At 45.0% G+C, this 70,531-nt stretch overlaps 4 protein-coding genes and 1 pseudogene across 7 annotated transcripts in view; 3 read left to right on the forward strand and 2 right to left on the reverse strand.

Moving 5' to 3' along the window:
* Nucleotides 1-3,450, forward strand: part of NEURL3 (neuralized E3 ubiquitin protein ligase 3) — an 8,192-nt gene extending 4,742 nt beyond the window's left edge. Inside the window, exons 2-4 of one of the 2 annotated variants that reach the window (XM_083753417.1) lie at nt 1-456; nt 814-867; nt 3,099-3,450. The exon at nt 1-456 is cut by the window's left edge and continues 45 nt beyond it. In XM_083753417.1, the coding sequence (XP_083609543.1) occupies nt 1-456; nt 814-867; nt 3,099-3,130 (542 nt within the window). In that variant the 3' untranslated portion in view covers nt 3,131-3,450. Of the gene's footprint in view, nt 457-813; nt 868-2,897 lie in introns of both variants that reach the window. The other variant, XM_083753416.1, reaches the window with a different exon arrangement.
* Nucleotides 3,451-9,236: 5,786 nt separating this feature from the next.
* NCAPH (non-SMC condensin I complex subunit H) lies at nt 9,237-28,468 on the reverse strand. Of its 2 annotated transcripts, none has more exons than XM_083753244.1 (18): nt 28,368-28,468; nt 25,966-26,203; nt 25,741-25,834; nt 25,262-25,354; nt 24,510-24,648; nt 23,180-23,301; nt 21,426-21,615; nt 20,641-20,732; nt 19,697-19,902; nt 18,639-18,787; nt 18,156-18,262; nt 16,917-17,039; nt 16,380-16,487; nt 12,972-13,151; nt 11,824-11,940; nt 11,003-11,088; nt 9,930-10,005; nt 9,237-9,726 (listed from the first exon to the last, which is right to left on the reverse strand). In XM_083753244.1, exons 2-18 carry the CDS (start codon nt 26,196-26,198, stop codon nt 9,667-9,669), a joined length of 2,175 nt encoding a protein of 724 aa, XP_083609370.1. In that variant the 5' UTR covers nt 26,199-26,203; nt 28,368-28,468; the 3' UTR covers nt 9,237-9,666. The 2 variants fall into 2 exon arrangements, with proteins under 2 accessions (XP_083609370.1, XP_083609371.1); XM_083753245.1 differs by lacking the exon at nt 28,368-28,468 and adding an exon at nt 27,707-28,085.
* A 4,609-nt stretch (nt 28,469-33,077) lies between these two features.
* On the reverse strand, nt 33,078-42,583 carry ITPRIPL1 (ITPRIP like 1). The gene is made up of 2 exons (XM_083753300.1): nt 42,381-42,583; nt 33,078-35,012 (listed from the first exon to the last, which is right to left on the reverse strand). Exon 2 carries the CDS (start codon nt 34,993-34,995, stop codon nt 33,427-33,429), a length of 1,569 nt encoding a protein of 522 aa, XP_083609426.1. The 5' UTR covers nt 34,996-35,012; nt 42,381-42,583; the 3' UTR covers nt 33,078-33,426.
* A 14,393-nt stretch (nt 42,584-56,976) lies between these two features.
* Nucleotides 56,977-70,531, forward strand: part of LOC310851952 (pituitary homeobox 3-like) — a 14,964-nt gene continuing 1,409 nt past the window's right edge. Inside the window, exons 1-3 of the mRNA XM_083754618.1 lie at nt 56,977-57,528; nt 66,920-67,134; nt 70,060-70,531. The exon at nt 70,060-70,531 is cut by the window's right edge and continues 1,409 nt beyond it. Of these exons, the coding sequence (XP_083610744.1) occupies nt 57,441-57,528; nt 66,920-67,134; nt 70,060-70,531 (775 nt within the window). The 5' untranslated portion in view covers nt 56,977-57,440. The remainder of the gene's footprint in view (nt 57,529-66,919; nt 67,135-70,059) is intronic.
* On the forward strand, nt 63,985-65,655 carry LOC310851953 (vacuolar ATPase assembly integral membrane protein VMA21 pseudogene; annotated as a pseudogene). The gene has a single exon. The product of its transcript is annotated as a vacuolar ATPase assembly integral membrane protein VMA21 pseudogene (transcript).

The following is a 70,531-nucleotide window of genomic DNA, read 5'->3' on the forward strand; positions in this document are numbered from 1 at the left end:
ACCCTTACCTCAAAGGCTCCCAGGTCATTATGGATGAGTCCCACTGCATAGCGAGCAGAGCAGCCACGTTTTGCAACGGCATTGTCTTCTCCAGCCGGCCTATTGAACTTTATGAGAAGGTGACTTTGAAAATCTTAAAGGAAGAGAGCAGGTGGTGTGGTGGCCTAAGGGTGGGCTTCACTTGGGAGGATCCGTCCCTCGTTGAGCCCAGTGTGCTGCCTCCGTATTCTTGCCCAGACCTGGTAAAGCAAGGGAAGTGTCGTGCTGCCGTCTTACCGGAAGAATATGAAGCAGAAGGCACCATTGTCAGCTTCTGGGTGGACAACCAAGGTTCTGTTTTCTGCAGCACCAATGAGAAGTCAGAAGGTTTCCTGGTGGTAGATGGCGTCTTGGTCACAAGGCCTCTCTGGGCTGTTGTGGACATCTATGGAAGGACCAAGGCAGTCCAGCTTTTGGGTAAGCAACTGAAGCATCTAAACTCAGGGGTGGGGGAATCTTGTTCCGCATGAGGGCCACATTCCCTCATAGGCAGCCTTCTGGGGACCACAGGCTGGTAATGAGTTGGACCAGAAGCAAAGAGTGGGTGGGGTAATAGTTGTGACTGTTTTTGTGCCTACATCTCAGCCATACAAAGGATCAAGATTTCTCTACCCACCCTTCTCTCCTCCCATTATCGCTGTTCAAATATGCTTTCCAGCTGGGGGAAGCCCTTGAGCATGGTGTGTGGCGTGGCCTGGCAAGAAGGCATGGGCTGTTGATGGGTAAAGGCTGCACGAGATGCAGCATCCTAAAGTCTCTCTCGTTCCCTTTCAGGTCCCTCCAGCCTACCAACAAATGCTGATGGGCTCGGCCTTCTTCAACAGAGTGGTGAGTATCTGGAAAAGCTGTGAGTTGCCCTCAATTTCCTCTCATTATTTTCTTTTAGCCCAGGAAACCATCCCAGAAACAAGCTCTCCCAGGGCACTTCACTGCCCAGTGCAAATTTCACTTTTATTGTTTTGGCTTCAATGGAGCTGTAATTTTGTATTTTATACTTTGTATTTTGTCTTATTGGTCCATTGGCCATAATAAACATCTAACTGACCAAACAGATACTACAAAAACACACCATACATTTTAGTTTTTCTCTCACAAGGGCACAGACCCTGCAGAAGCCACCTTTGGAACTCCCTGTCACAGTGGTTTTCAACCTTTTTGAGTCCACAGCTCCCTTAACCAACCACATTCTTTCTGCGGCTCCACTGTGGAAGCCACTTAGACTGGGGTTCCATTACAGGGTGTGCATAAGTGGGAATGTGCCCATTCGGCCCTGCCCCTTGTCAGCGCCCTCTTTGTCGCCTTGTAAGTGGGAGCGCACTGCTCTGTAAGGGCCGAGCTGACGCACTCCATGTGGCAGCCACAGCCTACCTTTCCCCCAAATCAGTGTGCACATGGTGTGTGTGGGGGGGGGAGTGGAAAGGGAAAATGAGATTAAAATCTGAAGTAGAAATACTATGTTATTGCAGGGAAAGAATAGCATACATGCAGACTCTGACACATTCTCCCTGTCCCCATAAAGCTGGGTGACTGTTAAAGAGCAGGGGGGTTGGCTGGGGGGGGAGAGGTGGAGAAGAAGAGGGGGGCGGGATGTTGGGGGTAGCAGGACAGGGAAACACAGAAGACACTCCTAACTTTTAGGGTTATTTTTGAATCCCTCCTTACAGAGCACAAACACGTCCAGGAACACAAACCATCAAGCTACTTTGCTATTTTCTTGTATTTCTCAAGCCCTCTGTGTAAAACTAAGGAAATGTTAGTTATTAAGTTGGGAAGGGTTTTTGTTTGTGGGAGGGAGAGAGATATTAAAAAGATATACAGTCATGAAAAAGTGTTTCCCCACTTTCTTACTGCTGGGCTGCAAGTCAAAGGTGTCTGCTCCTCTGAATGTTCCTCAGAGAAAGGCAGAGAGATATGGACTGCAAGCTAATGACTGGGTGGTCCCCCTCAACATTCCTCAAGTCACCCACGGGTGCCACAGCACACGGGTTAAAAACCAGTGCTCAATCATATAAAGACATTGGGATGCGCCAACTACGGGTGGAGGATAAATTCTGTTCAGTTCACATTTTATTGTAAATCTACCCAATTCACACTTCCTGAGACAACAGGGGAGTCAGTGCGCAGCTACCCTTCAAAATTTGTGCAGTTCTCCAACCTCCAAAAAAGTGCTTTAAATGCACAAGCCACTCACCAAACCCCACCAGCTCCCCCTGGACTCACTCACTCTATTCCAGTAGCTAAATCAGGAACAGATTAATTCTTATTAATAAATGCAGCTGAAAACAAGATAGCAGTGTGGACAGTGAGTGCAAGCAAGGCAAAGTACTGTCAAAACTTTGTCTCTCTAGCAGCATTCCCTCCATCCTCAGAGAACACAAATAGCATGTGATAAGTCCAAAGGCTACTGCTGCTTCCCCACCTGGCTAGGCTAGGCTCCTTGTTCACAAAAAGAGGCTCCCATGGACATGTGCAGAGTGCCATTCCCTCCCCCATTGGGTAAAGGGTAGTCAGTGGCAGGAGAGCCAGGCAGGCAGAGCAGAGGCTCAGGCAGAGCTGCTTGTTCTGCTCATTTCTGGCTGCTGTCATTCTGATCACCCCCTACTGGTGCTCATCTAGTACAGAGAGAAAAGTTTGTGAGTTCTCAGGACTCATTATTATTTTTTTAAAAAAAATTGCAAACTGATGTGGAAACATGACAAACTGAAGCTAAGCTTGCGAAACCAAAATTGACTGACTTGTCCATATTAAAGCCTGCTCATCCCCCCCCCCCCTTTGTGGTTAAATAGCATAAGTAGGAAGAAGAGTGTGCTGAAGAAGTATTTCTATGTTTCTTATTCCGTGTCTTGTATGAAATACAGAGTCCACCACCTGTGGGGATTTCCATGCCTTTCCTGAGGAATGTGCTGTCTGCTTCGGGCAAAAAGCCAACACGATGATGCTTCCTTGCTCTCATGCCAACTTCTGCTCCCACTGCTCCCTGAAAATTTTCCATACCACCAGTCGCTGCCCATTGTGCCGGCAGGAAGTGAAGAAAATTATTCCCATCTCTGTTTTGGCAGAAGGAGAGAGCCCAGAAGTCTGGCCGGAATAAGCAAAGAATAGGGAGCTCCTGTGGTGACAAACGTATGTACTATCAAAGCTCCTGAAATATTTCAAATCTTGATGGGAACCCGCCGAGGTGGAGAAGACAAAGGCTGACTTTAAAAGAGAGATGCACAGTGAAGAGATCACTGGCAGAGAAGATGGGCTGCTGAGATCTTTCTCACTCTCTCCATGGCCTGAGAGGGAGGTGTATAAAAAGGACTCTCCATAATAAGACACTTTTGCCTTTAAAAAGCAGAGAACCATGGTGCTAGATTTAGAACAGTGACATCTAAATTCAACAGTAGGACTGAAACATGTTAAGGAGAGTGGGAGCAGAGTGAAGAATACCCTTTATTAACCACCCATTTCAGCAGTAATTTTCTCTCCCAAGCAGTCTCAGTGTTACAGTTTAACCAAAGCCATTGTAAACTGCTTTTCATGTACACCTTAATCTTATCTCACAGCCATGCAAAAAGTGTTTGTCTTTTAGGCTGTTAGATAGGAACAAGCAGATGGCAGGCAAACCAAGGCAGGTGCAAAGTTTATGTCCATTGAGAGAGATACTCTCCAAACAGGGCAAAATGGATGGAGTCTTCAAGGAGCAGGAGAAACACAATATCATGAACTGAACAAATGATAGGAGTCAAAAGTGTTGGGAAGCTGGTTAGGAGATTCCAAAAGGGGCAGGGTCCCATGGGCAGTAGGAGGAGCATAAAGCAGCCTTCTGCCCTCCAGATGTTTTGTAGTTCAATGGCCATCAAGGCAAGGGGTGGCTGGGGCTGGTGAGGCTGTAGAGTTGTCTGGAGGGCACCAGGTTGGAGAAGCCTTGCAGAATCCACTATATCAGCAGAGGAACAGGAAGCCCTGAATTCCCCAGGAGGTATGAGAAGCCTGCTGTCTTTTCTGCTGTTTAGTGGAATGGGAAATTCCCTTTCTAGGAAGAGGCCCAAGACCTCATCATTCAAGTAGGAAACACAGGGGCAATTCTGTTGTGCTTTATTCATTTGAGATCAGTCTACCCATTTTGCCCCAGGAGAGACCATGGAAATAGCAAGGTTAATTCACCTTGTTGAGAGGAAAGGGGGTGGGAGCAGGGATGAGAGAACCACATGAACAATGACTGTGGCTACAGGTTTCCAGGTTTTTTCTGGCCCTGATCTTGTGCCTTTAACAAGTTTGAAATGCAGAAAACCAGCAAGTTAAGTTTTTTCTTATTTGATAAAAGAAATGATGGGCCAAACGTCATTTGCTAAATTTCTGTCAGCCTACTTTTAAAGATAGGTATAGAACAAAGTCACCTCTCCACCTTTTGTTTCAAGCCTTAGGTTCAGTGACAAGCCTAGGTGCCATCTTTTTAAACTATTAGTTTTGTCATCCAACTCTGCCCTTGAGACAATACATTAGGCCAACCAAAAGGTCACTAAATCCTGAAAACCCAGAAGCTTGCACATGAACTCTTCATCAGGCCAGATGGGAGTGGTGGAGGGGAGAGTCCCGAGAGGGTGAAGAGAGAAAACTTTGTTGGCCAACGGTGAGGCTGTGAAGCCTGAAAAGCAGGGAAAGGTAACACGTTCCAGTGAGGCAGCTTGAGTGATCAGGCAGGTATTAGACAATAACTAACAATGCTTGATTACCTATCTGAAAATACAAGAACTGCTTCACATCCAGGGCTATCTGCATCCCTTAGCTGCTATTATTCCGCAGGTACTACTGGTTTTCATCATTCCACTTTATGTATTTGTTTTTATATATTTTTCTATGCCTTTGTAAACTATTTTCCTTTATATAATAAAAACATTTTCTATAAAATTATGTGCATTTCTTTTGTTGTAGGTTGGTCCAACTGTGTGGGGAATAGTCTCATACTTATAGGCACAGGGGTTTTGTGCCAATCCAATTCAAAAATACATTCTGTACTGGACTGATTTAAAGAGACTAACAGAAAGAAGAGTCTCATGCAACGCAACCAAAAGGTCCCTGTCATCCAGCATTCTTTTCCACTTATGCCCAGATGTTTTGGGGAAGCCCCTAAGCTGGGCATAAAGACACGTTTGTAGTAATCAACTTACGCCTTGTGGAAAGAATGTAGTAACTGGCTTAACATCCTGCTCATCAATTTTAAGTGAACCAGAGAAGTGTGTGTGTGGGGGGGGGTGTTAATCCACACCCCCTTTCTCTGTGTTTTAATTGTTGGAAGCCACCCAGAGTGGCTGAGGCAAACCTCTCAGATGGGCGGCATGTTGTTGTTGTTGTTGTTACTACCACCACCCCCATCTTGTCCCCCCCCCCAATAAATCCATTAGTTTTCCCTAATAGGAAAATCTCCAACATTTGAGCTGCCCTTTTCAGCATCACCTACCCCAGGGGTCTGCAAGCCGTGGCTCCGGAGCTGCATGTGGCTCTTTTACACCTTTGCCGTGGCTCCAGGGCGGATACTAGCGAGGGGAGGAGGCGCATTGTGCGCCCCGACACTCCCCACTGTGGCGGGCGCTGTACTGGCTGTGACGTCGCATGGGGCGGTGCGTGCGTTAGTCACGCACCGTCCCGACGTCACCTTCCTGCCCACCTGCCCGCTACATTGAAAGGGGGCATGTACGCTGGTCACTGTTTTGAAGGGGAGTGAAGAACACACACACACACACACACACACAAAGGTAACTTGTTAATTTAACGTTTATTTCTATGAGGAGGAGTAATTCTGAGGGGTCAAGCAAAGAAATAATAAAAAAGTGACAAAAAAGTTATTTTTATAATGACGAGTTTTACGGCTCCCAGGTTTTTTTTTCTTCGGAAACGGGTCCAAGTGGCTCTTTTTGTCTTAAAGGTTGCAGACCCCTGACCTACCCAAACCTTTTTGAGAAGGCAGAGAAAAGCTCCATGCAATGTATTCAAAATGCTGCCACCCACAGAGTTTATTGTTCTGTTCCTGTTAGGCTTCCAGCCCCCTCCTCTGGTTATTTCCACCACTGAATTTACAACATAGTGCTGCTGCACAGGGCCAGTCCCACTTCACCTGTGATCTGTCTCAAGGCATGCCAGGTGACAATAAGGGACTGTTTGGGTTATTACACTTACACCAAGCATCACCTCCTGTTGGGTTGTCCATTAAACCCATCCTGATTATAGTCTTGGGAGTGGGTTGGGAGAGAAGTGGGAGGCTTTTCATCAAAGCAACTGTGTGAAAGGGTGTGGAACCATAAACTGGAATAATGCTTGGCAGGCAGCTGTATTCACAAAACAGGAAGTGGACATTTCATAACACTTACATAAATTTGAACACAGAATAAACCTGAGCAAAGCAAGCCAGACTGTGAGGAATGAGATTAAATTGGAATAAACAAGGCCTCATTAGCCCATTCACAAGTCATGTTGGTTGGGTTGAGGATCTTCTGGCCAAATCCAGAAAGCTCTACTTTGAGGGTCAGCTAGGGGCTTTGAGAACACAGACTCATTAGGTGCCAAGGGTAAGTTTTTGTGAGGCAGCCCCACTGAAATTAACTGGAGATATGCTAATAAGCTCTTGCATATCTTCTATTCATTTTAGTGGGATTGGCTCACAATAAACCAGACTGGAGATTGGGCCCCATTTATTTCACTTCTGTCCCTCCCTCCCTTCATAAAATGGATCATCCCAGCACAGGTTACAGCACACTAAAATACAGTCAGAACAGTAAAGAAGGTAATTAGTGGGAAAGGGACATATTTGGTTTCACCATCTTGGGTACCCAAGGGCAAGGAGGAATCTGGAAAAACCCAACAGCATAACATTCTTTACAGGCAGCAATTTTACTTAAGAGCATAAAATGCAAAGGGTTGATGGTCCCATACTCTTCAAAGAATATGTGCACCTTTATTTAAAAGAAATCTCCCCTCAACTTATGTTGCCACTTAAATTTCCCTGCCTAATAAATTCAGTGATTGTGGTAATCACAGTAATGTGTTTTGGAAGTCAGTGGAATTTGCCATGCATGCTTCCAACTCTGAAGCAACATGAGTCATCCAAGATTGTAAAAAGTTTATAAGGTGCTGTGCCAAGTTAAATAGAGCAATAATGAGAAAGCCATTAAAATGAGATCATTGAGATCTATGGGGACAGTAGAACAATCACATGAACTATGATCACATGAACCTTCTCAGTTCTCAGTATTGCATTAGAAATGTAACCAGGTGCCAAGATGAGTGGAAAATTTCCTTAAACTCACATGCTTTGGTCCATTTCCGCCCTTGTTTCTACATATATAGAGGCTGCCACAAACCATGTTGACATAACATGAAACATCCAGATAATGCAGAAGCGTGCTTTGCCGATTGAGTAACGAAGCAAGAGTGTGTGAACAGGCATAATGTGATTAGATAGGCATTCCTGTGAAACAGAAGGGCATTAGCCAGAGCAAAAGTGAAACTGCACACTAGAAAAATAAGGTCCAAGTGAAACAGAGAAGTCCATTTATCTATTGAGTTATAAAAATAGTTATATACCACTCTATCAAAGAAATAGATCGCAATGGTTTACAATGATAGAAAAACAAAGCCAATCAATAACACCATAAAAGGTTAAAAACAAAACATTCCAAAATGTTGGTGGAGGTAGCAGCCTAGTCAGAGCCTCCCGCCTTCCATTAAGCTTTTAAGTTGTTTTTAGTCACCTTTTGATCCTAAGTTCACATTTTAATTGTTTTATTAGCTGCCTTATAGTTGCCTTATCTTTTTGTCTTCCTTTGTTTTTAGTTTATGGGTACTGTTTTATTGGCTCTATTCGACTTAGCGTAACAATGAACGCCCAGTGAAGATTGATTGTAGTCCATGTGACTAACCTGCAGTTTCGTCCATTGCTTCGTCTACTGGCTAAAAAGACCTGGCTTTGGCTTGATAGAACTCTGCTAACTTATCAGAATGCCTATCAGAAGGGGAAAAACGAGGTAAGAAGAGCCCAAACAGCATAATTGGGACTCATAAATCCTCTAAAGCAGAGAAGTGGTGGAAAGCTAATATCATCACTCCTAGCTTGGAAAGAGAGCAAATTGTGAGTAATGATGTCAGGAGAACCCCCCCCCCCTTCACAAAAGGAAGGAGAAGACCTGACTCCTCTCCTTTCAAGGAGTGAAGGAGATGATCTGACCCAGAGGACAGGAGCAGGAGGGGCTTCCCCTATTCCAAACGCTAACCCACCCATGTCTTTGGAACAAGACAGTAAAAGAGCTTATGGTCAGCAGATTCCAAACATGCACCTTACCAAGAAATTTGCATGGTGTCTGCAGAAACTATGGTCTTAGTTCTCCAAAGACTGAATGAAATTCTTGCTAAAATAGTTAACGTAGAAGAAAACTTGGATATCTGCCCTCCCTCAACAAATTCTCAAAGGGTTAAAAGGATAAGGCATAGCTATGTTAGCAATTTGCCAAGACGAGTCACGGATGAAATAAGGTCTTGCCAAGTTCTTCAAAAGAACCAGATAATGCTTGAGATTCACCACAGTGTGTATAGGTGGACCGCCTCTCCTGGTATGCCCCGCGAAGGACCGTAAGGTCCACAAATAACACCACTTTGGAGGTCCCGAGCCACAAGATGGTTAGATTGGTTTCAACTAGGGCCAGGGCCTTTTCAGTACTGGCCCTGACTTGGTGGAATGCTCTGTCACAAGAGACTAGGACCCTGCGGGACTTGACATCTTTCCGCAGGGCCTGCAAGACAGAGCTGTTCTGCCTAGCCTTTGGTTTGGACTCAGTCTGACCCTTTTGTTTCCCTCCCCTTGTGGTTTTGATTTATGGACTACTATTAAAATGAGGCTGCATTTTAAATTGTATTTTAACCCGTATTTTAATAAACTGGTTTTTTGTTTGTCCCCCCTTCCCATTATGTTTTATTGTAATTTTATTGGTGTTAGCCGCCCTGGTATAAATAAAATTTTATTATTGTTGTTGTTGTTGTTGTTATGAAAAAGATTTTAAAAACAAGTTAGAAGAAAAAAGAAATTAACTACAAACATCAATAGACTGTTGTGGAGAATGTACTTTTACTTTCCTGCATAGGCCTGGTGCTATTGAGTCCACATACTCGTGTTAGCCTGTTCACCAGTTACACAGTTTTCTCACACACAAAATTCCAAAATGATGTGGAGGGTCACATTGTTTATTACTTACAAAAAACACACATTTGTACAAATATGTCAGTACATTCATATTCAATGATAAAGGAGGTTATAAGAAGAGAGCAAAAAGACATACAGGAGAGTTTTTATATGTACAGGAATTAAATAGTCATGTTAAAATAAAGCAAACTGAATACATCTAGCAATTCTTAGCTGTGATCACAATCAGACAGTGGGAGAGGGAATTTGCAGAATTCAGAAGAGAATTAAAACACTAATGGCACTCTTTTCCTGACTTCCCATAGTTTCAAGTCTTGGAATCACAAATTGTTTAATCAAGAACATGTACTGATGCTGCTTTTGGCCTCCTCAGTCTATGAGGATTGTGTGTGTGTGTTAGATAAATTCCATCCTAGGTTATCCAAGATTTTCTTATTATGCCCCAGTGGCACACATTAATCTCCTTGCAGCACTAAGACTTCAGACAAGTCTTCCACACCTTCTAGCTTCAGGTTCTGGAGACAAAGAGGAAACAGGGATCAAAATACATATCAAGCTTTGAAATTTCCACATATGCAGCCAGCGCGGAAAAGAAGATATCATGGACTTGTTTGCCAAGGCCAAGATGTGTATCACTGCATTGCCTGTGTAGGCCAGAAACAGCCCTTCTCCCCAACTTGTCCTTGATGTTTTTCAAGTTCCTGCCTTTATCCCGTACCTTTTCATTCGCCAGATGCAGGAGGCAAGCAAATGCCAGCGGCGCAGACAAGTTCTTTGCCATCGTGGAAGGCAGTCTGTGAAAGACAAAACTCAAGCTGAGAAGTAGATCAAATACTTTGGGCATGAACAAGCATTACATGCTGCTAAATAACACTCCCTGCTTTTCCCTCTTTGTCAGGCCAGCAGCAACAAACCATGAGCCTTGGGCTAAGCATGACATGTAAACTGATGCTCAGGCTGTGGCCTGAGGATCAAAATAGGAGCACATCCAAAACATTTACAGTAAACCATAGTTTGACTTATAGGGTTGAGTGAATGTGGCTTTTGTTAATAAGAGAGCTCACATCTTGCATTGCACAAACTCACTTTCCCCCTACTAAACCGATCTGGCAGCTATTTGTTCAGAAACCTACCAAACCTGTTTGACCAGTAGCAACAGTGGAGCCAAAGAAATGTGTGCACCCCTGGAAACAGAAGCTTGGCACCCAGACAAGCCTGCCACTTTTGTTCTCTTATGAACTATTATGCAACTCCAGCCTTGGGCTGCAATCTTAAACATACCTTCTAGGAATACAACTGGTAAACATGCATACTATTAAGAGTACTTTGCACTTCTAGTGTTCTGGTGGAAGGCTAGGTCAGTACTAGTTATGACTTGACTACCTTAGCAGGTTGTCAGCAAGACAGCTACTCACAGCTGGGTTATTTTGCAATGGGATAAAACAGGAAGACCTGCTGCATCCCAGCCTTCTTTTGAATTAATCTTCTCAGCTACACAGCAAGAATGTACAGCATGGTTCTAAAAAGATTTTAAATTCTACAACCAACATTCCACTCTAGAGCACAATCATGTCAGTGACTCAAGGTTGATTTTTATTTTATTTTAGCAAACAGGAAAATTTGATGACAAATTGAAGAAACATTCAGCAACTTGGGAGCCAATGCCAACATATGAAGCACACTTTAAATGGACCCCTGTGGTGGTTGGTTCCAATGCTTCAGCCAAAGGATTGGGGTGTAAATGTGTCTCTTTTCCTGGCATCCTAGACAAAGTCCTGGTGACCAAAGTACCTGTGACACAGATCCTTGATAACGTTGCTGAAGACCTTCTGACCAGATACGACTGAAGAGTTAGCATCTTTCTCCATGACTTCATTCTGTGTAAGTAAGTTTGAAATCTTAAAAGGTCACCTAGTAAACAAACTGAAAGCCTGTGAAGCAGATCCTGTCATGTTTTAAACTTCTGTACCATGTGTCCAGTGCTTTTAATATTACTACCTCAGAAGGTTGTTGGAAGGATTACAATTTGAACACCTGCAGTATTATATAGTTATTAAGTATTATATTACTGCTATGACAGATTGTCTGCCTAAAATCAGGGTGTGTGCCAACTGCAGGAAAATGCAAAGGCAGAAAGCAGCATTAAATGAAATACAGCCATAGATGTGCAATCCTGTGTGTACTGCAGTTACATACAATTCAGAATTCAGCTTTATGAGGATTTTGGCTTTGTTAAACAGCAAGTCTCTAATCCTTCTGTTTACAAAGACATTCTTTAGCCAGAACTAGGGGGTGGGAGGGGGCTGAGTCAGATTTCTAGTACCCTGCATAGCACTGTGGGTCCTCTCTGTGATTAGCAAAGTCAATTAGATATTTTTAAAATAGATTACAGAATTCAGCCTTTAAGTCCAGAGTTCACACAGCCCTGAATTCCAGTTTTCTGCTGGTATTACTGAACCAAGGAAGCAAATGGCTCTAGGTGACATTAAGAGTGCCACCAAAGCTGGTTGAGATAAAAACAGAATGAAAGCCTGTCTGTCTGGGATGGTGAGTGGGCCAAGGCATCACTGGGAAAGACAGCAGAGGCATTCTGGGTTTCCTGGGCTGCATACCTCTTGCTCAGTTTGATTTGTCTGGGCATCAGTCAGGAGCAGCCACATGCCCTGCTTTAGCCTCTTCATGTCCATCTTTTTGGCAGTCTTTGCATACTGAATATCAATCTTGTTCACCTAGAAGAGCAGGGAAAGGGAAACAGAGCTAGCCAAAGACCATCCAGTTAGAAGGCATCAGTAAACAGAAAGACAAATCTTCAACCCTGCCCCTTGTGGCATCAAGGCACAAGCTACTCCCTATGCCCTTGGGCTTGCTATTTAAACTAAATAAACCCAAGAGTTCAATAAGAAAAAGCACAGAAGCAGAGGAAGCTAGTGACCGTCATTTTTATTTTGAATAAACACGTAGATCTTCTTGGCACCGAAAATACCAACTACCTCTTAGCCTAGCCAATAGGAGAAAGAACTAAATTTCCATCCTCCTAGCTTCACCAGGAATTGGCAAGCATATACCCCCACCATAACACAAGGACTCTGAACCGTGCAGAAGACAGATCCATCTAGGCACAAGACTACCTTATATGCCAGGGGTGGGGAGGTGTTTCAATCCAGAGGGCCACACTCCCTTCCAGAGGCCACGTGGTGGGAGGTGTAGGCAGAGTAAAAGATGGTGGAGCAATGAATGTAAGTTTTATCTTTGGGCAGTAGCCTAATTTCTAAACAACCACCCACCCACACCCACACACCCTCTATCCTCCAACCAGGCAGACAAGAAGCATTATCAGAGGTCAAGGACACATTCCAGGCGGGCAAAGACAACCAAGGTGGGTGTAAAGCAAGCCCTGCGAGGGCTGTGGCCTGGGAAGAGTCCTGAGGGCCAGCAAGATCCCTGGAGGGCTGCAGCCAGGTCCCAAGCATGAGGCTCCCCAGCCCTGCCTTATGCAGTGGGTGGCAGAGAAAGAGAGCTGCCTTGGCCTACACAGCAAGTGTCACAAAAGCCTGGAGCAGAAGAATGGAACTGGTAGTTTTTTCAAAGTAGCATAGCATGAGCCACAGACAGACATCCAGGTTCCAGTGACACCTACAATATCCCTACAAGTGAAATGTGTGCCACACCTTCAGCTCAGCCCCCTTGGTAGCACACAACAGACATAAGCCTTAAAGAAAGGAGCTGCTTTGCAGGCCATGCATCCTACACCAGTACTTGCCTTCTGCGGCTCAGCCAACAGGTTCAATTCCCCATAGGTGGTGATGTTGTTCCCACTGATGCCTCCGTTGAGCTCTCTCTCCTGGCCTGCCTCTCCTGCAGGATAGGCTGTCATTTCAAACATCCCATTCTGGCCCATGAAGTCCACAGGAACGTCATCGTCATCATCACTGTCACCATCCTGAGTAGAAAAAAAGGACAGGGAGGGAAGCCAAACAGGGTCAGAGTTAAGCTGGAGAGCTAGGAAACACGTAACGCCCCTCACCCACACATTCAAGCAACAATCCTTCTCTCCAACTTTTTCTGCAGAGTTGCTCCAACTTTTTGAACTCAGATTCCCCACCGCTCTCTAAAACTAATCTATCTTCAAGGATTTCATCTTTATGCTAAGGCATAAAAGGAACTCTTGGATCAAGCCAAGTGGATATTGAGGATATGAAAGCTTTTAGAACGCAGGAAGATTTCCAAACGCCTTCAGACTCTGGAGAACCCAGAGTTAGATGTACTATAAGAAAAAGGTCCCATAAGATCTCCTGTATCCTCCTCCACCAGAGACAATGCATCAGCTACAAGGCAGCAATAACTGTGTACACTAGAGATAAAACTACATAAAAGGGATGTTTTTGCTGCCTCAAGATTTTAACCACTTGAGACATATTGGTTTGCAACTCCATAAGGGCGTTCTAAGGTTTCCCGTGGATGAACACAAATGAGGTCATCCATTCCACTTGCTAAAGACTCCACAGCCAGCTAATGGAATAATCCTTAAGCAAGCTTAACCACTGACATATTCTACTGAGCTCTTGCAAAGCCCTCCAGTGAGATCTGAATGAGATCATCCAGGGGACTGCAGTGAGGAGTCATCAATATGTTGACAATGCTCAGCTTTCTCTCTTTTACATCTCATCCAGGGGAAGTGGAGGTGGTTCTGGACTGGTACCTGGAGGCACTAATGGACTGAATGACAGCTAATGAAGCTCAGTTCAAACAGGGCAGAGGTGCTGTTGGTGGGTGGTTCATCTGTTCAGGAGGATAGTGTTCAGCCTGTTGTGGAAGGGGTTGTATTCTGCAACAATAGTCAGGCACACAGATTGGGGGAGGTTTACAGCCCCATCATTGTCACTGGAGACTCAAGTGGATTCAGGGGGCAGAGTGCCTTTAGACAGTCCAGGCTCATAGGCTCTTCTAGACAGATAGCTTAGCCTCCATTACCCATGCTCTGATAATGTCAAGGTTGTGTTGCTGCTCTATGTGAGGCCAAGTATAGCTAAAAAGCTTCTGTTAACTGTCTAGCATCTGCACTCTGAGCTAACGGAGACCAGAAGGTAGGATCTCTCCCGTTTTAGTCCCAGTTTCACTGGCTTCCTGTTTGCTTCCAGGCTCAATTCAAATTGCTTTATCATGTTTTAAAGCCATGACTTTGGAGCCAAGTATCTATTGGAGCTCCCCCCGCCGCCGCCGATGCTAAGATGTACATATGAGGCTTTTCTCAGTAGTAAGTGTACCCAGGAGACAGCCTTCGTAAATGGTGGTGCTGCACCTGTGCAATGGCCTCCCCAGGAAGGCACCCATTTTGCCTAGTACCCAAATTATAACAAAGTGCCCATCACCACCCCAGGCTTTCAGATATCTGAAGTTTTAAACTCTTAAGCTGGTGTTATGTTTTTGGTTGGCATTTTATCATGTGCTGTTCTTTTAGTGAGATTTGTGGTTTTTACTCTTTTGTAAGTTGCACAGCGAATACCGATTGGGGAATGAATTTCCCAAAATAAGTAGTCCACAGAGCCAAATTTCATTAAGGCTGCAATCCTAACCCCACTTACCCAGGAGAAATCCCCAGTGAATCCCAAAGTATGTACTTCCAAGTAAAAATGGTTAGATTGCACTGTAAACCAAACTACGTATGACCATAATAATATCATCCAGATTTACTCATGTTTCTATTTCCTTCTTCTTCATCCATTGTTTCAGTGATGCTGTAAGTCTTCACATACAATATTATTGGTTATGCCATTCAGGTCACATACAGAATACAGTTACTAATTGTATTCTAGTAACATTTACCCAGTGAAATTAATAGACCTAAATCAGTTTAACACAACCCCAAACATTTAAAGCACAAGAGATGGTATTCAATTTCAATCCTAGTCCAACTCAGAGCAGACTCACTGAAGTTAACGACCACAACTAATTCCAGCCTGTTCATCTCCATGTGTCTACTCTGAGTTGGATTTTAAAAGGTAAAGGTACCCCTGACCATTAGGTCCAGTCGCGAACAACTCTGGGGTTGCAGTGCTCATCTCACTTTATTGGCCGAGGGAACCAGCGTTTGTCCGCCGACAGCTTCTGGGTCATGTGACCAGCATGACTAAGCCGCTTCTGGTGAACCAGAGCAGCACACAGAAAAGCCATTTACCTTCCCGCCAGAGCCGTACCTATTTATCTACTTGCACTTAACGTGCTTTCGAACTGCTAGGTGGGCAGGGGCTGGGACCGGACAACAGAAGCTCACCCCGTCGCAGGGATTCAAACTGCCGACCTTCTGATCGGCAAGCCCTAGGCTTGCCCTAGGTTTAGACCATAGCGCCACCCGCATCCCTTTGAGTTCGATTTAGTTAAATAAAATCTTATATCACTTTAATAGTTATGGCTTCTCCCAAAGAATACTGGGAACTGTAGTTTAAAGGTACCAGGAACTGTTAGAAAACCCATAGTCCCCTCAGAGAGCTACAATTCCCAGTTTCCTGGGAAAAGGGACTAATTGTTAAACCAATCTAGAAATTGTAGCTCTGTGAGGGGAAAAGGGTCTGCTAATAACTCTCAGAACACTTAAGATGCAGTCCCCAGGATTATTGGGGGAAGCCAAGGCTGTTCAAAGTAAGGCAATGACCACGGTTTCCAGGAATTTCTTTTGTTTAAAACTTTTGTGAGTGAGCTGAGAGTTTGTTTGGACCCTGGGAGAGAACCCAGAGGCTGAGAGGGAGGGTGTGTCAGAAGAAAAATGATATTGGGGGGGGGGTATGTAACTTTGTTTAACGTAACATTTTTATGTAGCTGTGTATTTTTTTAATATTTAAGTTGTCTGTTGTTGCTTCTTTTTTGCACACCTCTTAGAGAAGCTGCCTGTGCCATGGTTGCAAAATATTATTCCCCTTCTGAGATCCACACAATGTGGGATTATTCCTTATTCTAGTTAGGGTCCCTCGGTTGCTTGAGCACATTTTGAGGTCCTTCAGATAATGTTGCACTGAGGCAGAACCGACAAAAGCCACCGAGGTTGTTAACCAATAGGAAGGCTGCCAAACCTCTCTGCCCAGATTGGCAGCCAGCTTCTATTAGACTCACCAAAAACCTTCATATAAGAAAGGATGCAACCCACAGTAGTGTTTCTCTGATCTTTGCAGCTTACCTGCAATGCAGGACAGAAATTGGAGGTGTCATTGGGATTGTTGTAATCATACTCTTCAACCTCACTGTCGTGACTGGACGAGTCACCCTGCAGCGGCACCTTCGACAGCTGCAGAAACCAAAGACTTGGGTGACTTAGGACATCAGTCACTAATGGGAAAGAACATTAAACTAAAACACTCACTCCAGAAATTGCCTCAGCATGCCCTTCTGCCCAGAGCAGCCGACTGATAAGCAAACCAAGCTGAAACTGCAGTACAGTGGTACCTCGGGTTACATACGCTTCAGGTTACATACGCTTCAGGTTACAGACTCTGCTAACCCAGAAATAGTACCTTGGATTAAGAACTTTGCTTCAGAATGAGAACAGAAATTGTGCAGCAGCAGCACGGCAGCAGCGGGAGGCCCCGTCAGCTAAAGTGGTGCTTCAGATTAAGAACAGTTTCAGGTTAAGAACGGACCTCCAGAATGAAATAAGTACGTAACCAGAGGTACCAGAGGCAAGGCAGGAGTGTTGCATGGAATTGAGAAAGCTTACCCTATTGGCTGGCTTAAGGAAGAGGCGGGTGAGGTTGTCTGGATCATAGCGGAAGTCTGCAGGAAGAGTTTTGCTTTTCTTGTTTTGACTTTCAAGGGTTGACTTGGACAGAGTAGTAGCTGCCTGTTTGAGAAAAGCAGAAGCACACAGAAAAATCAAGCACTCCCATCCAAATATCCCAGCAAGGTGGTCCAGAAGGATATCATGGTTGATGGTACAAGAACCACCAAGAGGTCCAGAACTCCTCCGGTCCAGTTCCTGGCATAAAGCGGTCACCAAGGAGACCAAAGCAGTCTCTGTCCCATAACCAGGCCTGAAACCAAACTAAAATGGGTCTAGATAATCAGTCTTTTCCAGAAACCCCTAGAGCTGAGAAGCCATCAGACACTTCAGTACCTTGCCCCCAAATGGTACTAAATGGTATTTTGGAGACTGGCCAATGATTATCCAATACGGTGGGATTCAGGGAGGGCTTTTTCAACAGAGGTCTTATAACTGTCTCCTTTAGGTGTGCTGGAACACAGCCTTGTTGTAAGGAGGCATTGACCACTCCCTCCACCCTCCCAGCCAGTCCCCCACTGGCCCTTTTGATGAGCCAGGAAGGGCAAGAATCCAGAATACATGCAGTAGCTCTCACATTTTCAAGGATCCTTGTCTACATCCTCGGGCTGCATAAATTGAAAAGTATCCATTAACACTGGAGAAGCAGAGTCCAAAGTTACATCCACTGGACCTGCATCAACTATAGTGTCCAAGTCAGAACAGATTTGAGCAATTTAGTCAGCAAAGTGCTGAGCAACTTGTTCACAGAGAGCTGTCAAGTGGTCTAAATTATGACATGGGCCTTTGTAAAAGACCCCTGACCACTTGAAACAGCTCCACTGAACAGTTCCTTGCTGATGCAATGGAGGCTGAGAGAGAAAAGTACTTTTTCACTGCCTGCACTGCCACAGAGTAGGTTTTCAAAGGGGTTCTAGCCCGTGTTCTGTCAGACTCATTTAGAGTTTTCCACCAACATTGCTCTAGTTGCCGTCTCCTACTGCTGACTGTCCTCAACATGTTGTATTCAAAGGCTTGTCTTCTCTTAACATGGGACTTCTCCAAAGTTGTAATGGGTAACAGCAGTTGACAAGACCTATCCATTATTGTATAAAATATTTTTAAAACTGTTTTTAAGGTAGTAATATCTTGGGTAACAACCACCCACATACACGCCCCTATCAAGAGTTAAAAACATACCCTTGTTTTGCAGAAGTAAGGCTCAAAATCAATCTCATCTTCAAAGTTTATCTCAAATACTTTTTTTGCAGCCTTTCTTTTGTTTGCTTTCTCAGGGTTGGCATCACCTGTGAAGAGTAGAAGCAAATGAGTGGAAGATGTTGCTGGATCTGCTACAGAAGGTTAACAAGAGTTTATTATTTGGTGCTGCTGCTTGTTTCAGAGTGCACTTCCTAAAATGTTGAATATCGCCTCAGTTGTCTTTTGGCAATCTCTACTGCATACCACCTCACCTTGGAACTCTCAAACCTAATTTGAGGGTCAGGATAAGCTTTGACAATGCTTTGCTTTGACTGAGTCACATCTGCAGAGGCATGAACTGTGGATTTCATGTTCTGAGAAGACTTGCATTTCCAAATTCTACACAAGACCTATAAAGCTGTAGGTCAATATGCAAGCAGAAAGCCAGGGAATGAACTCCCACGACTCCCTTCACAGCCTTACCTTTATGGTGAGGCTTGAAGCGCCAGTGCTCTGGGCCTGCCCACATGAACATGGTTCGGGGGCTGAAGTAAGAATATTCGCTGGGCTTCAGGGACAAATGAAGCGACATGGACCTGACATCTCCTTCCCCCAGGGGAACCACTTCTTTTCTGGAAGAAGTACATACACACCCCTGATTATAAAAGTCACCAGTTTTATTCATTCTCACCAGGCTTTTATTCTATTTGTAAAGCTTCCTCAAAGGTGTTTTTTTTTTATTCTCCCCACCATTTTAATTATTTTTATGAATTGTTGCCTGTGAAGCATCCTGAAGTGATTTCACAATGAAGAAAAACATTCAGAGTAAAAGACATAATTTCATAAACCTCTGAAATCCACTCTTAACTGAATGTAAACAAGAAAGCCATAGGCCAACACAATACAAACAAAACAGACATTTCAGTTCAGCCGACAGATATATACAACAGAACACACACCCAATCCCACATTATCCCTCTACAATAAACTATAAAAATGTTAAAATATAATAAGACAAAAGCAAATCCCACTCCCTCCCCCCCCCCCCGTTTTTGGAACCTGGCTAATTTTCTTTGTTGCCAGAGTAAATCTGGCTATTTGGATGGTAATGAATACATCTTTGCCTGCAAGCAATGCATAGATCACAATGGGTCTGCCTGACAGATTGGAGGCTACAAAACTTGTGTGCCAATGGAGCTTGTATAAGGGACCACTGAACAGGTAATGGGAGACGTGCTCAACCTCACTGGATGAGTTGAGATTTCTGAAACGTTCCATCCAGTAAAGCAGAGGACATATACTGGAGGCATAAGGCTGGGAATTATTTTCTTGAAGGAGCAGTGGTATGGATTATAAAACAATTCTCCAAAACTTCAAATCCAATTCTAATACTCAAGGGGATTTAGAAGGTTTGTTGAAAGAACGAGATCTTCAACAGGTGCTAAAACACAATAGTGACCATGTCTATTTGATAGGAGTTCCAGAGGGCAGGCACCACCACACGAAAGGCCTGATTCCTACACAAACGTTCCTCAACATACCTCAACATTCCTGGTGTTTGTCTACATAACTCCAACTTTTCAGAGAACTCGCTAAGGTCCTTCTCAACCGTCTCGGCCGGGATGTCAGCATCAAAATCGTTCTCTGCTGCGTCCTCAGAATAGTCTCCAGGGTCACTATCAATCTCTGCATTGACGTCAAATGCCTGGTCACTCTTCTTAAATTTATCCAACAAAGCAGCCACAGACTGAAAAGAAAAAAAAATGTAAAAGGAAAATCCTTTTGGAGGCAGTGAGAAGACTGACAACAGAATTAGTGTATAATTTGTGTGACTTCAGAGAAAGGGGGGAATATATGAATAGCTGCTAAAATGTACACAAGAACAAAATGCATTTTAGTCCCACAAACAAGAATAGGCAACAAAAATAAGATTACTAAAATACAATATACATCTCATCCACCCAAAATGATGCCTATACATCAATTTGATGTGACAATACGTAGAAACAAAACTCGCTTCAGTCTCCAAAAGATCTTCCTAAGTGGCCAAGGAATTTGTCACAATTTGACACAAAAGTTAGTTGACCTATATAGATATGTAGGCCAGCTATGTAGATAAGGCAAAGGACTAATCACATTCGTAAAGCTACCATGCCCACATGGTGAACATGAAGATATGAAGAACATTTTAAAATATGGTGCTCTTATACTAAGCACCCAAACATATATGTTTTCAGGGTATCCTGTAAATATCAGATTCCAGATGTCACCTATTCAACATAATAGTAATGTGCAACTGTGAGGCTATAGGTACCTCTGCCTGCAAGATCAAGTGGCTGGCAATGAAGCTTCAGAAACATTTTTTTTAAAAAAACACAACCACCATGAAATGCAGGCAATTATGGGGTAGAAACTGAAATAGCTTTGAATCCCCCCATTGTGTGACCAGTTCACTTAATTCACTGTAACGGCCAGCTTGACATACCTCATTATGGGTTTCACTGTCCCACTGGGTGAATAAGAAGCCAGCCAATGAAGGGCAGATGGGGCGCTTTTCAGCACACTGCAGAAGGATGGCTAGAAAGGAAGACAAGAAGGGAGGAGTTGGAGATTCCAAGCCATAACCACAGCCCCCCTTTATGCTACCATGCTCCCCCACAGATGAGAACTCTGGACGAAGAGAACTCATGAGTGATCTTGATAGGCCCCTAATCCCTGCACTACTAATAGTAATTTATATCCTTGATCACTGGTAACTTGGCTGAGGCCCTGGTATCAGGGGGCTTGGTACCATGTCTCCCCAACCCTCCATTCCTTTAGTTTCTACTCCCTGCAGACTTCTAGGAGACAGGCACCTGCTGTACCCACAGCTGCTGCTCCTTTGATGCTTGCAAAGGATGGACAAAAGAGAGCCTTCTGTTGAGGGTAAGCTCATTTTTGGAGTCTGGCCCATGGTATCTCTTCTCCAGGACACTAAGTGAAGCAAACATTCCCCACTCCCTACCAAATCAAAGTAGAAAGAAGAGGTGGTGTCAAGCCTCCTTTTGCCCATCAGGCATCTCTTTCTTTATAAAGCTTAGCTCCTGTGAACACTCACTTGCTCTGCCTCCAGAGGCAAAGCAGCATGACTCTTCTATCACTGCAAAGTGGAAAGGTCTCAATATATGTGTGATCCCACCTATCCTATCCTGGCTTGGTTCTCAGCCTACTCAAAATGAAACATTACTGCACCTAGAAGAAGATGGAGAGTTAGCAACTGTTAGCACCTACACTTTAAGCCTGTCACTTTCACATGAGAAGATGTCGGCAGCTCGGCAGTCGTAGAAGAAGGCAGGGGGATGACCATGGAATCAAACAGAACTTCACTGAGAAAGTTGTGTACATGAAGCATAGTGAGGAAAACACCAGCCGTACTGCACTCATCAAAGGAGGCTGCTGTTCTCTGGAACATGGGATCAACCTGGTTGGGGGGGGGACAACAGGAGCTCAGGTTCAAATATCAAGTTCAATGAAACTTTGCAGATGCTGCTTAACATTCACTGTTTAGACCAGTAGCAAAGGCTCCAGGCTCTGTCCCCAAACATGTTCCCAGGAGTATGTCATGTAGAGCTAAACACATCAAGGGAAGGAAACAGAAGCCACCAAATATTCCCTCCTCACTTCTCATCCCTCTTCCACCCACCACAGCAAAAAGGCACATGGTTTTACTCATAAGATATTTTTTACATCAAGCCTCTTCAGTGATTAAGTAATACAACTGACTGCCTAAGTGATCAAAAATATATATCTCAATACGCAGCAACACATTTTGAAATATTATAGGAAGTGCAAGAACCTACCATTATAGACAAAAAGGTCCTATGCTTTACTAGGTCTTCAAATATTTTATCTTCCTAGTACAACAAAGGACAAACAAAAGCATCCTTTGCTGAGCCCTAAAAATTAAGATTTGCCTCCATTAATTAAAAATGGACTCAACTGATTTCTCACCTTAACTATAGATTTCTCATCTATAGCTTCAATTGGTAATTAATAATAATAATAATAATAATTTGGTACTTGCCCTCCATCCTAAGGTCTTAGGGCAGTTTACAACAATTTACAAAGCATACAACCACATTCATAGGAGCCAGCTCCTAGGAGCTGAGGAGTCTTCACCCCCCCCCATAAATTATTTGAGGGGGCCAGAACACCCCAAAGTTGATGGGCATTGTGATTCAAATGGTGTCCATGCACCATGTAATGTGATCCATTATACAGGGCAGGGCTTCCTTACCCCCCCCCACCAAATATTTTATTCAAGTTGGCACCGCTGACCATGTTATGCTAGCCTTCACATCCCATGTAGAAAATGGTCTGAGGTCACCTTAAGATCACAGGCTGTATGGGAACACATAAAACTCTATATGCTTTCCACACTAGCTGGAACCTAATGGTGCAGGATTCCAGCTCCTGTGGAAGTCTATGCGCTTAGATATCCATAGATAGGCTTTCCCCTGCATACATCCAGACTTCATGCACAGACATTGGCCCCACAGCTCCTTTCTGTGTGTCAAGGGAGCTTAAGCTACTGGTCAAGGTGTGTCAAGGTAGCTTACCAACCCAGTTCCACTCCCCAGACTGTGAACTTGCTCCGCCCATGGGCAAGAAAACACTAACTTCTCACTCTGTCAGATACTCTACACATTGTGTGCAGCTGTATGCCAGACTTAGAACAGTGGAACAACATTTCACTCCCTAAAGGGGCTAAAATTCCTGCACTGCAGGGGGTTGGACTAGATGAGCCTCTAGGCCCCTCCCAACTCTACAGTTCTATGATTCTATGAAAAGGATGGATCCCAACAGGCACACAGGATAGTTGTAATGAACTGACCAACAAAGATGAACATGCTGTGCCTCCCCCACCCAGATTTCTGCTCTAATGTCTCCAACTATTCTCCCAGCAGATGCTGTAGGCAGATAGTCAACCAACTACTTTAGGAAGGGGATGTTTGAGAAATGTCCTTCGGAGCAGGTTCTCTCACCTCACACCTATGATCTTCATCGGAGATATTAATGTTATTCAGATTCCGTTCAATAGTTTTGTACTGGTGCTTCCTCTTGCTCAGACGTGTTTTGGAACTCTCAGAATCCACAACCCCTCCACCTACAAGAATGGTCACAACTCAAGGTAATCATCATCATCATCATCATCCTCCTCCAGGTGCAAGTACTTTCCAGTGCTGCTCAGTTACAAAGTCCAACTGTTCTGCTATCTTGCATCATTTACAGAGGAGAAAGAAATAATCTCTCCCGTTCCTTTACACAAATGGATCTTCCCATCTCTTCAATTATGCTTTGACTATCTCAAAAAAATATTGCAAGTCACTTTCATGACGTGAGATTTATACCTGTACCTACTGACAAATGCAGGGAAGAGAACACAAGTATGAAAGGATTTTTTGACACAGGTAAGTTGAGCTGCTTGCAAATACAGTCTTTGGTGGGTTGGATGTTATTCAACCTCCCATTCAAAATAAAACAAAAAACCAGAGGCGATGTATTGGAGACACAAGGCTGTGAAGGCTTTCCCAGGAAGGAGGCACCATAAGGGATACAAATTAATTATCGAGGGTGAATGTCAGTTTATATGGTGGATACCAATAAAAAGTTGACATTTGTGTGGTTGAAGACAAATCCCACTCATTTAAAAACAAAAACTAGAGATGCTGAGAACTGATCTGGGACTGTGTGTCTCACAAATAGTGATGTGGATCTGGGAAATTTTAAATTGAAATTTTCTCAGAGAATATTCTATTTTTAGCTTCCGTTGTAAGAGTTTCTGATGCCCCAGTTAGTAATCTAATTTAGCATGTTTAGCTTAGTTCTTTTTAGTAAAACAACAACAAAAAATGGTATGTTTTAGTCTCAACACAGCACAAGTATTAGACCAGATATATTTGAGGGGAGAAATTAAAGCACACTTAATGTGGTTTAACATTTTATTATGTATAATCTTTTACTGAAATATTTGTAAAAATCCAAAGACGGGCAATAGTATGTACTGCCTTAATACTGTTTCAGGTAAACAGCATTAAGGCAGTGCATACTATTCTTTGTCTTTAAACACTAAAAACTAGTAACAGATTTCAGTTACCCAAATAACTTCGCATATGTTGACTCATAATCCTATGAAATATATTAATTAGAACTTGCAACTTCCAAGCTTGCCTTATCTTGTTTGACATCCATTCATAGGTACTAATGAAACATTTTTTTTTCCACCCCACATCAATGCCTACAGCTGTACTATGGGCCTTCCCCACACATGCTATTCCAAATCCCATGCTCAGCTCATCGTGTTAAGCAACACACCTGTATCCTGACCATCCACAGGCTCTGCAGCAGCAGACTGTTTTCCCAGCCCTCCAAGAACTCTGTAAACATCTGCATGGACAGCATCAACTTTTGCTGCATAGATCTTTGCACTGGCATCCAGGGTACCAGCTGCTACCTGTAAGGGGGAATGTTAAGAAAGAAGTTAAGAGAGTGGAACTAAGCTTTGAGTGGGCTACTATGAACCTACAGACTACTTGTCAATAAGATAAGAAAAAGCTTCCTTTTCTTTGCCTGGCTTCCCAGACTTTCCACCTGCCCTCTGGGCTTCTGTCTCAAGCTGAAAAGGGTACAATTGGCCCAACTGTCAGGAATAGTAGCCATTATTTAAATATACCCAACTATTCCTTTCCAGCCTGGTTGTTCCTCAGTCAAAACAATCTTCCCTCACGATGGCTTTTGGCAACCTGGAAATAGCCTTTCAAAGTCTGGCAAACCCAACCTGAGTCCTCCATAAATGAATGTGTGGTACTGCTAGGTAGAATGCGGTGGCAGACAGTTTTCACTTTCTGCAGTAGATCAGTAAGCCAGCTTTTCCAGAGGGGGCATTTTTAAAATTTGCTGCATGGACCACACTAAGAAGAATAGCAGTATTTCAACGTATACATTCACACATGACCCTCAAAGAAGCAGAGTGTAGGAAGAAACCCAGGACTCTCCAAAAGTTACCAGAAGTGGATACGCAGATGCACATTCTCTGTCACAGGAAACACATCAGGAAGGCCTCTAACCTTAAAGTTGGTGGGTTCAGAGTCCTTTTGTCTGAGTATTTCTGTCATGTAGTCGATAAGGTGCAAACCAAATACATTCTTCGTGGTGATTTTCTGGAAGAGGGAACAGCAAGTTGGCATTACTGACAGATACATTCTTCATCCTGTAATCTACAGTAAACAATCTTAGAATCTGCAACAAGTTCATCTAAATCCTATGCCAAGAAAGGTCTAATTCTACAATCCACTTGAATGATACGAAATTTATGAAAACTTGCTTTATTTGTATCATTAATTGTCCTTCTAGCTAACATGTATAAGTACAATAAGCTATGCAGGAGGAAAGATGGTCAGTATTCTGAAGGTATAAATCTAGATTCAGAGGCATTTTACATGTATATGAAATCATGGAATGCAAGCAGTTCTGCCTGTACTAGCCAGAGCGGCTCTTGATAAGGGTGTGTCTTTGAAGTTAATGAACAGATGCTAGACTTACTTACATTTTCTGTTGAAAGTTTGATGCATGTGGAATAATGATCTGCAATTTGGGCATTTGACAGTTGTGGAATTGCTGGCAATGATGTTTCTGCTTGCCTAAAATAAAGCAATAAGCAAAGCAGTATAGTACAGCAATAAATCTCTCTCTCTCTCTCTCTCTCTCTCTCTCTCTCACACACACACACACACACACACACACTATCAATGCTTGCGCAAACCACACTTACTTGTTGGACGGGGACTTTATAAACAGAGGCGACTCAGTGCTAAACTGCAAGTCAACCACCCTGGAGCGCCGACGCTGCTTCCTCTCTCGCTCATCATCATTCCCAGGGCAGTTTTCCAGCACAGGGGTGCCTGAGGCACTAAGAGGCTGCCGCCTAGTGCCAGGGGACACAAACACACTGTCGAAAGAGGCATTTCCTTTAGAGCCAGCAGACTGCGGCGTTGAGGCACTCATTGTTGCTAGGAGGGAAACAACAGCTAATGAGATCTACAATTCCTTGGTAACAACAGTTGCATTGGCTTCCAATTCATTTCTTACCACAATTAAAAGTACTGGTTTGATGTCTTTCATGCCTCAGCACTCCTGCTCTATGCCCTCTTTGAGTGGTTTTGCCTGCCTAGAGATGTGTTTCTGCGCAAACCTCTGGATTTTATGTAGCTGGAGTGTAGCCTACTGCACAGGATATAGTCACATTGCTACACTCACTTTCCCCTCTCTGGACTCACCTACTTCTTGACTCCCACCTGTGCCCATCACTGGAAGGCTGCCCTTGAGAGAAAGGAGTCCTTGGGCTGAAATAGGTTCCCTAAGGTAACTCATTGGAGCCTATGATGTGGGCAAGAAAAGGTTTCTTTTTCACACTTTAGGGCCAGGATACCTGAAATACCATCTTCTCCAGTATGAAACTTGGATCACATACAGTTGTACCTTGGTTTTTTAACAGCTTAGTTCTCGAACGTTTTGGCTTCTGAATGCCACAAACCCAGTGACTGTTCTGGTTGTCAAACTATTTTTGGAAGCTGAACGTCCGATGGGGCTTCAAATGTCTTGGAAGTCGAACTGACTTCCGGAACGGATTCGTTCAACTTCCAAGGTACAACTGAATTAGATTCAGGGGAAAAGGTCTTTTCCATGTTCTGAACTTGAGGTATGGCTGGTAGGAATTCGGGGGGGGGGGTGTCCCTCCCTGGCTGCATCCAGGCTTAGAACTCCTTGCCTGGCACAGCCAATTTAGCCCCCTCCCCCTCGACTTTCCACCAGATGGCGTAAAAAAGAAGACACTCTTCTCTTTTTGCCTGCCAGGCAGTTGCAATGGTTTTAATATATCTATGTGGGAATTATTGTATCTTTATTTGGTTACTTTAAGTTTCTGTAGGCAAGATAAAGTTACTGACAAATTTAATACATAAATAATGGAATTTGCCTTTTCTACTGCTGCTGCACACTGGCCAGCGTCTTGGGGTCATGGTGGATAGCTCAATGGAAGGTCTCAGTCCTGGTCCATCACCTCCATTTCAGACTCTATGAGCATGTACATGAAATTAATTTTTTGCTTCAACATGCAGCAGCTTGTGTTTTTTTATAATGAGCTGTATTTCCTATTTTTACTGCCCTCAGCTTAGAGGTCCTTTCAGGAAGTCTTTACAATCTCTTTGATTTAACCTCTCTAAAGAATTTAGTGTCATCCGGAAACTTGGCCTCCTCACTGATCAGTCCAAACTCTACATCATTTATGAAATAAAGAAGCACAGGTCCCAGCACCAAGCCTTGGGGATCTCTGCTTTCTACACCCCTCTATCTGGAGAACAGCCTATGTATTCCGACTATTTGCTTCCTGCCGCTTAACCAATTCCTGATCCACAACAGGACCTCTCTTATTCTGTGACTTCTCAGCAGCCTTTGGTAAGGCACTTTGCCAAAAGCTTTTTCAAAAGCCCAAGTACACTCTTCCGACCGATCACCTCTATCTATATGCTCCATCCATCAGCAGGAGTAACTGGGAGCTCCCAGTCGCTTCCCCAATTTTCCCTAGACAAAGGTGACCACAAGCGAGCCTCTCTCAAACTTGGGTCCCGGGCTGTTCCATCACTCCCAGGACCAGTGGTCAGGGATGATAGGAGTTGTAGTCCAGCAGCGTTTGGGGACCCAAGTTTGAGAGAGGCTGCTTGGAAGCTGCCGAGGCCAGAGCATTAAATCACGGAGATGGGCAGCAGGCAGCCTCCCTTCATTGCGCGCCCAGCAGCCACGATTCCGCCGGCGCGAGACCCGTGCGCGTCCCCGCCAAGCGAAGGCGCAGCTCCGCGCCTCCGGGAATCTCTTCTCCCGCCGCCTCCGGCTCCCGCTCCAGGGCGACCAATGAGCGGCCTTCGGGCGCCGCTTGCGCCGCCAATCAACGTAGCTCCTTTCAAAAGTCCTCAGTCGCGCACTTCTCCGCTCCCTATTGGCCAAGCCTTTCCAGTATCGGCCAATCAGCGACCAGCTTCTTACAAAGTCTCTTTCCCGCCCGCCGCCGCCGCCCCCCCCCCCCGCGAAGGCGCCTCCGAAAGTGAGGCAAGGCTTGAGGCGGCCGCGGCCTGCTTTGCCTTACGCCGACCTTTACCCGCCTAGCTGCCCTTAACTCACCTTCCCCCAGCCGCGCGGAGTCAGCCACCGACTCACACTTCCCAGCCGGCAAGCGCCGCTTCTCCGCTTTTAATTTACCCGCGCCGACACAGTGCGCAGGCGCGGCGCAGGCGTGACGTCAGCGCGCAGTGAACGGGCGACGCGAGGCTAAGCGCGTACCACGTGTGAGGAGCGAGAGAGAACAGAGTTATGAAAAGGATAGAGAGTCTATTCCTGGAATTTCCGAGTTTCATACGTCCTTCTCTCAATTGTGATTTTAAAAATGGAACTGTTCTTAATACAGTAAATGCAGATTACAGTAGGTATTCCTTTTTTGATAAATGAAATACATTGTAGATAATTAAAAATAGCAAAAGTGTAACAAATAGGTAGGCTGCATATGCATCAAATATCTAAATATTTGACTTTCCCCAATCATGGGAATTGTAGTTTACCTCTCACAGAGACCAAAAAGCTACAATTTCCAGGATTCTCTGGAGAAGTCACCAGCAAAAAATTCGTATTAAAATGCATAGCACCAGAAAGATGATAAAAGTTGGAAAATATGTTGGGAGGGGGAAGAGAGAGAGCGTACCAGCAGGTGTATCTTAACAAATATTTGTTAATGCATAGTTTTAAAGAGATAACTGAATAAGCAGCCTATAGTTGTTGTTGTATATACCTGTTTTCATGATAATAATATATAAGAGCTGATTTTTATATATCGTTTATGAGTAAATGCTTTATACAATGTTATAAGAAAAAACTGCTCCCTTTCCCTATTAAGGTACCCAAGAGCCCATGTAGAGTCCTTAGGTGGATTCCCTATCGATAGGAGAAAATAACAGAGGCCAAGCAGAGAATATTGAGAAGCAAAGCAGCTAGTAAGCCTGATCTTTAATAAACGGTTGCAACAGGGTGCTCCACACAGGAGGGAGGAGAACCCTGAACAATGGTGCGCAAGCCCTTATATAGACTTTTGAAATTGCCCACCCCCAAGACCACCCACCTAAAACATCATACATGCTTCGCAGAAGGAGGCGGTCCACAGCAGAACTCCCGCCTACCAGGATGCCTGACAATGGTCACATTTCATTACCTGGGCAGCCTGGACATTCTTTTGTGATGGTTAATACTTTAGTTCCTGAATCAAGGTCACAGGCTCACCCTGTTCATGCACAAATATGCCCAAAAGACAGGTAAGCAAGACAGTGGGGAGGCTTTCCCATTTCCTTCCTCCTTGCATAGAAATATTAGAGGTCAATTTGGGAGAATCAAAATGGTTTCAGGATTGCTCTCCTGTACTATTTCAGAGACGTGGTTTATATACTTATGTGTGTGTTTGCCTTGTACATTTAAGAACATTAAATTTATATTTGAGACCTTAGAATTCTAATAACAATATATTCCATTTTGTAATTATAAATATTTTAAAATTGTAGATTTCCTTGATAAAGGTTGGGAGTAGTTGAAAAAACAATGGATCAAAAATTATTTCATTTTTCTTACCCTATGCTTTTTGCTCCTTGTACTTCTAGGGTCATAGCCAATTAAGACATTAATGAATCAGTTAAGCCAGAGTCAGGGCCGTATTTAGCAGATGCGGCGCCGGGGTGCAAAAATCCACCCAGCACCCCCAAACTACCACGGATAGTGGGGGGGGGGGTGAAGCTGTGCACTGCCAGCCGTCGGGGGAGGGGGCACAACCCTCCCCCATGCCGCTGCGGGAGAGCAATCCCCACAGAGGCTTGGGAGGGAAGCTGCATGTCCAGCAGCCATATGGTTGGCAGGGTGTAGCTGGCGGACTTGCAGGGAAAGGGGAGGCTGCCGGCAGATCCGCGCAGCTTCCCCACTCGCTGGGGCACCCCTGAGAGGCCGGCGCCCTGGCGCAACGAACCACTAAGCCCTATGGGAAAGACGACTTTGGCCAGAGTGCATAAATGATTAGAATTTGGGGCTAGGTCCTGAGGGACCCGGGTTCAACTCCCTGCTCTGCCATGAAACTCACTGGTAATTGTGAGCCAGTCACATCTCAGCCTTAATAACCTCCCTGACAGGTTTGTTGGGAGAACGTGGTGCAGCACCTTCAGCTCCTTGGAGGAAAGATGGGACATAAATGCATAAATACCTAATTTGGCATATCTGAGTGACGCAATAGTTCTGAAGCAGGAAGGTGATGGATGCGTAGCATAGCAGCAAGCACTATTTTAAAAAAAGGCATTCCTTCTTGTGTGCATTCATAACAAGGAAAGAATTAAGAGTAATTTGTTTTGGATTGTGTTGTTTTTAATCTGCTGCACTTTTAATCTGAAATGGAGTTGCCGCTTTTAACATATTTTTATCTATTTCATAAAATGCACCCACTGCTTGGTTGTAAATAATAATAATAATAAATTTCAAAGCAGTTTACAAAAAGACAGGGCTCCACAGGGCTCCACAATTCTTGGCTGGCCTAGGTAGCCCACCCTCAAACTGCTTGCAAGGCCTCTGCACCTATTGAGATTGTTATAAATTGGGGGGATGGGAGTAGGATGTGTGCAGAAACCCTTCTAACCCTTATAAAATATGTGAGGTTTCAAATAGCCAGACTAGCTTCCCGGTGAGATGACAGCCTAAGTCGGTGGTTCTCAAACGTCTTCCTCTGGGGCATAGTTTGAGAATAAAAATTTGCTAGCACCACACTGAATTTTTTATTGATAAGAAATACATTGCAAAACAAAAAGAAACCTTTCCTAGCTGTGTTTGGTTTCTAAAATAGAATACAACTACTTTATAATATGATCAAGTGACATCCATAAAGTATAAAACAAAGCAGCTACATAAAAACATGAGTCATTCACACACACTTGATGCTTTTGGTCTCTTTTAGAGAAGATATTTATCCATATTCTGCAAATAAAAGCATATATTTTGATACTATACTGTAGTATTCCATACTGAAATGTGTAAATGTTTCTTTGGTTGTCCTTCAATCTTCCCACCACACTTGACATCCTCTCCTGCCACCCCCTTTGAAACTCTGTCCTAGGTAATGGGCCATCAAAGGAACAAAGGATGTGGATCAGATAGAAAATGGGTTTGGCCTCCCTCAAACTCGCTGGTACTTAGAAAGGCAAAGGCAAGAGCAGAGTGTGAAGTGGAGTGATGTGAGGTAGAAGCTGGAAGTGGAAGGGACAGGCTGGGAAGCCAGAGAGACAGAGCGATGTTTGATTTCTGTTTGAAGATTGCAACTATGGGAGAAGCAAGGTCTCTTGGAGTGCTAATGCTGTGAACTCCTCCATTGTAGGCTTAAAAAAGAAAAAGGTACCCCTGCCCGTACGGGCCAGTCGTGTCCGACTCTAGGGTTGTGCGCCCATCTCACTTAAGAGGCCGGGGACAGCGCTGTCCGAAGACACTTCCGGGTCACGTGGCCAGCGTGACAAAGCTGCTCTGGCGAGCTGGCACCAGCGCAGCACATGGAAACGCCGTTTACCTTCCCACTGTAAAGCGGTACCTATTTATCTACTTGCACTTAGGGGTGCTTTCGAACTGCTAGGTGGGCAGGAGCTGGGACCGAGCAACAGGAGCTCACCCCGCCGCGGGGATTCGAACCGCCGACCATAGGCAAGTCCTAGGCACTGAGGTTTTACCCACAGCGCCACCTTGTAGGCTTAGGTGGTATATATTTGTAAATAAACCATAAATCCTAAAGACAGCTCAGCCTTCGCTGGGCCCAGTGCTTTTTTTCTATATTTTTTTTTGGGTACTCTCATTTACCTACTCATATTGAAATACTGCCCCGCAATGAGGCCATACTTAGCTTGACAAAATGTTTGGGGGTGTGCATATCCCTGCGTCCCCCCAGAAAAAAAGCACTGGCTGCGCCTCATTCTGAAGGAAACATGAAGCCTGGACAAGTGCCTGGATGCTCCTGCACAGTTTATTTAGGAATCCCTGCTCTCCATGCATGCAAGCTTTTCACTGCCTCTACACATCCTCATCCAAATGCCACCTCGTATCCACCACACCCCCAATTTAATCCACATCCACCATTTCCACAGCTCTTTGTTTTTTAACTTGCTAGATTTTCCACAGAAACTAAAAGGGAAAATAATATAGGATGGCATTCTGAAGTGTGGCTGCTGTTCAAAAATTGCTTGCACAACTAGCCTTGAATCCATGGTAGACTGCTGTCCTTAGAAACCTTTGCAGGGATACATTGTGCAGTTCTTATTTTGAAGAGAATAAAAAATGCTCTGGTAGTTCCCATTCATTTGAATGAGGCATGTGCAGGACAGCTTTTTAACTCAGTGGTAGGAAGCCTGTGGTCCCCCAGGCGTTGCTGGACTACAACTCCCATCAGCCCTTGGCCATGCTGGTTGGGGCTGATGGGAGCCCAGCAGTATATGGATGGTCAGAAGCTACCCACCCCTTGTTCAAACGGCGTGCTGTGCCCCATGTTCATCAATTTCTTTGGATTTTCTGCCACGGGCACCAGGTGTGTTGCATAGGGCCCCTGCACACAGTGTGACAGTCCTGCCATAGTTAGGGATTGACACACTTCTTTTGTTTTCAGACCAAGACAGATTAGTGACCCCTCCTTCCATCTCATGTTCCATTGAAGAAACAGCTGGGGAAGTTGCAAATGCAGCCCTGTGGCCATCAGATGCCTGTGGTTAGTTTATGGGTTATCTAAAGGTAGACCTAGAGAAGCAGTGAAACACAGTGGCTTCATTGGAGGCATGACAGGCATTTAAGAACACAGTTTGCTGGAACCTTTATTTCAAGTTTAATATAGCAAATTCGTTTGGAACTGGAGCATATAAAAATACAGAAGAGTAGTTGGCACTATGAATGTAAACCAGCATGGTTTGATGGGCCCTTTTGCAGCCTCACCTGCCTTTTACCAGATCAATGTGGAGCATGGGAACATTGTGACGATACCCACATGGCACCATCCCAGGATCAGTGATGCTCCTACACATCTAAGCCAGCTTTGTTTCATTGCTGGCCGCAGCCCTCTGCCTTTCCAACCCTGTTAGGGTATGTGGGTCTATGAAGAGCCAAAAAAGGATGGTCTTTCTAACAGAGCTGACTTTTGCTACTGTCGGTACCCTGTCAGCAGAGCCCTCACTGGTTGTACAACCTCTGCAAACTCCTTCATTGCCTTGGCATGAAGGTTTGGGTCCTCTGCCAAGTGCCTGAAAAGATTTATGGGTGTCGCACTCCGGAGGGCCTTAGGCATAGGGATCTGGATAGGCAAGGAGATGTTACCAATAAGGAAATGCTGAAGATATATCTCCTGCAGGGCAGTGTGCATATACAAGAGGATGTCCTGAAGTCTTCGTGCAGAGCTCTCAGGGCCCCAGTCCAACGGGGGCTGAAAGAGCAAGAGATGCATCAGGCAAGTCTTGTAGTGATAGTTGGTGAGCACCATGTTCTTCCCCTCTGATGGGCTGGACTCTTTGAAATAGATTATGATCTGGAGACATTTCAGGTGGCAGCTCTCCTCTGGGACTCGCTGGCTCACCCACTTAAAAAAGAGCAACTCCTGGACAGCAAAAGACTTCTGCCACACAGTGCCAGTCAAACGATCCATCTCGGCAGGTTGGGTGGCCAGGAAGACCAAGGAGTCTCCTTGCTGTACCCCGAGTATGATGTCAACAGAGATCGACCTGCCTGACCGGAATGCCAGTTTCAGTCGACATGTTGAATTGGAAGGCTGAGGCACAAGGTCAAGGTTGTACTTGGGCTGGATACTAGGCCAGGCCTTGTCCACCAGGCCTTGGAACCAGCGGGTGATTTTCTCCACATCCAAGTGGAAGCTGGTACACAAAACGTGGATAAGGAAGGTTCCTTGCTTGTCACTGCTCAGTTCTTGCTCTGGATGGTGAAGGAAACACACCACGTCCCCCAGGAGCCTCTCTCTCTTGCACACACATTCTGGCTCCACCAAGATGTGTCCATGTGTGCTTGGGGCACCCTCAGATTCACTAGTTTCAATGTGGAAAGAGTGCCCCTTGGGTGGCAGTACGGGCACGAGAACGCGGAAAGCTTTGGAAGGCTTCTGTGTGTGCCATCCTTCAAAGGCACTGTCCACCCCGATGCAATTCTCCAGCACTGGGAGGGTGTTCTGGTAGGGAAGGGCTCCGCGACAAGCCTCCAGCAAGTCATTCACAAAGGTCTCCACAAAAGCACACATGCTGGTCAGATCACTGGTTTCCAGGTCAACGTGCTGGTCATAGAAGGTCTCCAGCATTTTTTGCTTGGATTCGTCGTATTCGGGTTCCATGTCAGTGTCGTCATAGTCTTCTTCATTGGTGGTGGTGCTGGAGCTGTCTGTGCTGGAGTCATAACTGGGTTCCTTCTCTATGGTGTGTCTGCAGCACCCAAACAGGATGAGAATGACCAGCCCTACGTAGTGCCACCCATCCCAGGTTCCATCCTCTGCTGCCGGATCGGTTGTCACCCAATCCTCCCGGCTCTGCCTTGGGTCCCAGCTCCAGCCCTTCTGGTCAAATTCTGTCTGCAGACGTCCCATTTCTGTTTTCATCAGCTTCTCATGCTCCTGGAGCCGGTCCAGTGTTGCCGAGTCTGTGTGGTCACTGACCATCAGGGGGTGATGAACTAGAGCTAGCACAGCCAGGAAGATGAGGGGGCCCAAGGCCATCTCTAAAGCAGATGTCCCTGGAGAAAAACATGAGAGAGAAAAGGAAGATTTCTCAGCAAGGCTGCATGAATTTTGCCCTGGAGAAAAGACTGAATCCTGCAATCAGTATATATCATATCAATTAAACATAGCTTATTTGCTAAGTGATTACCATTTTGTACATTTCCCCCTCCTGGTATTGGTAACTGTGGGGAGTGGGAAGGAACTGGGGTTGGTGGGGTGGAGCTGGATAGGAAACATCTGGGATGTTTCTGCTCTTCCCACCCTTCAGGTACTTAAAAGACAAAGTCCAGCAACTGGAGGAACGTGTAGCTACGCTCCAAAGAATTAGAGAGCTGGAGCTCTTCTTGGAAGCAACAGAGCACACCGTCTCCACCAAGGAGGAGACAGGGGACTCCCCTGAGAAGGAGGCTAGTTCACCAACAGAGGAGCCAGATATATGGAGAAATGTGACTCAAAGAAGTAGGAGGCCCAGGGTTCGCTCTGATTGTTTAGAAATACACAATCGCTTTGAGGTCCTCTCCCCTAGCATGGAAGACGAAGAGCAGACTCCATTTGAGGATCTCTCCCTCATTACAGTCGATCAGGTATATGAAGACAAGCAGCAAAGTCAGTCCACATGGAATGTGCAGGCGACCTTGGAACGGACAGCTCACGGAAGAACCCCAACCAGACCTAAGAGGAGGCGTGTAGTGGTGATAGGGGATTCCCTACTGAGGGGAACAGAAGCAGTGATCTGTGGGCCTGACAAGATGTCTCGGGAAGTGTGCTGTCTCCCCGGGGCTAAGATCCAAGATGTAACTGAACGACTGCAAGGAATCATAAAACCCACTGACAAATACCCCTTCCTCTTGGTTCATGTGGGAACCAATGACACTGCAAGCAATAGCCTCCAGAAGATCAAAAGAGATTATGAGGCTCTGGGCAGGAAATTGAAGCAATTGCACAAATTGTCATCTCATCTGTCCTCCCAGTTGAACGACGTGGCCCAGGGAGAGAGGGGGAAATAGTGGAAGGGAACAACTGGCTTCGCAAATGGTGTAAACAGGAACGGTTTGGAATCTTAGATCACGGACTGCAGTTTTTTGAAGATGGACCTCTGGCAAGCGGTGGGCTGCACCTCACAACGGTTGGGAGGAATGTTTTTGCAAAAAATCTCAGAAACCTCATCACGAGGGCTTTAAACTGACTAATGTGGGGGAGGGAGACAGTGCTCCTGAAGGTAGGAGTCTATCAATTGATGAAGATGATCATCTAAATGTCATAGACCGAATGGAGCAAACAGCACGCAAGATTTAGAACCTCAAAGCCAAAGTGAGAGCATTTGGGTCAAAATTAAGGGAGAGAAGAATAACAGGGACCTCATTGTGGGAGTTTACTATAGATCCCCAAGCCAAACGGAGGACATAGATGATGCCTTCCTGGAACAGATGGCCAAGCATGCAAAAGGAAGGGAGATAGTAGTAATGGGGGACTTCAATTACCCAGATATTTGTTGGATGTCAAACTCAGCCAAGAGCATAAGGTCAAACAGATTCCTCACTGGCCTTGCAGACAACTTCATTGTCCAGAAAGTAGGAGAAGCAACAAGAGGAACAGCCATTTTAGATCTGGTCCTAACCAATGTTGATGACCTGGTTAGTGGGGTAGAAGTGGAAGGATCATTAGGCGCGAGTGATCATGCTCTTCTGAAGTTTACTATACAGAGGAAAGGAGCAGCCAAGTATACTAGGACTCAATTTCTTGACTTTAAGAAAGCCGACCATAAAACTTAGGGAAGTGCTGGGTGAGATCCCATGGACAGTAATACTAAAAGGAAAGGGAGTTCATGATGGCTGGGAGTTTGTTAAGAGGGAGATAGTAAAAGCACAACTTCAGGCAATACCAATGAGACGGAAACATGGAAGGTGCCTAAAGAAGCCAGGGTGGCTATCTAAAGAACTTTTAACTGAGTTAAGATTTAAAAAGGATGTGTACAAAAAATGGAAAAGGGGGGAAACCACCAAAGAGGAATTCAAACAAATAGCCAGCACGTGTAGACACAAAGTCAGAAAAGCTAAAGCACAGAATGAACTCAGGCTTGCTAGAGAGGTTAAAAGCAACAAAAAAGGCTTTTATGGGTATGTTCGTAGCAAAAGGAAGAACAAAGAAACAGTGGGGTCACTCAGAGAAGAAGATGGTGAAATGCAAACAGGGACACAGAAAGGGCTGAACTCCTCAATGCCTTCTTTGCCTCAGTCTTCTCCGATAAATAAAACAATGCCCGACCTGAAGAATTTGGAGCAAATGATTCAGCAGAGGAAACACAGCCCAGAATAACTAAGGAGATAGTACAAGAATACTTGGCTAGTCTAGATGTATTCAAGTCTCCAGGGCCAGATGAACTGCATCCAAGAGTATTAAAAGAACTGGCAGATGTGATCTCAGAACCACTGGCAGTCATCTTTGAGAATTCCTGGAGAACAGGCGAAGTCCTGGCAGACTGGAGGAGGGCAAATGTTGTCCCTATTTTCAAAAAGGGGAAAAGAGAGGACCCAAATAATTACCGCCCAGTCAGTCTGACATCAATACCAGGGAAGATTCTGGAGCAGACCATTAAGCAAACAGTCTGTGAGCACCTAGAAAGGAATGCTGTGATCACCAATAGTCAGCATGGATTTCTGAAAAATAAGTCATGTCAGACTAACCTGATCTCGTTTTTTGACAGAATTACAAGCCTGGTAGATGAAGGGAACGCAGTGGATGTAGCCTACCTTGATTTCAGCAAGGCATTTGACAAGGTGCCCCATGATATTCTTGTAAAGAAGCTGGTAAAATGCGGTCTTGACTATGCTACCACTCAATGGATTTGTAACTGGCTGACTGACCGAACCCAAAGGGTGCTCATCAATGGTTCCTCTTCATCCTAGAAAAGAGTGACTAGTGGGGTGCCACAGGGTTCTGTCTTGGGCCCGGTCTTATTCAACATCTTTATCAACGACTTGGATGATGGACTCAAGGGCATCCTGATCAAATTTGCAGATGACACCAAACTGGGAGGGGTGACTAACACCCCCAGAGGACAGGATCACACTTCAAAATGACCTTGACAGATTAGAGAACTGGACCAAAACAAGCAAGATGAATTTTAACAGGGAGAAATGTAAAGTATTGCACTTGGGCAAAAAAAATGAGAGGCACAAATACAAGATGGGTGACACCTAGCTTGAGAGCAGTACATGTGAAAAGGATCTAGGAGTCTTGGTTGACCACAAACTTGACATGAGCCAACAGTGTGACACGGCAGCTAAAAAAGCCAATGCAATTCTGGGCTGCATCAATAGGAGTATAGCATCTAGATCAAGGGAAGTAATAGTGCCACTGTATTCTGCTCTGGTCAGACCTCACCTGGAGTACTGTGTCCAGTTCTGGGCACCACAGTTCAAGAAGGACACTGAAAAACTGGAACATGTCCAGAGGAGGGCAACCAAAATGGTCAAAGGCCTGGAAACGATGCCTTATGAGGAACAGCTAAGGGAGCTGGGCATGTTTAGCCTGGAGAAGAGGAGGTTAAGGGGTGATATGATAGCCATGTTCAAATATATAAAAGGATGTCATATAGAGGAGGGAGAAAGGTTGTTTTCTGCTGTTCCAGAGAAGCGGACACGGAGCAATGGAGTCAAACTACAAGAAAGAAGATTCCACCTAAACATTAGGAAGAACTTCCTGACAGTAAGAGCTGCTCGACAGTGGAATTTGCTGCCAAGGAGTGTGGTGGAGTCTCCTTCTTTGGAGGTCTTTAAGCAGAGGCTTGACAACCATATGTCAGGAGTGCTCTGATGGTGTTTCCTGCTTGGCAGGGGGTTGGACCCGATGGCCCTTGTGGTCTCTTCCAACTCTGTGATTCGATGATTCTATTACCTGAGACCTGCTTGCACAGAGGTGTGAGCCAAAGGGGCTCAGCCAGCAGACCACCACTGAGCCAAGCAGTCCCCCCTCCCAAACAATACCAGAACACATGTCAATCAGCTCAGAATGTGGCAATAGGTAGCTTTCACATCGTCCTTTTTGCCCGTGGCAGCCAGTGCTTTTTTCCTTAAAGGGGTACTCTCATTTTCCCACTCATATTGAAAAACTGCCGCTCAATGAGGCCAAACTTAGATTCACAAAATGTTTAGGGATATGCGTGCCCTGGCATCCCCCCAGAAAAAAAGCACTGGTGATAGCAATGGTGAAAGTCAGCAAAAGAAGTAAAAGAGCAAGTTAAGGACACAAGAAGAGCCTGGTTCAGTCCAGCATCCCGTTCTCATAGTGCCAGTCAGTTGCCTGTGAGAAACCTTCACAGCCAGACGTGAGCACAAGAGCACTTTCCCTTCGTGTTTCCAGAAACTGGTATTCAGAAGCATTTCTGCTTCCAGCCATGGAGGCAGAGCAGAGGCATCCTGGCTAGTGGCCCCTGTGACCTTCTCCTCCATGAATTTGTCCAGTCCTGTTTTAAAGCCATCCAACTCAGTGGTGCATCCAAGTTCTCACTGTAACTGCTAGCCAAATGGTATGCAGACTGTTCCTATCCCTGCTACGATTTGTCCTTTTCAGTTTATTGTTCTTCCGCCATTATTGTTCTGCGAGGGACAAGACTCAACAGGGGCGCCGACTTATAAAAAATATTGGGGGGGCCCATACCGGGGTCCTGCCCCGGGAAGTTTTTTAAAAGTATTTTAGAGTCATATGATCAACATTAGAACCCCGAAAACTCGACTCTCTATAACTCGACAAGCCTGAAACACTTTTTGGCTTTGAAAAAAGAAACAAAACATAAACACGCACGGTATTTTAGTAAAAAGCTAATTTAATTTACAGTAACAATTATGCTTATAGACTATTACAGAGCAGTGAATATATAGCTCTGAAAAGACTGAAATGATATTTAAATAAATCCTAAACTATCATTAAAAGAATAAAACATAAAATATTGCTGTCGCACAGTAATAGCACTTTGATTAATAAGTGAAATAGCTAATTTAAGCTTACTTTGAATAAGGCTGAGGGTTCATTAAATAAAAATAATATCTCAAAGTTAATGCTTTAATACAGTTAATAAAGTTAATACAGTATGCCTAATACTGTATGTAAATACTGTAATACTGTATGTAAATAACGGGCTTTAATTGGGTCTTACACCCTAAAAATATTTAAGTATTTGAAAATAACTAATACAGTACTATAGTAATATAGAAATACAGTACTAAACAAGTACTAATATTTCAAAACTGAAAATTTAACATTCTGTATGTATTTAATTCTCTATTTTATAAAGATTTTTAATATCTGACAGTGAGTTTGGAGTAGCCCAATGCAAAAATCCTGAGGATCCATGTGGATCCGTGCTTTGTAACCACATTTTTGCACCACTGTGACCCTAGGCAACAGTGGGTGCGTGATTTTTTTGGTGCAAGATGTAGCCATGGACATGCTATGTGATCTGATGGTGAATTTGGGGTGACCCAATGCAAAAATCCTGAGGATCCATGTGGATCCGTGCTTTGTAACCACGTTTTTGCACCACTGTGACCCTAGGCAACAGTGGGTGCGTGATTTTTTTGGTGCAAGATGTAGCCATGAACATGCTATGTGATCTGATGGTGAATTTGGGGTGACCCAATGCAAAAATCCTGAGGATCCATGTGGATCCGTGCTTTGTAACCACGTTTTTGCACCATTGTGGCCCCAGGCCACAGTGGGTGTGTGATTTTTTTGGTGCAGGCTGTAGCCATGGACATGCTATGTTATCTGATGGTGAATTTGGGGTGACCCAGTGCAAAGATCCTGTGGATCCATGCTTTGTAACCACGTTTTTGCACCATTGCAGCCCCAGGCAACAGTGGGTGCGTGATTTTTTTGGTACAGACTGTAGCCATGGACATGTAATGTGATCTGATGGTGAATTTGGGGTGACCCAATGCAAAAATCCTGAGGATCCATGTGGATCCGTGCTTTGTCACCACGTTTTAAATGGGGAGGGAAGGAAAAACACAGAAGGGACAAGAAGCACAAGAGGGGTGTGCGGAGAAGCAGCTGGCTAAGAATGCAGGGGAGGAGTTTAACGGGGTGGGGGGGAGGAAAGGAAGGCAAAAGTCCCCCCCCCCAGCCAGCCCTCTCTCTCTCTCTCCCACCTGCGAGTCCCTAGAGCACGGAGAGGAGGAGGTGGTGGGCTGGAGCCTGCACGCAGTGTGACTAGGAAAGAATTAGAAGGAAGGACTCGATCCTTTCCTTAACCCTCTGCTTGCCAGGAGGGCAGGGGATTCCCTGCTCTTTGTTGAGTTTGAGCAAACGCAGCAACAGAAGCGGGTGGGCAGTAAGACCCTGAGGCAGAATGCAGGAAAGCAGCAGCTTCCGCCTTCCCTCCGACCGACCGACCGCCCGCCCGATCTTAATTTTGCCTGATTTTTGCCCCTGCGCTCCGGCTCCAGGGACCACACATTCGCTCAATAACATGCACAGACATTTTCCCTTACTTTTTAGGAGAAAAAATTTGTGTGTTATAGAGCGAAATTTACGGTAATAATTTTCTTAAATTATTGGGGGGGCGGAGCCCCCCAAACGAATTTTTGAGGGGGCTCGGGCCCCCTCAGGCCCCATGGAGTCGGCGCCTATGAGACTCAAGGGCGTTGGTGGCTGGGCCTGAAGCCCACCCCCCAGGGTGAGGGTCTCTTGGTGGGGAAGGGTTTAATCTCCCTTGATAACAGATGGGGAAAAGGTGTTTGTGTTATCCCAAGTGAGAGACGTTGTTTTTTTGTCTTTTCACCTGGATTTGGACGTGATGATGGGTTGTTGAATGTTTTGAGTGTTTTGCCAAAGTGAGAATTGAGTGGATGGTACTATGTGATGGAAGCAAGGGGAGTGTAATTGTCAGAGGAGTGAGGGTGGCACTTAATTCCTGATTTGTAATATTACATCTGGGGGCACTTTTTTGTAAAAGTCATGTGGTCCATATATATATCTGCTGCATTCTGATATATTTTCATTTTGCAAATAATTCACTTTTGTTTTTATTTTAGTTTTTAGAGATTTGCTGCTTAATTGTGTTACTACAAATGTAGGATTTTATCATTAGCAGCTGTGTTGAATGTGGGATTTGTCTTTTTTATATAATGTATCTTGATTCTTGTTGAAGCAAGCTGCCTGTAGTCAACAGTCCAGGGGCTGCATGCCAGTTGGTAGGTTGGGCAGGAGAGACCGAAAGTGGAAGGAGCTATGGTTGTGGCTCTTACCCCATTTGCACAGCAGACTGCCTTGCAGCTACACAAACACCAGAGGTTTCTACACATCCGCCCACCCTTGTAGCTTGCCTCCAGCTGCCTGTCACATAAGCCAATCCCACCCCTCTCCATCACTTCCATTCCTACCTCTGGAGGCGCACAGCTCTTAAAGGGGCAGAGCATCTTAAGCCAGGGCTGCTCCATGCCTCTCCTCCTCTATGCAGGCACAGCACAACATACTCAAGTCACTCTTGTTCTTTAAAGCCTGGGCCTTCCCCACCTCTCCCGCTGCCTTTGTGCAGCCCTGTTGGCTGCTGCTACCTGCTGCACTGGTAGCTCACCCCCATTATTACTTGGCTGACTGTGAAGTCACATCTGCCCCAGCAGTCACAGCTGCCCTTAAAAGGAGAGGGAAGCAGGTCCAGCTTCCCTTGCTCTGCTCTGCATGGGTCCCTTGGCCACCAGGACTGCTCCTGCTCACCTCTGGCAAGAAGAGAAGGCACCAGTGAGAGTTTAGACCAGCCTGGTGGCCTTCATCTGTTTTGGACTACAACTCCTATCTGCCCCAGCTGGTATGGCCATCTCTGTGCCATCTCCATAGCTGTCAACGTTCCCCTTTTTTAAGGGAAATTCCCTTATTCCAAATAGGATTCCTTGCAAGAAAAGGGAAAAGTTGACAGCTATGGCCATCTCTGCCTCTGGTGGATAGGCCCAAAGGCATGTAGCAAGCTGCAGCAGAGGGACCACAGCTGAAGGGTTGAGAGGTCAGCAGCAGAGCCCAGGTAAGGGTTCCAGGGTCAGTCTCTGGCATCTCCTGCTTAAAAAAGGATCAGGTACGAGATGGCACAAAGGCCCTCAGCAGAACGCCCTGGACTGCTGCTGCCAGGTAGAACAGGGCTGCCATAGGTCTGGATCTTCCCGGACGTTACTGGGATTTCAAGGGCGGAATTGACTTCCGGGGGGGATTTCCGAAAGGCAGCGCTTTCTCCTGGATCTTAGGCAAGTCAATCGAAACAACATTGGGCTCAACAATTTAGGTGGTTTCCTTAAAAGAAGCTCAATAATTTTGGGGTGCCCTGGTTTTTACTTTATTAAATATGGCAACCCTGAGTTAGAATAATAGACAATACTGAGCTAGATGTGAAGCTGCCTTATTCCAGACCAGGCTACATTCTAGTTCAGTCATAGAGTTATGCTTCTCACCTTCAGTGGGAAAGACCTGTCTCCTCTGCCTAAGACCACAGAGAGCTATTGACAGTCAAGAGGAGCCACCCTGGCTGGCTGGGCTGATGTGAGTTAGGGATGCAATGAGGCAGCAACTTCCATTCTGACCTGTGTTTGGTTTCTGCTAAATAGTATGTCATTTCAGTATGAAGGAAACAGCAAAAGAAGGTTTTTTAAAATTCATTAATTATGCCTCATTTGCAAACTTGAAAAACAAGAACGATGATGGGAACAAATAAAAAAAGGATTTGCTTACTTGTTCGTGTCCCTGACCAGAGATGCTCTGACCAGAGATTTCACCTCATATCGTATAAATCTTTCCCCTGACCAGAGATGAGCATGTGAGCTGCAGCGATTTCTATTTGATTTTTTGCCTTTGCCAGAATTTTCCACCAGTGCTTTATCAGGTAGTATTATTCTAAGAGATATCCAGCAGACACTGTTCCGTTGCAACAAGTGCCATCTTCTAATTCAGTTTTTAGTATGATGGATATGCAAAGGTAGCTACTGATGTAAAAAGCCCTGGGACCAGCATGGGACCAGCATGGGACCAGAATACCAAAAAGATAGTCTCTTCCCTTATACAGTGGTACCTTGGGTTAAGTCCTTAATTTGTTCCGGAGGTCCGTTCCTAACCTGAAACTGTTCTTAACCTGAAGCACCACTTTAGCTAATGGGGCCTCTTGCTGCCGCCACACCGCTGGAGCACAATTTCTGTTCTCATCCTGAAGCAAAGTTCTTAACCTGAAGCACTATTTCTGGGTTAGCGGAATATGTAACCTGAAGCGAATGTAACCTGAAGTGTATGTAACGTGAGGTACCACTGTACACTTAACTGATCACTGCTCTCTGCAGGAGACGGCATCCTGCAGACACTGTTTTATCGGGAGGTCTGTTCTGCTCATTGTTGGAATAGTGCCTTTGGTATGGCAGCGACTACTTTTTGGAACCCCCTTCTGTTACATATTGAAGAGACACCATCTCTGGGGTCTTCTCATCATCTGTTGGAGACTTTCCTCATTCAACAACACTGAATACTGTATATAGTATATATTCACATACACTGTTTTTATATAGGTAATGGTTTTTAATGATTTGTATACTGTATATGCAAATGCTTTAGACATGTCTTTATTATATTGTGAAATCCCTTCTGCATAGGAAGCAATTCATAAATTAATTAAATGAATAAGGTTTGCCAAAGCACAAGATGTCAAATGCAGACTCTTTTTCTTTAGCTGGTTGGTTGTTGTGCAAGAGCTCCGGACCACGTTTAAGTGCACAACCTGTATTTGCCTGTATGTAACTGAATCACAATTAGAACAGTAAACTTATGAACTGGAAACTAGATTGAATCATGCCCCACAAATAGCCGCAGTCTGGAAGCGCCCAGTGCATCAATACTGTTCAGAAGAGACACACTCTGCTCCCAATGCCCTTGAAGTGGGGGTCATCAACCTTGTGACTGTGATGCCATGCTACCTGTGAAGGCCTTCATTGGTGCCTCTGAGTTGTTGTTGTTGTTTTAATAAATAAGTCTCTAGTCCTCCAACAATCACTGTTAGAAAATGCCCTTCTAAGCACTTTATTTGAAATGAGCCAACCAGTATCATCAAGTAAACGAGCTATTTACGAAGGATTTGATAAATGGTTTTGTGGAACGAAACTCTGACTTTGAAATGGGGCTGCCTGAGAGTAAAGAAATACTGATTTCTAAAATATATAAATGTTATTAGATTGGAAAACAAAGATGAATTAGATAAGTCAACAATGATACAATGGGCTAAAGATTTAGATCATAATATTGATATGGTTTCATGGGAGAAGTTATCGGAAAAGGACATGCAATTTACTGCCTGTTATACTTAAGAAAAAACCCAAACTATTTGGAAATGATGTGCAGGTGGTATCTAATGTCAAACAAATGGCCAAAACGTATAAAAATGTGTCAAGTAAATGTTGGAAGTATAAACAGACTGAAGGGTCATTCTTTCGAATGTGGTGGACATGCAAAAAGGCTAAAGGCTTTTGGGAAATGATATATAATGAAATGAAGGTGTTTAAGTGGGTTATTCCCAAAAGACTTGAAGCCTTTATTATAGGGATAATAGGGACACGTATTCTGAAGATGATGACCAAATTATTTATGTATGTGACAACAGCAGCTGGAATACTATATTCCACGTAATGGACTATGTGGAAATGGCAAAGCAGACAGCAAAATTAAGAGACCAAAATGATGAGCTTTTTACAGTGGACTGGAGGCCTTTTTTGAAAAACATTATAGCCAAATGAAATCATGGGCAGGATTCAACACATGAGCAGTGGAAGAACAATGATAAAATAATTGTATTAAAGGGGTTTTTTGTAATAGATAAGAGTTTGCCATATAATGCAGTAGAAAAGGGTTTGAAGAAAAACACTGTGGACATTTGGGTAGGAAGTTAATCTATGAAAGAAAGTTGTTATGTAATTATCTAATTTGAGAAATTTTGGAAACTTAATAAAAATTTACATTTGCAATGAGCCGGCTGGGCTGCTCCCATCCTGTCGGTATTTCTGGACAATGTGTGAAGATTGAGCTGTGACTGCTAGGCACTCTGTTTGGGCAGCAGGCAACAGAAGTCCCTGGGGTCCGAAGGAGCTGCTGTTTCCCTCTCCCCTGCAGTGCTCTTTTCCTGCATTCCGCATTATTTTCTTGTCATTTGATCCACCTGTTGTTCTATTTATTTTGTTTTGCTGCCTGCCAGCCATACGGAGGTGGCTAACGGAGGACTTACTGTTTGCCCCACACTTTCCAGGCACAGGTCTGCGCTTTCCCAGTCCCTGTCCAAGTGCTTCCCCCCCCCCTTTTTTGCCCCACTGCTTTCTCCAGAAAAACTCAATCTTTACTACTAATGATAAATTGTGTTTTCAACGGACTGCCATTTGCTCTGATTTAGCAGTAAAGAGCAGGTTTTCACGGGGAAAGCAACTGGGCAAAATAAAAGTGCTTAAACATGACCTGGGAAGCCTGGAGCTGTGCCTGTAAATGTAGAGCAACGGGAATTGTGGATGAGCCTTGAGAGAAGTTTTGAAATGTACGTGATGGAGGAGGGCAAGAAGTGTGGGAATTGCCCATTACTCGTTTTGCTGCCAGCTACCCACATGGCACAGCCAGCAGGCTATTGCTTGAGAAACGTTTTGAAAATGTGGGTGTGGAATCCTCCAATTAATGCTCTCTTTGCTTTGCTGCCTGTTGGCAGATGGAGCCAGCAGCTGCTTGAGAGGGGCCTCAGAGGAATATTGGGGTGGGTGGGATATGGCAAGCCTTTCTCGTTTCTGCAAGGTTTATTCCTAGTTGCAGGGCTGTCTTAAGCATCTCCGGCGCCGTGGTGCAAAGATCTCCCGGCAACTCCTCCAAAACAAAGGAGGGGGCTGTAGACAAAGTCCTCTACCTCCCCCACCACCCCGATCCCCGGCGTGGTGGCGGCGATCAAGCAGGAAAACGTGCTGGCGGACATGCTGTCCGACCTCAGGGCGCCCGAGAAGGCAGCCCGGGAAGGCTGTGTGCTCCCTTTTGTCAGGAAGCAGGAGGAGGGCAACGACCGGGAGCAGGGCTGTCTTTAGCAGATCCAGAGGCTTCCTAAGCCTCTGCAGGGATCACTCTCCTCCTGCGGAGGCTTGGGAAGGAAGCTGCACACCCACCAGCCATATAGTTGGCGGGGCGCAGCTGATGGGCGTGCAGGGAAAGGGGAGGCTGCCGGCAGATCCGCGCAGCTCCCCCACTCGCTAGGGCGCCCCTGAGAAGCCGGCACCCTGGCGCGACGCACCACTAAGCCCTATGGGAAAGACGGCTCTGCCTAGTTGTTTGGGTTGGGGGAGTCCAGTGCAGAGGGATCAAAATGAGGATGGCAATCATAATGATTACTCTTTTCCTGGGTGTTCCTAAGTTGTTGTTGGGGACATTGCAGAGGAATTTTCATTGTCATTATGATCACCTTTTCCAATTGTTGCAAATGGGTTTGTGTGTGCTGATTTCAAGCTTTCCTCCCAGCTGCAGGAGCGTGGGTTCTCTCCACCCAGGGTGGCCACAAGCACCGGGGGGGGGGTGCACATGTCAGGGGAAGGTGGGCGCACCCAGGGGCAGGGTGCGGAGAGTGCAAGAGCCCACTGCAACACCCCTGCCCTTGCCGCCCACACCGCTGGAGTGACCCCCTGCACTTTGCATCATGCAGTGAAACGGCAAGGGGCCCCCTTGATAACAACCACAATGTGATAGTATCTGGAAAAGAAGAACACTTTTTAGAACATTTTTTGTTACAAAATAACGATAATCATTGAATAGCATTTTCCTCATGGGAAGCATGTTGTGTTCCTTCTCTCTTTCCTATTTCTACTCTATTGGGGATTGCAGCCATTTTGGGTCAGGCCACACCCCTGGTGGCAGCCATTTTGTGAGTGGTGCCCTTGTCACCTTCTCAAAATTCCAAAAGCACCCCTGGACCCAAAAGCACCCCTGGACCCAAAAAGTACATAGCCACAGCCTTAAAGTGCCTGGTGTATATTTCCTGATATTACTAGAGTGAAACTTGTTGAAAAGCACTGAAGAAAAAGAGTTGCTGATCTAGAAAGAGAGATCTCCTTGATGGCATCACAATTGTTGCATAGAAAGATTGTGACATCAAGATTCTCTGAACCACTGAAAACTAAGCTTAGCAAGAACAGTGTGAGCTGACTTCAAATGTTGCCGCTTTTCTCCAGCAGGATGCTAAGAAAGATCTGCAGGGAGTTTGGTCAGGTGGCAGGATTTAAGTTGAACAGAGATAAAACAAAATTGTTGGTAAAGAATTTGAGAGACCAAGAAAAACAAGAATTACAAAAAAAAATCTGGTCTGACAATAACTAAAAAAGCTAAAGACCTGGGAATTTGGATTACAGCAAAAAAAATCAATTTATTTAATGATAATTATAGCAGGACCTAGAAAGAGATAAAAAAAATTTGGAAATAGGGAATAGGCTGAACCTCTTGTTTTGGAGGAGAATTTCAACAATCAAAATGAATGTCCTTCCAAAGATGATGTTTCTGTTCCAAATTATTCCAATTGTAGGTGGACTGGCAGAGGGACTTAACGAAATTCATTTGGTAAAGGAAGAAACCCCGAATTAAACACAAATTACTAATTGATATTAAAGATAGAGGGGGTTTTGCATTACCAGACCTGAGGATCTGTTTTGAAGCATCCTGCCTCTTCTGGCTAAAAGAGTGGGTGATCTTGCAGAACACTGATTTATTGGATCTGGAAGGATGGGACAACAGATTTGGGTGGCACGCCTATTTGGTTGATGGACACAGGGGTTTTCTAAATCATATAATACAGAAATCATTATACACGGTGTGGGATAGGTACAAAAATTTACTGGAACCGAAAACACCCTGGCGTTATCCCCCTAGAGGCCATCTTAGTAAAGAGGGGAAAAATGGGGGGAAATTAGACAACCTACAAAGAAAATTATGGAAAAGAGATTTAAAATTTACGGCTTGCTGCACACTTGCTCTATGGATGGTACATGATCCCCAGCAAATTGGACAAAATATATAAAACAAACTCAAATTTATGCTGAGGTGTAAGCAAATGGAGGGAACAATGTACCACATGTGGTGGGGGTTGTGAAAATAATAATTTGGGGGTGGGTATTGTCTATGATGAGTTAAAAAAAATGTTTAAACAAACACTTGTGAAAGAGCCAGAAGCCTTTCTTCTAGCCATTCTGACATCTGACGTACCAAATAATAAGAGGAGGGTTTTCTTATATGCTGCAGCAGCAGTAAGAAAGGAGAGAAAGCCCCCACAAAGGAAGAATGGCAAATTAAATTATGTGAATACCTAGAACTAGCAAAAATGACAGAGACAATAAGGAACCAACCAAACCAAAAATTTAAAAATGAGTGGGATTGTTACAGAGTGTATTTGGAAAAACATTTTCCCCAAACAAAACCCTTGATATGCCTTGACTAATTTTCACAAAGTAAACAATAGATAGATATTGTATATTATGAAAGACCAACAAATTAAAAGGAAAAAAGGACACAGTAAAAAAGGAAGAAGTAGGGAGCTGCAATGAGGTGGAGGGAAGTCGTCACTAAACAATTTAAGATTTAGTGTAGCAGTATTATCTGATGCTGAATTATTTTGATTTCATGGTGTGTAGCTTATTATGTATTGAAAAATGTATGGACTAACTGTATAAATAATGAAACTCAATAAAGAATATATTATTAAAGAAAGACCTGTAAGCGGCCATCATGCTCTGTCCACATGAGCCTTTTTACGTTAACGTCTTGCTCATCTGTGGGCCCCAAGACATGACAGCCGACACATTGCATTTCTAGAATTTATCCCTTTTTGCTCCATTCCACCACCACCCCGACTTGTTTATGATGGATTTTGTGTCACTAGAGCTATTTGCAATGCGAACAAGTGACACTCTTGTTACACTTGAACACGGGAGTGGTTTTCACCCCCCAGAACTCACTTGGAGAACCTTTTCACCTTGACTTTGGTGAAGAGGAATGGATGTCTAAAGAGGCAGTCGGCAACTATTGGCATTTCCCTAGCCAATGAGAGTTGTGGTTTGAGGGCTAAGAAAAGGCTCATTTCCGAAGATGGATGTGTTGAGAACCTAAGAAGAGCTCTGTTAGTGGTCCATTCAGCCCAGCATCTTTTTCTCACAGTGGCCAATCACTTGCCGATTCACTTCTTAACTATTAACCCCATTTGACCCCTATGCCTGTTGTTGCAATGCTGTTCTTCAAGGGCTGACAGATGCCTGCTTTTCACATTCGTAAGGATAGCGCGTCTGTCAATTTGACACCAGACACATTCAGGAAAACACTATGCTGGTCACATCCATAAAGAAACAAGTTACATATTAAAATTATGCCTCACCTCACAACAGGGCTGCCTTACTGGGCGGGGATAAGTCATAGGTGCATCTTTCAAATAAATAAAAAAGACAAGTAATGCCACATTTCCTCCTCTGTTTTGCTCTGGCCTGGACTGAATTGGACCTCCAACGTCACCTCCTTCCCCCCCAAACCCCACTGCAAGCAACGCTTTGCTTCCCCAGGCTACCATTTCCACAAGACCCCCCCCCCCCGGGAGGCCAAGCGGAGTCTGACCCAGGTACCCCTTTGTCCCAGCTGGCTGCCTTCTTTGGGAGGCCATCCCAGTCGGGGGCGTGTGGGGGGACGCGGTGCCCACGGTATGCAAGGAAGCTGTAACACGACAGCAGCTGATATATTTACTGCCTGCAGCGGGGCAATATCAAGGGCCGCTTGAATAACCTTTTACAGGTTTATTTATGCAGCGGCCAAGGCTCTGGCCCCCCGCTGGACCAAGCAGCGCAGAGGATTCAGCAATTCCAGCTCCCCTCATAAATCAAGCTGGCGGCTGGCTTGAGTTACGAGGGTCTCCCAGCAATGACAGCCAGCTAATCCCGGCCTCCTTAGCTAGGATTACTGTCCATCATAGTTCATTACCTTGGGGCCCAATCAGAGCCCCTCATCCTCTGGGGCGGGACGAAGAGCACATGTCCACTGGGCAAGAGACACTTGCTGCCCCGAAGACCTGTCATCGCAGCTATAAATAAAGTGACTTGTTTGCAGAAGAGCAAATTTAGCCTGTCCAGAAGGTCAGGGTGGCAGGGAGCCCAGTCTGGCTCCAAATAGCCCTCCATTAAAATGGTTGTCATGCTTGAGTTTCAGGACCAAAGGAGGAGAGAGGCGAGGGCCTTGAAAGGTGGGAAGAGGGCAGAGGGGCAGGAAGGCGCAAAAGCCCCGCAGGGCTCTCTGCCTTCCCTCTCCCTTTGAGCACACGGAGCGCAAGGTTCTCCCTGAGGGGACCCTAAAGGGACTTCTGGGCTGTTCCGTTTCAATTCACTACCAAGCCAAGTTTTAAAGTGCTGGTTGTGACCTTAAGAAGCCCCAAACAGCTTGAGACAAGGTTATCTCCAAGATATAAGAATATAAGAAAAGTCCTGCTGGATCTAATCCAGTAACCTGTTCTGACAGTGGCCTGTGGGAAGCTCACAAGCGTGACCTGAGCACCAGAGCAATCGCCTCTCCGGTGGTTTCTAGCACTTGGCACTCAGAAGCATTATTGCCTCCAACCACAGCCATCGTGGCTCATAACCCTTTCCCCTTTAGTCTGCTTTTCTGTGGTGGCTCCCATTTTGGAGAACGAGTTCCCTTTAGAGATCAGGTGAGCACCACCGATGGCCAGAATGGAGTGGGACTTTCACAGACAGAAACTGAGCATGTCAGTCCCTCCCCGACATACTAACTTCTGACACAGGTGGATATTTTATTTTGTTTTGTTTATATTGAGGAGCATCCCCTCATGTGAGCTCTCTCCCCACAGTCTGAATCAGTGGAGCCCAGAAACAAGTTGGCCTAATAGGAGGGATGGCTCGGTCATCAACAAGGCTTTACCATTTCTTTTGCCAGGAAACTTGGTCAGTTAAAGAGGTATTATATGAAGAAGGACTTTATTTTTTATTATTAACTGTTTTGTATTGTTGACCCAAATCCCCTGACACTCAGAGGCTGCTGCTGCTGCTGCTGCTGTCCCAGCAGATGGGAAAGAAAGGCAAACCTACCTCAATTGCACTTTCTATAAGAATATGTGATCCAGAAAATTCACAATTCTCAGAATTTTGTGATGCAATTCTCCAGCCAAATAATGTGAACGAGAATGTATATATTAGGGGAATGTGGCTAAAATGCATATACAGGGAACTCATTTACACGTCAAAACAAAAAAAATTCCTTCCAGTAGCACCTTAAAGACCAACTAAGTTAGTTCTTGGTTTCGTGTGCGTGCACACTTCTTCAGATACACGTGTTCAATATGTGCACAACCTCACATACGCACATCAGCCCAAACCCAGAAGTGGAAAGAAAGGACAAATATGGCCCTAAAATTGCATAGAAAGACTCCCATGACCTTGGCCTTCTCCAGAATAATGTGCATACGTGGTGTATTGGATCGAGCACGTGGTAGACTTTGACCAGGGAGAGCCAAGTTCACATTCTTGATCTTCCATGAAAGGAGTTGAGTGACCCTGTCACTTTCAGCCTAACCAACCTCATAGGGCTGTTGTGAGAATAAAATAAGGAGAAGCAGCTAAAACTATCAATCACTCCTGAATGCCTCTGAATACCACTTGCTGGAGAGAGCGGGCTCATGTCCTGCTTGTGAGTTCCTCATAGGCATCTAGAAAGTGTTCGAAATTCCCCAGATGCCAGGTGTGTTTTGCTACCGGTAGGGGTCCAGTTGCGACTATGTGGAGATTTCCAGGCGCCAGATTGGCAACTGACGTGGGCGCAGTCCTCCATCATCACATCAAGGAAAGTAAGTGCAGGGCTGAATACAGATCTATTTGACTGTGCTGCAGCCTCTCCACAGGCCACCCAAATGGAACTCACAAACCACAGTTTAAAAACCTCTGCCTTAAAAAGGTAAAGGTACCCCTGCCCGTACGGGCCAGTCTTGACAGACTCTGGGGTTGTGCGCCCATCTCACTCAAGAGGCCAGGGGCCAGCGCTGTCCGGAGACACTTCCGGGTCACGTGGCCAGCGTGACATCGCTGCTCTGGCGAGCCAGAGCCGCACACGGAAACGCCATTTACCTTCCCGCTGGTAAGCAGTCCCTATTTATCTACTTGCACCTGGAGGTGCTTTCGAACTGCTAGGTTGGCAGGCGCTGGGACCGAGCAGCGGGAGCGCACCCCACCGCAGGGATTCGAACCGCCGACCTTTCGATCGGCAAGTCCTAGGCGCTGAGGCTTTAACCCACAGTGCCACCTGCGTCCCAAAAGGTAAAGGTACCCCTGCCCGTACGGGCCAGTCTTGACAGACTCTGGGGTTGTGCGCCCATCTCACTTAAGAGGCCAGGGGCCAGCGCTGTCCGGAGACACTTCCGGGTCACGTGGCCAGCATGACATCGCTGCTCTGGCGATACCATAGTTAATACCATAGTTAATACCATTTCCATTTCCACTGTGTGCGTTTCTCCTTCTTGCATACTGGGACAAGTGAATTGTAACAACAGGGAATAGTCAAGCAGTGTAGTCACAGAATCATATAATCGTAGTGATAGAAGAGATCCTGAGGGTCATCTAGTCCAGCCCCCTAGATTTAAGGTGCCATTTGGTTATATATCTGAGTTTCCAACACTGCATCTCGATGGCCACTGAGAGAAAAGGATGCTGGACTAGATGGGCCATTGGACTGATCCAGTTGGCTCTTCCTGTGTTCTTAGAACCATGTGTACCACCCCGAAATTCTTGAAGTCAGTATGGGGGCACCAACAGATGGGTCACCAGTCTTGCATGCAGAGGATTCCCTTTGCATCTTGTCTTCATACAGAACATGGGTGGAGAGAACCCGTCCCTTAAACATCAGAGCTGGAGCCATTTTCACAAAGGGGTGAAACGTTTCCTAGCAGGCTGGCCTTTCAGCTGTCACAGCTGCCGATGGATTCCAGTCTGTCAAATTCTGCCTTAGCACAGCTGTTGGGAGGAAAAAGAAGGAAGGATGTGTGATGAGAAGCTGCTGAGGCTGTTCAGAGCCAGTGGGGCAGCATGTTTTTAATGCACTGGGAATTTGGAGAAAATGGAAGGACACGGTGACAGATGCTGCAGTGTACAGTTCTGCAGTTTACCGCATGGGGCATCTGCACAGAGACCCCAAGATTCCCAGTCTGAGCTTTGTCTTTATAAAGAAACCAGGTTAAATTGCTGGCATCTCCAGCCAAAAGGATCTCAGGTGGCATCCATGGCTGGAGAAAGCCTATGCCTGAACTCTTTGATCACTGCCAGTCAAGAATACTCAGCTGTAGACCAGTAGTCTACTACTGCATGAGAATAAGGCAGGATCATATGTAGTATGGTTAAAGCATCCTTTCCCATGTTGTTGTACCCACTTGTTCTTTCTCTCCCTATCATTTCTGGTCAAACAAGCTGTTGATGAGTTTTCAAGCTCTACAAAACCCTACAAAGGCTGTTAACAGATAATGGTGGTAGGAGCATATGACCCCTTCTCTCTTGTGCCACCTTCAACACTCTCCAAAAACTGCTTTCCCGATAAGATAGTGCCAATTATCTCCTACAGACCCTTGCTAGAGCCCTAGGAAGTCTGGAAAGGAGATACTTAGAATGGACGAAGATACACCGCAACTCTTTTATGGAAGGCTGATGATAAAGACTACAGAGATGGTGTCAGTGCCATGGATTAAGAGGATTTCAGAAAACCTGAGCTGCCTAGGGGAAAGAGATTCCCAAGTGACTTGCAGAGGCCAGTCTGTCTGAATATCTTGGGAGGAGGAGGAGAAGAAGGAGAAGTGAAGAGCATGTCATTGCCTTCAATCTTTCAACTGAAAGGAAATGTGGAAACCCGACCTTATCCTTAGGATGGCAAAGAAGCAACTATCCCATCTTTCAAGGGCTAATTAGCCGCTGCTGTAGGGGCAGCATCTTATACGTCTTCTGTGTCAGCCTTGCAGAGGATGCCCAGCCTGGACAAAAGAGACAGTCTTTCCAGGCTTCCTGCTTGCCCACCTCCATGTTAGCTGGTGGCATGGGGAGATCTGCCTGATGGTTTGGAAGAGAACTGGATCTGCATCCAATAACCACTAAGCTTCTACTCTCTCCAGCATCTTTGGCCTACATGGTTCCCATTCTTGACTCCACTGCAGTGCTCAATGCAGTGTAAGGTGTTGTGGTATCACAGAACCCAGGCTTTAGGCCAGGGACAGAGAACCTGAAGCCCTCCCAATGTTGTTGGATTGCAGCTCCCATCAGCCTCAGTCAACATAGCCAATGGTTTGGGATGCTGAGTGTTGAAGTCCAACAATTGAATGGAATGAATTGAAAGAGCTGGGGGGTTGGGGTAGGAGACACATAGCTATATTTAAAAGTAGAAAAAACAGTATCATTGTCTGGCTAGGTAACTTCCCAGTTCACAGAAGCTATTTTAAAGGGCCTTCTGCGACAGAAGTGGGAGCTGCCTATAAGCATCAATGACTAAATCAAAGATTTTATGTAGCTTCACTTTTATGTGAGCTTCACTCACCCTCCAAATGCCCCCCCCCCAAAAAAAGAATAAAAAGAAATGCAGGAGGGGCAATTCCAAAATAGGCCAATGAAGACTGAGCACACTCTGTGATGCTAACTAACTATTCAGGAGATGGGAAGGAGGGAAATAGGGATGGAGATGGGGAATGGAATGTAGTGAACAGAAATCTTCCACATTGCACCATTTTTTGTGACAATAGTTAAATGGAATTCCTGTGTCTAGAGATACTATATCTTTGTGTGTCAAAGTTTGAGGACAAATGAGAGGGACTGACCATCCTCCCCAGACCATGGAACTTCATTTCAAAATATTCTTTTTAGGTCCCGTTGAAAATTTGATAGCATGTTACTGCACATTTATCCAAATTCATACCTTTCTTGCAATGTTGCTTATTATACACATTTTTGCAATATATTTCTCGTAATATAAAGGTAAATGTAAAGGACCCCTGGATGGTTAAGTCCAATCAAAGGTGACTATGGGGTGCAGTGTTCATCTTGCTTTTCAGGCCAAGGGAGCCAGCATTTGTCCACAGACAGCTTTCTGGGTCATGTGGCCAGCATGACTAAACCACTTATGGCGGAAGCCGTGATGTGCCCGGAAACACTGTTTACCTATTTATCTACTTGTACTGGTGTGCTTTCAAACTGGTAGGTTGGCAGAAGCTGGGACAGAGCAACAGGCGCTCACCCTGTTGCATGGATTTGAACCACCAGCCTTCTGGTCGGCAAGCCCAAGAAGCTCAGTGGCTTAGATCACAGCGCCACCCGCATCTCATAATATAATGCAGTTTTATATGTTTTCACTGATACATGCATTCTTATGTACACTTTCCCCTAATTTTTGTACACATTTTGTCCCTTGGAGAATTTCTTCATTGCAGAAAATATACCAGTGAGAATTTTGAAGGATAGCTGCATTTCAGTTTGCATAGCATTTTGAAAAAGTGCCTTTCAACACGAACTGAACGGAATTTCTGTCCCATCCTTAAACTAGGTCAGTTTGCATTAAAAATGTGAACCAAGCTGAATGTCTTTCCCCCATCCCTATATTCTGAGCCAGCTGACTGCTCACTGTTGGAAACACAATCCTGGGCTCGATGGACCTTTGATCTCCTCTCACAGGACAGTTCTTCTGTTCTCCCATTAAGTGGTGTCAGAGGCAAGCCACAAGGATGAATGAAACTCCAAATGGGAAATGTAAACAGAGAGACAACTGGTGCCGAAATGGTGCACATTCAGCGTCTCCTCCTCCAATGAGCACAAGCTGAACAAAACATTGGCCTCCCCAGCTGCCATCTTCTCATCCATCCCCACATCCAGCTTCCCCAGCCCGCTGTGGAGACCATGCCTGATTGGCACCTGGTTAGATTGCACTCAGCTGTCCCTGATATTTGACACACACACACACACACACACACCCTTCCTGCCGCGCTAAAGAACACGCCAGCCCTGGGAAAGAGAAATAAACATGTGAGAGAGGGGAGGTGGGTTGAAAAACAGCAGCGCCCTGGGAGCAAAATAGCCCCTAAGAAGTTGCAAACCTCTTTGGTGGGAGGAAGAGTCAGACCTTAAGACAGTCCTGGCGGAGGAAGGCTAAGCCTTTAGAATATGGCTAACGGGGCTCCATGAAGGAGATCCCTGGACAGAGGTTCACAACCAGTAAGGATTTTGATTTCAAAGAGCCAGTGGGAAGGGATTCCGTAGCCTGGACGGCCTCTTCCATGCTCATCTCCCATCAGCACAGCAAAACAGACGCATCAGGCTCTGCCAGCCAGAGAGATTTTGTGGAGTAGGAGGCATCGTGGTTCTGCTTCCAAGCAGTGGGGCTTGAACAGAGGGACCTGTCTTTGCACCTTTGGGAGTATGTCAACATTGCTGCAAGCTGCAGATGGGACCACCGATGGGATACCACCGAGAGCTCTGGCTGGGACACCCAGCACAGAGAGTGGAGGTAAGGCATGGAATCAAAGAAACCTGCATTCTTGGGGGCTCCCAAGCCATTGGTTCGGGGAGTGGTGGTGCCTCTGAAAGTAATCCTTTAGTTAGCACAGATGAGCAACATCATAAATTTGCAGCAGGCTGGAGGCAAGTAAAGGGAACTGAAAAAAGAATGAGAAAGAGGTATCCATACTGTGCACACCTACTTATTTCATTCCACTGTCACTTCTGGTTGCACAACCTATCTGGCAGGCTTCTTATACCACCTGGAACCCTGCAAAGCCTGGGTGCCAGTGGTGAAACCTGGGTGAGTGTGTACATGCATATAGCAATGGTGATCCCTCTTTCAGTTCTCTTGAGAAAAGTAGCATTTCTTTCCAGCCTCATCCAAACTCCTGCCCACATAATCAGAGCAGCAAAGGGGGGAATTAGTTTCCACTTTCTCAATACATGGTTGGAGTCTAGAACAGAGATTCCAGACGGTGTTAGCAACTGCAATTAAAGAACCAGGGAGCCAGAACTTTTATGGATTAAGTAATCTAGGATTCAAGAATGGGAGGCCAAGAATAAATGCTGAAAATATATGGGATTGTGGCAAAGAAACAGAGTTAAGTGAGGGAAGAACAGCAAATCAGGACAATATTTTGAAATGGACAGCGGGAACACCACAGATCCTTAAAATCTGATCTATATTTGGGCCCAGTTGCTGGTGTGACCATCTTCCTTCAGATCTGCATGCTTTCTGGAGTAGTATTAATAGATAATTGTTTTTCTGTTTATAATCTCTTGATCTGAGATATTTTCTAATCCTTCATTTGCTTCAACTTCAAGCCATGCAAGAGTAATTGGAAGCAGAAAGGGCAAGTATGCCCTGCAGAGATTTGACCTAATTCAGACAGTTTATACTCTTCTGTACTCCAGTACTGCATGTGGTGGGAGGCAAAGTAATATTAGCAAGAATGTCAAGCCCTTGCCCCAAACAGCTTACAATTTAAATGTTGACAGCATCCCAAACACAGGTGCTCTTGGCTCACAGAGGCCTTGCACATGTCACAACATGGCACATGTCCCCCCGTTTGTGCCAGTGGAAGAGGCTTTTAAAAATGATGCCTCCTGTGAAAAGGCAGACTGGAATTAAAGGTCTGTCCCTTTCTCCTTCCAGAGCATGGGGTCACCCACTGAAGTTGACAGGCAGGCAACAGATTCAGGATATACTTTTTCACAAGAAAGCTATTAAACATGATAGCTAAGTGGAACCTCCCTGTTCAGAAGCACTGTATCTCTGGGTACCAAGTGTTGAGATAAGTAAGAGGGGGTAGATGTTGTCTTCATGCCCTCCTTGCAAGCTTCTCAGAAATTACCCAGATTGACATACAAGATAGCGCTTTGTTCTACTCAGTCAGAGCAGGTATCTTAGAGAGCTGTGTGAAAAAGATATAGTGTACTTTCAATTACAATAATGATTAAGGAATTTATAGAGGCTGACCAATAACATAATTATTTGAGTGGCTCACAAAGATAAAACTATAAATTTCAATATGAATTATAAGAACAATTGCAGCACTTTTTTTATATACAATCAGTGTGATAGAAATTCAGATTTTAAAATCTTGGGAGAACAAAGAGGCCTTCAGCTGGCACTGAGCCTCTCCAGTGTACCTGGAGTGTCACTGATGAGAAAGGCCCTCTCCCTAATAAGGATTGGGAGCAATTTGATTCAGCGCCTAATTCTCACTTTCTGAAACAATCCCTGAACTGAAACACAACCATTCCTTTAAAAATTCACACTTCTCTTAGTTTTGAAATGCAATTCTCCAGCCGAGTAATATGTGCAAAAATGTATATACTCAGGTGAACTGTGCATAAAAATGCATACATTAGTGAAAATTACTGAAAAGTGCAGTATAACTTGGAAAACTCCTTTGCAAAAATGTGTCTACTAGGCAAGATTGTGTGCAAAAATCTGTGCAGTAGAAATTCAAAAATGCTGATTAATTTTCACGAGTGTTTTGTTTTTTTTAAAGACAACCCTGCAAACCAATATGGTAACGTGAAGAACTCAATTTGAGAGAAACTGAAACTGTCAGATTTGCCGATCTCTTCTCCTGAGTAGCCACTCACCTCACAGAGGCAGGAAGTGGACAGGAGCCAGTGAAAATCTTAGTATATTAGCCTGTCCTTTAGCCTGAAACTGGCCAGTTAACTCTAGCTGAGAACATCAGCGTCCCAGAGGTGAATGACAAACAAATTGTCTCAGGACAGCCTGTCCTGGGTTAATCGCGCCTGCTTTGCAGTAACACCTGACCCTGCAATTCAGTCTATGCAAGTACCCAGGATTAGCTTAGGTTAAAGGAGAAAGTTATTAAACTCCTGTTTATCATTATTTCCTGTTATGCTCATAAACACTTCCAGCGTCTTGGACAGAATAAGCAATTGTAGGTGCTTGTCAGCCAAGCTTGACACTGCCAGGGCAGCTGGCACACAGGGGCAGATTTGAAATGCCATGAAAGGGTCGGAAATGGTGTCAAGCTTTTTTTCTTGATGTGCAATAATATTTCTACCAATGGGCAAGGTGGTGGAGGTGATGGGAAGGGAGACACTTGGCTTTTCTGCCTCAGGACCAACCTCCCCAGCCACACCGAAGAGAGGGATCAAATTCGGACTGGAGCAGCGCAGGCCTCTCCTGCTTCCATATAATGAAGCTGATCAGACTAGCAACAGCTGAACCTTGTTTTAGGATCGTTTCCTTCACAAAAACTGAGGACATTTGGCGAGCTTAGGGGGCACAGGGGAGCCTGTGTGGCACACAAAAATTCTGCCATCAAGCACTTTGTTGCCACTCTTCCCACCCTTCACATCCACCACATGAAGTAGCTGCCTCACTCTGCCTAATGTGAGGGCCAGCCCAGAGTCTTAACCACATCATTTCCCCAAATAATCCCTTCCTAAAGCTGTTGGTAGCCTGCAGCATATGTACAAATGGTCAGATACCTGTATAATATCTGTATCCTCCCCCCATCCGCTCTACAAGGCTGAAAGCTATTGAGAATGATTATTTTAGATCTGGAAGCAGGACACCCTCTCTCCCCTGTGCTGCTGCTGCTTCACTTACAGGTATAAAAAACCAAGCAGCTGTATACAGTGCTTTGATGTAAAAAGAAAGAATCTTTGCTACATCTTTGGGCTGTTCCTGACAATGTAATTTAGAGAGAGGTAAAACTTGGATGCAGGGGGCGCTGTGGGTTAAACCACTGTGCCACTTGGGCTTGCTGATTGGAAGGTTGGCAGTTCAAATCCCCGCGATGGGGTGAGCTCCTGTTGCTCACCTAGCAGTTGGAAAGCACGTCAAGTGCAAGTAGATAAATAGGTACCACTTCGGCAGGAAGGTAAACGCCGTTTCCGTGCGCTGCTCTGGTTCGCCAGAAGCTGCTTAGTCATGCTGGCCACATGACCTGGAAAAACTGTCTGCGGACAAACATTGGCTCCCTCGGTCTATAGAGCAAATGAGCGCACAACCCCAGACTGGACCTAACGGTCAGGGGTACCTTTACCTTTTAAGTATTGTTTGAGGAGGAGCTGGTGGCTGCTGCTCCCCATCACAGCCAGCCCCACACAAATGTGTAAGAGCCTGTGTAAGAGGGCACACCTAGCAGAGGCCAAGGGACAAGACCAGGGGTAGGCAACCCAAGGCCTGTGGGCCCCAATCGCCTTCTCAATCTGGCCCACGGACGGTCCGGGAATCAGCGTGTTTTTACATGAGTAGAATGTGTGCTTTTATTTAAAAGGCACCTCTGGGTTATTTGTGGGGCATAGGAATTCGTTCATTCCCCCCCCCCAAAAAAAAATATATATATATATAGTCTGGCCCACGACATGGTCTGAGGGACAGTGGACTGGCACATGGCTGAAAAGGGTTGCTGACCCCTGGATAAGACCCATGCCTTGTACAGAAAACGCCTCCGTTTCAGTCTGCACCATTTTCTCCAGGCAGGGTCTCCTCAAAATCCAGTAGACCTTCTTTCAGCTATTATAGACAATGCTCTGTTAGATGGACTCAGTGGTTTGCCTTTGGGTAAAGCAGCTGCCTCTCTCATCTCTGGGAAGGGCTGAAGCTCATAGGAACACAACACCAGGACCACCAAGGAGGTGAAAGAGAACCCCGGAGAGTCACTCCACAGGCCAGGTGCAGGCAGACTTCAGGCCTATAGGATCTCCCTTGTGTCCACCAACAGGGCCAGCTCTTCTGTTAGGTCCCTGTTAGGATGCGGAGCAGGGTGTGGAGCAGAGGCGTTGGCAGACAGAGCGGCATGTGCCAGGCGGACTGGTCTGCTGTGGTGGGAAATGCTGTCCTGTCACCAGGGCTGAAGCAAGATTCAGCTGCTAGTCCACTTGACTTTGATACTTGGACTGGGAGGTTCAGGCTGACATCTCCACTGTACACCTTCAGGCGCCAGGCGAAAACATCCCTCTTCAACCTGGCCTTGGGCTAGGGGTTATGGTGTGCGCAAGGAAGGGTTACTGGTTCTGTTCTATTCTTGCTTTTATTTGGTATTTTGTGTTTCTTATCTTGTATTTTTATGTTGTGAACTGCTCTCAGGTCTATGGATGAAGGGCAGTATACAAATTTAATAAACAAATAAAAATAAAATGGGGAGTACAAATCTAGAGCTGAGTTTCTACAGATTTGAACACAAAACTGTCCAGCACAGCTGCTAAGGTTGCTAAGGCAACCCATTAATATTCTTCTTTTACAGGAAACAAAATGACAGAGAAACATTTAAAAAAAAAAACTTGCTATTTTACTTGTTATTGTTAACTTTGGGGTATCAAATTACCCAGATCTACCTTCTGCTCACTTCAGTTATAGGAGCTATATGAGCCGGCCAAAAGGTAAAAGATAGCTTCCTATATTCCTAACAGCAGGCAGGTAAATAAGAACTTGAAAAGAGCGTCTGCTGGATCAGGCCAATGGCTCACCTAGTACAGCATCCTGTGCGCTATTGGCGCACCTGCCCCTCCCAGCAAGTGACATTCAGAGAACATTGTGGCTGTTGGCCACTGATAGCCTTCTCCTCCTCCATGCACAAGTCTATGCCTCTTTTAAAGCCATTCATGCTTGGTGGTCATCACTGCCTCCTGTGCTGCATGAAATGCGAAACCCTCCTGAAATAATAACGTTTTATTTTATTTAAGGGATTTTTTTTTTTTTAGAATGGCTCAATAGGCCCCAGAAATTCTTTAATGAAAGAACATCTCTCCCCCCCCCCCCCAATATAATCATACTTACTAAATGGATACTTGATTCAAAATTTGTATCTTACTTTTTTTTCTTTTTCTTTTGCAAGCCTTGACATTTTAAAACATGTGTTTCATGGAAGAGGTATAAGGGAAGGACAACCTACTTACACTGTTACACAAATCCACATTGATCAAATACTTTAATCAACTTTAGAGTCGCGGGAAAAGTTCATTTCTTGTATTCCACAAACATCCATAGAAGATTTGAACAATGAGGCATTTTAATTAGTAATCCAAAAATAAATCAGACCTACTTATGGATTTCAGATTGTTGTAAGCACTGTGTTTGTATCCCCTTGTAAAAACCTGCACTTTCAGACAGTTTTGGACAAAACTGCAGTTTGTGGTCACCTATGGCCCACGTGTTACTGGTTATTCAGATCAGTGACACATTCTTGAAGCTGGTTATAAGAAGAAATGTGTTAATTGGCCCAAAGGGTACGAATGAGATTATTAAGGTTGCTTCTGCTCTGGCCCTTTCTCTGGAATGATAGATGTATGTTATGGTTACACCAGGTTGCTACAGTTTTAAGGGTCTGTTTGCAGGTTCAGCCCACTGCATAACTTCCCTTTCAGTGTGGCTGGTGGATTAGTGAAACCGTATTTACTCGAGTCTAATGTGCCGTCGAATCTAACTGACATCTGAATCTAACAGGTATCTGAAGAAGTGCGCATGCGCATGAAAGCTCATACCAATAACAAACTTAGTTGGTCTCTAAGGAGCTACTGGAAGGATTTTTTTTTAATTTTGTATCGAATCTAACGCGCACCTGTTTTCAGAACCTTGAAACCAAAAAAAAAAAAAAAAAAAAGCATTTGCTGGCGAATGTAAATGTGCCATTGAATCAAATGCACACCTGAATTTTCACTATGTAATTTGGCCAAAAAAGATGAGCATTAGATTCAAGTAAATATGGTTAATTGTCCTTAATCACTCAGGGGAAAGTGAACACTCTCTCTTTCTCCTTTGTATGTGAAATAGCTTATTTTCCTACAAAATAAATAAAAGGGGAAATCCATCAAGGTAACCAGTAATGAAAAGGGAACAGTAACTGATTCACCAAGGGGGAATCCATTACTGATTTCCCCCGCCCTCAGCGATACTGGCCTTGGAAGCAGTGGAACAGCGAGGGAGCGCTTGCTAGAAGGGCCGTTCCTCGGTCACGTGACCGGCGGCCGCGGGGGAGGCCGGGAAGGGCGGGCGTCAGCTGACGTGGCCGCTCTCGGCGCGCGCAGCTCCTCCGCTTCCCTTCTCCGTCATGGACGCCAAGGCCGCCCGGCCCGAGCCCCGCTTCGAGGCCAACTTGGCCTCGACCCTCAAGACGCTGCTCTTCTTCACCACGCTGATGATCCTGCTGCCCATCGGGCTCTACTTCTTCTCCAAGGCCTACCTCTTCGAGGGGCTCCTGGGCATGTCCACCCGGGACGGCTACTTCTACAGCGCCGTGCTGGCCGTGCTGGCCGTGCACACCGTGCTGGCGCTCTTCGTCTACGCGGCCTGGAACGAGGGCGCGCGGCAGGGGCGCGCGGCCAAGCGGGACTGAGAGGCGGCGGCCCGCCAAGCCCCCGAGGGCCACGGCTCGCCCGCGCTTTGCACCCTTCCCCCCATTCCAGCAGCCTTTGTCGTTTTTAAATTGCCGCTCTGCCTTCTAGTCACAGGTACGTAGCCGTCTTGGTCTGCCGTAGTCGAAACAAAAGGGAGAAATTCCTTCGAGTAGCACCTTAGAGATCAGCTCAGTTCGTTGTTGGTATGAGCTTTCGTGTGCTTGCAGACTTCTTCGGATACCAGGGAGCTTCATGAGCCTCAGGACCTGGCAGAGTTGGGAAGACTTAGAAGGAGCCTCGACAGGAGGACGGATCCCGGAATCGGTTTCCACAATCTATCTGCAGAATGCTGCTCGGAAACGTTTGCTTGCATAGTAACCTGCCTGGAACTGTTTTGAAATGAACAAGAGAATTTGTCAAGTTGAACATGAAGGATTTGAGAGCTTCGCCAGCAGAGTCTGGACCAAAAATGGTTGAAGTTCGTGTGAAAGAGACTTTATTCCTGTGTTTTTTGGATTGGGGGGGGTTCCAACTTCAGGAGCCTTGACTGACAGTATTCTGCCTACAATTCATGGTTAAACAGTCACGTGATAATTACACTGATAATTACAAGTTTTCTGCCTTGCCACCAATGTCTGTTTAACATTATTTGTTGTAGAATTATGGGGGAAATCACCACTTTTATGGTGGCAGCACTACAGTACACCAAAAAAAAAAACTTCTTTATTTCACTGGAACCTGCTATACAGGATTCAGCACACAAGCCCAGCTGAAATGCACCAATGTGCAGCTAACTTGGGTTAGCTGTTTCAGTAGCTAATGTGAAGTCCTGCGCAAGGACAAATTTTTCCTTCAGGTGAAATTAACTTTCACAACTTTCCTGAATCTTGAATATTTTATCATCACCCTTCTAAGGTTTTATATACTCTGTTTTTAAATCCTAAGATAAGGCATAAATCCTGGGACTGAAAATGTTTACAAATGAGAACCTTCTACTTGTGTTACTATAAAGCACTAGGAATAAAGGAATGTTTTAAAATGTAAGGATGTAGAATAGTGACAGTGTCTTAAGGGGATCTGTAAATAAGTTTTACGCTTTTTAAAGGAGGAGGAATCTAATGTTGGGCAACTTGCTGCTGCTTTATCTGAACTGCAAATTTATTTTGTACTGTATTGTGTTGAAATTTCTCTTTCCTTCCCTTATCTATGGAATTGATGTATTGTGAACCTTTTTGATAAAACGTAAGCATATAGCATAAAAATAAAAAATAAATAAAAGGTATTTCCTTCTCAATAAGCTTTATAGGACGGTTTTGTTTAGCGCTATTTTTCTGGGGTACTCAAGGATGCACAATAAGTACTGTCGCCTCTTTTTCCCCAAATGTTAAAAGTGTGGCATTGTACAACTTTATGGTGAGTACCATCAACTTTTTTCCCTTTTTTTAAAAAAAGCACTGGTTTTGCCTGTGGGTGTGTTCAGCGTACAATTTGGGGGGGGCAGTGCAGCATTGTAAAGTATTGTGTCGAACTATAATTTTTATAGTGCAGAAAGTCAATGCCACAGCTGTGCTAAAAGGTTCCAGGGTGGAAAGTTACTCCAAGTTATCCAGTTGAGCAATAAAAAATTGTTTGTAATGTTTGAAGTAAGCAAAATTAGCCTCATTGTAGGTACCTCTACAGATCTTTCCCCTAGAGAACATAGCAATTATTTATTTAGAAAAATACTTTAGACTGCTTCTTAAACTAAATAGATGTATTCAACAGTGCTTTGTTTTTGGTTGTTGGGGGGGAGTTTCTTGGTTTTTTGTTTTTTGAAGTTTTCACAGTAAAAGAAGCAAATTAATCTACAGGAAATAAACAGAAGAAAGAAACTAAAGAAAGAAGAAACTGAAGAAAAAACTACAAGATCCTCCCTCATCACTATAACTTAGCTTTTATCCCCTGCAGAGGAAAGTGTGCCTTCCCCACTCTCACCTGGGCTCATCATTCTCTTCCCACAGCCTCCCACCCCAGGAGATCTCCCATGACCTGCCTCTCACACAGGGTCTAAACTGTCCTTCCCCTTCATCTGAGAGAAAAGTAAGGAGAGAAAAAAGAGAAAGAAATAGATAAAAGGAAACTACCTGTCAGTTGTGTATACAATATTTCTTAAAAATAGTCAAATGCTCAATCTAGGTTATTCAGTTAGAAATCCCTTTACTGGTCATTGTTTTCCCAGCTGTCCAGTGCTCTTCAGTTCGTTTACTTTTTTCAGTGCAGAAAGTTGTGCTGTTTAGCTTATTTTTGTTGTTGTTTTGTTAAGAGTGTTCTAGAGAAGATGGTTGTTTTACTGATGATTTGTCAATAGGATTTGTGTTGTAATTATGTTGTTCTGTTATTGTCATGTGAGCTGTGTGAGTGAAAAGTGGCAAAGGAATATAATAAATGAAATCAGGGTGATGTACAATAAAATCTGTGAATGCAAAAAGCATGAAATACCATAAAATCAATACAGAAGGCAGGTAGTGAGCTTGATGCCCACTGTACATGCTGACATCTCCCATGTTCCTGGTTCTTTACAGGAGAGAATGGTGAGGTTTCTCAGTGCAAGTCTTCAGATTCCAGCGGTGAGGAGGAGGCCAACGTGGGGAAGAAGAAGCCACGTAGGCAGAGGACTCATTTCACCAGCCAGCAACTCCAGGAGCTGGAGGCCACGTTTCAACGGAATCGCTACCCAGACATGACCACCAGGGAGGAGATTGCAGGCTGGACCAATCTGACGGAGCCCAGGATTAGGGTGAGTGGAGAGCTGTGTTGAGACAGGCAGCAAGTGTAATTAGAGATGCAAAGGCTGGGGTGGGGGGTCAGAAAAAAGCAACACCCCATTCCCCCCCAAGCCTTGTCTCTCATTTTTCCAATTGAAAAACTGAAAATTTGGGGGGACATGAAATATTGTCTCTCTTACAATAAGTGAAATGCTAATGCACAATTATTGCATCAGCAACATGCTGCAGAATACGTCTGCAAAAAACAAACGCACACCAGACCGGAGGGGCCTCTAGAAATTGCTGGGGCAGGGCCGGAGTGAGGTGAGGGCAATGCAGTTGCACTAATGGGAGCACCAAGTTGGCAGCTGTGGCGCTTCTGCTGGTGTAGGCAGCTTTTAGTCACTCAGAATGTGTGGTGTGAATATTGTCTCCCATAAAAAGTTACAGCATTAGAGAATAATAATTCATGCTATCCTGTAGGCATCATATTTCAATGGTGGTCCAACCTCAGGCATGCTTGGAGGAAACAGATTACTTGGATCCATTCCAGTGGCTTCAGCACTTGCCAGGTCACTGAAACTGCCTTGGCTACCCTGGTTGATGGCATTTGTCGAGAGAGAGACAAAGGCAGTGTGACCCTGCTCATTCTCCTTGGCCCACCAGCGGCTTTTGATACTGCTGACCATAGTGTCCCCCTGGAGCACCTCTGGGAGGTGGCGATTGGAGGCACACTGCTTCAGTGGTTCCACTTCTACCTCCAGGGCCATTTCCAGCAAATAGCTATGGGAAGCTGCTGTTCAGCACCAAGGGAACTGATCTGTAGTGTCCTGCAGGGTTCCATATTTCCTTACCTGCTATTCAACATCTATATGAAGCAGCTGGGAACTATCATCAGGAGATTTGGAGTGAGATGTCAGATAAATGGATGACATCCAGCTCTATCTCTCTGTCCCATCTGAACTGGGAGAGGCAGTGATGGAATGAATGTGGGCCCATAAACTGAAGCTGAATTCTGAAGAGAAAGGTGTTGTGTGTCCCAGGTTCTCACACCTGGGAGATGGAGTTGCGCACTCTTGAAATGAGCAGGTCTGTGCACTGTGCTCCTGGGTTCAACTCTGTCCCTGGAGGTTCAGATGGCTTCAGTGGCTAGGAGTGCCTTATTCCAGCTCTGCCTGATCTACCGACTATGATGCCTATTGGATAGAAATGTCTCGGCCACGGTATTCCATGCTCTGGTAACTTCCAGACTGGATTATTGAAGATGACTCAAACTTCAATCAGTCCAAAATGCTGAGGTTCCATTTAGAGCTCACAGATTCCTGTTTAAAAACAGTTGCATTAGTTGCCAGTTCATTTTCAGGCCCAGTTTATGGTGTTCACATTAGTGTTTAAATCCCTAAATGACTAAGCCTTGAGTCCTATCAGGAAAAAAGGTAGGGTATAAATGAATAAATAAAAATATATATAAATACTTGTACAGTGGTACCTTGGTTCTCAAACTTGATCCGTTCTGGAAGTCGGTTCCAAAAAGTTCTAAAACCAAGGTGTGCTTTTCCCATAGAAAGTAATGCAAAATGGATTAATCTGTTCCAGACTTTTAAAAACAACCCCCAAAACAGCAATTTAACATGAATCTTACTATCTAACGAGGCCATTGATCCATAAAATGAAAGCAATAAACAATGTACTGCAGTCACACAATCAGTCAATCGATCAGTAGCTGAACTGGGTTCCACAGAGTTACAAAAACAAAACAAAAAAGCCGCGAAAACACAAACACAAAATAAATAGCAAAAACAGACAGACCTCAGCGTAACATTCAAAACAAAAGTGTGGCACTCAAATCAGAAGCGTAACACTCAAAATGGAGCATGTTTGGCTTCTGAAAAAAGTTCGTAAACCGGAACACTCACTTCTGGGTTTGCAGTGTTTGGGTTCCAAGTTGTTTAAGTACCATTGTGTTTGAGAACCAAGGTACCACTGTATACTGCAGTTTCATAAAACATATCAAAGTGGTTTTCGACAATTCCATAGGCACAATCTTTTGACAGTCTCTCTCCGGATCACTCCCGGATCTCGGGGGGGGGGGGGGGTTACACTTTAGCCTAAACCGACTCTTATCCTCCAGCAAAATTAGTTGTACTGTCCAATCGCGAAAATAATGATTTTTCTTCCAAAAAAGCAAAGATGTTTCTCTCAACTTTAGTTATCTGGTCCTTGCTTTAGATTATCTACAAGACGGGGGGGGGGGCGGACTTCCTTTTTACCCCTCCCCCGATCGTACCGAATTTAAAAGAAAAAAAATTCCCTTTTAAGTCCAATTTCCTTGTTACTCACGGGTTGTTGCTTTTAGTCCGAATGTTTAAAGGAAAAAGTCAGCGCTCTTCATCCATGGCATGCGGCTTCGCTCAGCAGGGGAAGCATAAGACTCTCAGCACCGCGCCGCTCCCCGTCCCCCGTTCCGAAGCCTTTAAAAAGGCTCCTTTGCAGGTCAGGGGGGCGCTAATGGTGCCCGCCGAGTCACCACGTCCACAGGCATCCACACCTGTGGTTTTTAAGGGTCCCCGTGTCGCCGGTGCGGCAGAACCCGATCCCTACTGAGCCGATCCCCTCTGGAGCTCGGAGGGAATCCGCCATTAGATGTTGGCACTAACCCGGAAGTCTCTCAATGTAAACTTGTAAATGTATTTTATCCTAAAATGCACATTCATAAGGCATTTTTGTATGTTTTTGAGCCACAAATAATACCACAAAATCTAGAGAAGTACTAAATCTGAACAATAATTTTGTATTGGCCAGTTTATTTGTTTGAGGAACAAATTAAGTCAGTTTGATTAAAAATGTGGACAAAAGGAAATTCTTAATCAGTTCACTCAGCCACTGAATTTTACGGACCACTGCATTGGAGAGTAGAATTTTCCTTTCTGCTTCTTTCTTCCTTTTTCTCCCTCAAGGTTTGGTTTAAGAATCGCAGAGCCAAGTGGCGGAAAAAGGAGCGTCACCAGCAAACAGAGCTCTGTAAAGGGCCGTTCAGCTCCCAGCTCAACGTCTTGACAAGGAACCCGTATGAGGACCTTTACCCGACCTACGCCTACAGTACCTGGGCTCCCAAGGGGCTGCATGCCAACCCCATCCATAGCAAAGGGTTCCAGCTCTTCAACTCCATGAACATCAATTCCTTTCCACCCCAAGGTGTGTTCCCAGCAGCTTCAGCAGCCTCCACATCTGGCGTTCCATCTCTGGAAACCTTCAACAGCCTGGCAAGCCCTTCTGGGCCTCCCAGTTCACCGTATGGACCGAGTGCCTCACAATTCTTGTACAGAGACCCCTGCAACTCAAGCCTGGCTGGTTTGAGACTCAGAGCAAAGCAGCCACAGGCCCCCCTCAACTATGGTTCTCCTCAAAATCCAGCCTTGGGGCCCAGCT

Source organism: Podarcis gaigeae, assembly GCF_964106915.1.
Source record: "Podarcis gaigeae genome assembly, chromosome: 8".
Classification (NCBI taxonomy): Eukaryota; Metazoa; Chordata; class Lepidosauria; order Squamata; family Lacertidae; genus Podarcis; species Podarcis gaigeae.

Coding starts and splice junctions, on each gene's coding strand:
- ITPRIPL1 (XM_083753300.1), bottom strand. CDS start 34,995: ATGGCCTTGGGCCCCCTCATCTTCCTGGCTGTGCTAGCTCTAGTTCAT.
- NCAPH (XM_083753245.1), bottom strand. Junction 25,355..25,740: donor TCAAACTTTCAACAGAAAAT/GTAAGTAAGTCT, acceptor TCCCTCTTCCAG/AAAATCACCACGAAGAATGT. Junction 11,089..11,823: donor CAAATCAAACTGAGCAAGAG/GTATGCAGCCCA, acceptor TTACTTACACAG/AATGAAGTCATGGAGAAAGA.